This window comes from Schistosoma mansoni, chromosome 2 (genome assembly GCF_000237925.1).
Source record: "Schistosoma mansoni strain Puerto Rico chromosome 2, complete genome".
NCBI classification, from domain to species: Eukaryota; Metazoa; Platyhelminthes; class Trematoda; order Strigeidida; family Schistosomatidae; genus Schistosoma; species Schistosoma mansoni.
This window is the reverse complement of record NC_031496.1, coordinates 8,970,856-9,042,944: the sequence shown is the minus strand read 5'-3', so window position 1 is coordinate 9,042,944 and position 72,089 is coordinate 8,970,856. Positions and strand designations below refer to the sequence as shown.

At 34.9% G+C, this 72,089-nt stretch overlaps 1 protein-coding gene and 1 non-coding gene across 2 annotated transcripts; one reads left to right on the top strand and one right to left on the bottom strand.

The window, feature by feature from the left end:
- The first annotated feature begins 23,028 nt into the window (after nt 1–23,028).
- Nucleotides 23,029–52,329, top strand: Smp_147560 (hypothetical protein). The gene is made up of 22 exons (XM_018795589.1): nt 23,029–23,372; nt 23,450–23,799; nt 23,834–23,911; nt 23,947–24,092; nt 25,606–25,902; nt 27,921–28,473; nt 29,004–29,379; nt 30,532–30,890; nt 32,866–32,993; nt 33,067–33,239; nt 34,307–34,669; nt 35,224–36,229; nt 37,284–37,495; nt 38,981–39,193; nt 39,604–39,904; nt 40,633–41,090; nt 42,347–42,634; nt 45,770–46,175; nt 47,939–48,193; nt 48,335–48,459; nt 50,035–50,511; nt 51,335–52,329. Exons 1-22 carry the CDS (start codon nt 23,298–23,300, stop codon nt 51,755–51,757), a joined length of 7,062 nt encoding a protein of 2,353 aa, XP_018649887.1. The 5' UTR covers nt 23,029–23,297; the 3' UTR covers nt 51,758–52,329.
- A 12,679-nt stretch (nt 52,330–65,008) lies between these two features.
- On the bottom strand, nt 65,009–65,075 carry Smp_tRNA_01619_Lys_TTT.1.1. Its single transcript has one exon. It is a non-coding gene (tRNA).
- Between the last annotated feature and the right edge of the window lie 7,014 nt (nt 65,076–72,089).

The window sequence follows — 72,089 nt, the reverse complement described above, 5'->3', positions numbered from 1 at the left end:
CTAGTGGCCGTCACTCTTTGTTGCACTAAGTTCTATTGACTTGAGCTGATAATAAAAATACATTGACACATTTTTTTTAGTTCAACAGAACTAGTATTAGGACCTTTTAAAATTAAATGTTAGTAATTAAACTTTTAATAAATATTCTCGTTATATCCCAATGATTAGAAAAATTGTATTTCTGACGTTTCGTGACTTAATGTAATCCACTTCCTCAGAGTAAATAACCGGCATTAAATTAACACGAGTTTATATATATATATATTGTAGGGCCAGTGAAATGTTACTGAATCCTAGCCAAATCATCCAGCAGTTGGGTCACTGAATATCGAACAGATCATCGATCCCTGTCAAGGTCAAGGACAATCAACGCACATCAATTAATCATACGCCATGGACTGGCCCATGCGGCAGTGGTTCTACTTTCGCTTGTATCTATTTTAACTAATATATTCTTGTTATAACATCCATTGTGTTATACAGTCTTCAGAGCATCCATGGTCCCTTGATGGGTCGATGGGGCAATCCACGTAAGGTGCTGGTCGCGAGGTGTGACTTCGAAGTTAGCTTGTTCGTTACACCGTTCCCGTTTTACTCGAGTAGACCTCCAATAATTAGACTAGGGTATAGGTATATGAAGTTAAGGTGTGTAGTATTTTGTTTAAACATAATTTCAGATCCCTTCCTATTATTTCTAGTAGTTTATGTTACAGTGAAATAGTTATTGGAATTCAGTAGTTTTTACATACAGAATTACCATTTAGTCGGCTTGTAGATTTCGAAGTTATTGACTAAACTGGTCAAATAAATCAGATCAATAGGTAGTGAAAAATAATATCCATGAAATTATGATATCTTAATGTTTAAGTCATACTTGTTTAGTCAACATAAACTACACTAAAAGTTCCAAATGACATGAAACCTAGACCTAGAAGTTAATATTAACTATCTTCAATCATTACAACAAGCATATGATCATAAAATGATTGAATTTTGAAAGGAAAGAAAGAAGGAAAAGTCCCACCTCTTTCGCCTAGAATTCTCAAGTCATGAATAGTCATCATCCTTTAAACAATTATAAGATAGTTTAAATATGATTCAGTTTGTAGGACTTCCTCGATTCTGTAGAGTGACAATTCAGATTTTGAACGCAAGTGACCATGGATGAGATTTTATTAAGATTCAATTCATACTTGTTTTAATTGTGAGATGGTGGAGAAGATTTGTAGCTCAGGTGGGTGATTTTGGTGTAGGTTTGTTCTCTGAGCTGGATGGTTTGGTCGTCGAGCTTTCATCGTCCTTCTGAACGATATCATCAACACAACCTTTGGGTAGAAGTGAAGTGTTTGAATTTCTCCACATGTGATTCTTTTCTTTTGCAGATTATCCACCTCTGGTCACAAGATTTCACACTGTGGTTGCTGACCAAATACTTTCAAACCACAGTAAACCTGACATCTAACAAGTTGTAGTTCTGTAATTGATGAGGATAGGAATATACTGTTAACATAAGCCACTGTAATTATAAACCAAGTTCATATATTTATTCTAGGTTACTTATTTTACGAACTTACTAAAGAGGTTTTTTTTCAACTCTGAATCTGGTCAACAAGGAACTTATTTCGGTCAATTCGTATCATTGTTTCAGAACACTGGAATCAATGTAACGTTTCATATGAGTTGGTTTCGGTTTAACTGTTTACAATAATACATCGTTTCACTTCGAAATTTAAACTTTGAAATGTGAACACAATTTGAATATGATACTTATCGTATGCATAAATTGATAAATGGAAAATTCATTTACTTATTTAAACATATGTTGAAGGGTATTCTTGTTTAAACTGGGTAAATAATATATATTTTTCCATCTAATATAATCGGTTATTCATTGTACAATCGGAGGGATTCCTTTCTTTTAATGTTATATGCATAGTTGAAATCATGAGTCAATTGAAGCTAGATCACCATGGAAAACCTGGGAGCACTAGACGACCGTTTCGCTCAATTGTGGGACTCCTCAGCAGTGCGCATCCACGATCCCGCCTCGCGAGAGTCGAACCCAAGACCTATCAGTCTTGCGCGCGTGCACTTAACCGATAGACCACTAAGCCGTTATCCAACGCTGTTCATGTCTAACTTCAACCAATCCATGAAGTTGAGCAACCGTTCACCAATTGTCTTCAGTGAGTTGATATCTCACTACGGACCTGGTTGAACTCCACTGGTCACTGCTTCTCACTAAAACTCCAGGAAATGTCTCTTGAAGTCAGTCACTAGACATTAACACCATTAGACGCCGGCTCAGTTGTCTATCGTTTGAGTGCTATGGCGCGAGACTGGTAGGTCTTGGGTTCGAATCTCGCAAGTGCGGGATCGTGGATGCGCACTGCTGAGTATTCCCACAATAGGACGAAACGGCCATCCAGTGCATCCAGGTTTTCTATGGCATTCTAGCTTCAATTGACTTATGATTTCAACTATGCAAATACTGAAATCTCCGCAAAACCTCTTCCGATTTTAATATTATACTTTAAATTAAATAATCTTGCTGAGTAGAATAATATTCATCTGGATACTTTATTTAAATTAACTGATAGAAACTGACTTCATATTCATGGTCGTTAGCTTCAACTGACTGGAGGTATCTTTTAACACATTTATTATAGTTCATTTCCATTACTGGTTTACTCCTAATGGATGGAAATATTTACCCAGATCTTTATTAAAGCCAAACTTATCTTAATTATACATTTCTATACATTTTGTAACATCTTTATGATAGTCCAGACTTGTCTCCATCAAACCCTTAACTAAAGCTGATTACACTGACTTAAACGTTTACTTTATAAAACGATATGAATAAAAAGTTTGGAAATTCTTTATGAAATATCAACCAAAGCATCAGATCACCTATGGAAAATATAATATATTTTCGTGAAAAGAACTGATATAGTGACATGGCAAACAAAGATGGATAGTGGTTAGCAGTGGAATCCAGGACGTGCGTTTCGTCCTATTTGGGACTCGTCAGGACCAGTTACAGTCCTAAACATTAATGGGAAGATTCAAACAAACAATACTAAGTGATATAGTAACAGTTTGTTTAGTCGAATCTTAATAATATCTTGTCATTTTTATAAATGCATCTTTCCGCTTTGAATAACAATTTTATGCTTTCATCATCTGAAGAAAGTGATCGAAAATTTACTTTATAAATACCAAGATGAATAATGAACTTCCTGTCGAATCAGAAGGGAAACTAGTTTAAACAAAATTCTAAAGGATTGTCATAAAACAACTTAATTACATTCAATTGAGTTCATGAACTGTTCAGTGTTGGAGCACAACTGAAAATCTGAAAGCACTGGACGGTCATTTCACTCTATTGTGGGGCTCCTCAGGAGTGCACATCCGCGATCCTGCATGTAAGACTCGAACCCGCGCAAACGCTTGACCTTTAGACTATTCATTGGTTCATGATCTCAATTACGACCCAACAATCTCCATTACCCTATACTGTTATTTACATTCAACATAGACTTCTGAAAAGAAAGTAATGTATGTAACATATAAAAATGTATTCAAGCTACGATTACAGTTATTGTGGGTAGAAAAGTTCGCACATAAAGATAAGTTATAGTACTTAGAAAATTTACTGAATTCTCTGTACATACCAACTAGAATGATGTTAGTGTCTGTTGTATGAATGTTTCACAAAAAACTTGGATAACTATAAGCAAAGATGGATAGTGGCTAGCAGTAGAATCCAGGACGCGCGTTTCGTCCTATTTGGGACTCGTCAGCTGATTGGCCAGTTGCAGTCCTAACACATCTATGGGAAGATTCAAACAAGCAATACTAAATGAATTTGGAGAACTATAATTGGTAGCTATTCTTAATCTCATCATCTGTCTCCCCTAAATAACTTAAAATCAAAACTGAGTTATCCGAATTGATTGACTGTAATAAATATGCAATTAAATTAACAAGCTAATAAGTCTCGTGTTAAAGGATAACTCGCTTGGTATAAATAGAAGTCAGTCAGTTGTTTTTTTTTCTTAACCTTATTCATATATCTTCTTGAATTATAATGAAATTTGATTGATTATATTTTTGGTGTCGGGGTTAAGTTTATACTCAAATGCAGTAGAATGCTTTTAATATTAATTTTAACACTAGTGTAAGTATTAAGCTTTTTCCGGAATAGAACAATATGTTTTAATTGGCCTAGAATAAAAACCTGACCATATTATACCAAAATATTGATCTAAATAGCCATTGTTTAATTGGGTATTCTAAAAAGTAAATTAATAAATCAAGGTTATTTAAGGTCAGATTCTCCATTATCATTGAATACAAAATTAGATAAGTTGTCAATAAGGCAGCTACTATAAGATATAAGCCTTTTAAATAATATTTTGGCTATTAAGTGGAGCAATACATATCTGTATACTGTGTATAAATAATAAAATATTATTATTGTAAGCAAAGATGGATAGTGGTTAGCAGTGGAATCCAGTTTGACGCGCGTTTCGTCCTATTTGGGACTCGTCAGATGGATGTACCTGCATCTCACAGTTGATGTTCATTCTGGGACTCAAACCCAGTACCTTTCGCTTCAAACGCCATAGCGTTATCCATTCGGCCACTGAGTCCTGATAGCCATTTGTTTGTGCAATGGGGTGAAGTTTAAATTCAATTAGTATTGTTTGTTTGAATCTTCCCATTATTGTTTAGGACTGTAATTGGTCTTGACGAGTCCCGAATAGGACGAAACGCGCGTCAAACTGGATTCCACTTCTAGCCACTATCCATCTTTGCTTACAATGCTTATGAATTTAGGCTAGATCGAGGCGATACGCACAGTATGCACATATGGCAATTAGAGACTGACCAGTTGCAGTCCTAAACATCAATGAGGGGATTCAAATAAACAATACTAAGTGAATTTAAAATATATTATGTTAACTGGTCAGTAAGTAATAAATTAATTTGACTAAATATAAAGTCCGATCATAGGATTCTATGTTAAATTAATGAGACTAGTTTTAAGTTTACAAAATTGATTCTAACTAAAATTGGATCCTATTGAATACTTTTTAACACATCTAATGATTGTGTCAAACTCCAATCTAATATACACTATTTCGAATGTCAAAATTTGAAGAACACAATCACCTTCTAGTTATTATTGATAATAGTACGTTCTCTGAGTTAAATAGTTTAAATAAGGAGTTTTTCATCACCATTCTGGACAATAGCTCCTACTTCAAATCAAAGTGAGGTGTTTAAAACTATTCTTCAAGTGCTAAATCAGTCTACTCTGACCATCTTGTTTATGACTAGTTGTTTTTATACCTTAGTACTTTAACATTCTCACTGATTGTTTTATTCAGTTGACATCTGACTATAGGATTGACTGACATTTTCCATGTGAACTGATAAACTAGAACAATATAAAATGGATTGTAACAATTGTTAGAATTTAGACGTTTTTCGGGTTTATTTTAATAGACTGCCTTTTAATAAGACTTTACATGTTGAATGAGAAAGTTTATGGCAAGTGAAATTACAAACGCGAACAGTATCATGTTATCTGTAAAAGTATTCTGTATGACAGCTGTGGGTAATAGTTGAACATGAATAAGCCAGTAACTGGATTCTTTACTACTGCGAAAAAAACATTAATTCAGCTTACATTAACCAACCTTAACAAGCCATGTGTATATTAAACAAATATTTTTTTTATTTATTAAAAGCTAAAGTAATTTAAAAGCTGTTGTATCCCGTGGAGAATTATGAATGGTAACTTAGAGGACTATTTATGGACCAGTATGATGTGTATATTTCCTATTGTATAATTGTTAAGTAACTAAACTATTCATATTCATGTTCCTTTTATTATAAGCTTTATTTTGACCTATGAACTATTATTATTATACGATTTACCATTCTTGAATTATGCCTTGTCTATCAATTACTATCTTCCTTATTCACAGCCACATTTGGTTAAATCTTGTACAAATGTTACTTTCTATTTTATGGTACGATGTGATCTGTTTGTTTGGTATATAAACCCAGTATGTTTGAAAATAATGGTTCATATTGCAGAGGCTGTTATTGGTGTTCTGGACTTAACTGGCTGGGCTAGGCTGATAGCATGACTGATAAGTACTCAAGACTGCTCATAACGCTTTTGTGTATCATTGGGCGATCAATAAATTCACTGTTCTCTAATAGGCGAGCCAATCGTTATAACAACTGGGCACGCACACACCCACAAGTTATAACAAAAGCCACATGGAATAGAAAAAATTATTAAATAACCCTTACTACTCCACTTGAGAAATTCCAAGTTCTCCGTCTTTTTTTATTGGATTTATTTAGATAATACAAGTGCACAGTTTACAGTTCTGTTTCTTCGATGAGTTCAATTTTAGAATGATTACATCATGAGTCTGTATACACACATAAGTCAGTTAACCGTCAAACTGGGTAAATTAGGATTACAAAGTACAGTAGCTGATAGAATTTTATGAATTTAGGGCTGTACACCCAACCGCTAATTACCATTTACTATTTTCATCAGAGCAGCCTGTAAATAAAATAAATAAGTGTGATTCGTAGATCAAATATTTCTATTAAAACACTAAAAAACCAATTTGAGTAAAGAAGTATTACAGTTCAGTTAGTTTCTCATCAAGGTGCTTTATAGCATTTAAGTTTTATAGTTAAGAATTAAATTGTTCTATCTAGAACTTGAATTTTTGCGATACTGCGTACAACTTGAGCACTTGAACCCTCCAAGTCGCGAGTTAGAAGACAAGACGAGTGGAAAGAAATCTTATTCCAACCAGTCAAATATGGTACAAAACACTCGGGTATTTATAGTTTTCGGTAAGATAGAAACCATCACTTGTTGGGGCGATCCTGAAAATTTCTCGCAATAGACAAGAAAGGTTCAGGAAACATAAAGAAGCATTTTATCCAATCAGCGTTTGACTAGGAGTTTTGCTAGAAACATCACGAAAATGAAATGTCACATGTAGAGTTTCTGATTGGTTGACTACTTCACTGCTACTATGTTTAGTAGCATTCCAGAATTTTCAGGAAAACCCAAGGACTTCTAAAATACTATAAAAACCCTATATTTTCTGTATATAAATGAACCTTTGGAGTAAAGTGCTTCTCGTATATTTTGTTCCTTTTCTCTCGTGTTCAAGTCGCTGTGTAGTTCTAGCTTGGGGGCTACGAGACTAGCTTAGGATCCGAATATAGCGTTCAGTAAGCAAGACTTATCATCATTATAATCATCCAATCAGCATGCAATAGTTTTTGTCATTTTTACAATCGGGAAGCTATACGTCGAGATCCTAGAATGTTCTTCAAAACGGTGATTGGATGGAATATATTCGGCTCTTTTGGAGCTTCTTTGGGTTCACCGGGACCTGTCCTCACAAAATTCAATATTAAAAATAATGGTAGCTGGGCAGTGAAACAACGTTGATGAGGAACTATTTGGAAAGAAAAGTTTCTTTGCATCATTTGTGTTTTTAATTCAAAACTTTTTTTCATTATTCTATTACTGATATCCCGGAGTCCATTTTTATCCACCTTTGTTGACATATGAAGATATTAAGCAAATGACTTGATTAGAGTTTTTTATTGCAAGAGTTTGCATACGTTAAAGATTCAGCTCTGAATACCAACAATGGGATGATAAAAATATGAATGAATAAACATCAGTTCCATTGACCAAGTTGGTGTTAATTGAATTCAGTAGTTTAGTTAGTGAAGCACTGGCATCTTACTTTAAACATCAATATTGTTCTCGTAGATAATTCTGAGTTATATGACTTAAATAAGACTAGACTTTAATTCCACCACTAGCTACGATGTGAATAAACAAATAGTCAGTAAAATAGAAATGAAGCATAGTAATTTTAATCATACTTTTTACTGTTAAAATCTGCTTTCCAAACTTGTATTCAACAGTCTTATATCACGCATCGTAAATATCATTATTTGATGCACCAGATATTCATCAGAAATGTTATTCATTTTCTGGTGTATGCTACTTATGCTTACAGACATAAATAGCACTTAACACCAACTGGAAGCGGAACGCCTGCGAACAGAAGATTGAGTTGAAGATAAAAGCAAGGGGAACAGGGGGCAATTGTAATAAAAACAAATTAATCTTGAAATGTCAGAAAGTTCTCAACCAGATGCTAAAGTGGATAACAACATTTCCTTCTTCAAATCAGATTAGGGAAAAAAGAATCCGAACACAACAATTAATGAACGTGTTAGAATTTACCAAATATATGGCTTCACTAAAAAGTATTTTTGACATGATTTTGGCCTTGATAAGAAGTCTAGTTATATTATCTAGTAATTCCTAAAGTATATCGTACATTAAATGTCGACAAATCGACCACATGATTTGATGAACTGAAATTAATAATTGCGAATGATCTACATCTAAATGAATATATATATATATATATATATATATATATATATATATATATATATATATATATCAATTGATTAAAACTGGTTTATTAATTAACCATGTTTTTAATTTGATCTACAATGCTTCTAAAGACATGATTGTATCTATATTATAACGATAATAATAATTCACTTAGTACTGTTTGTTTGAATCTTCTCATTGATGTTTTTGGGACTGCAACTGGTCAGTCTCTAATTGGCATATGTTCATACTGTGTGTATTACCTCGATCTAGCCTAAATTCACAAGCATTGTAAGCAAAGATGGATAGTGGCTAGAAGTGGAATCCAGTTTGACGTGCGTTTCGTCCTATTTGGGACTCGTCAGCTGGATGTACCTGCATCTCATAGTTAATGTTCACTCCGGGACTCAAACCCAGTACCGTTCGCTTCAAACTCCATTGACTTATCATTTTAGCTACTGAGTCCTGATAGCCTCTTGCTTGTGCAATGGGGTGAAGTTTAAATTCACTTAGTATTGTTTGTTTGAATCTTCCCATTGATGTTTATAGGACTGCAACTAGTCAGTCTCTATTTGCAATAATAATAATAATAATAATAATAATAATAATGTAGTTACTAATACTTCATTAGTTTATGTTGCGATTTTCAAAACCTATGTTCGACAGAAATATGATTATACAAGATAATTGGTATATTATGACTTAACATTTATGAGCATGTATAAATTAATTGATCATGGTAGAACTATTCACACAATCCTGTAGTGATAATGTTTAAAAGATAAATGTCTTGTCAATTTAATAAATGGGAGTTGAACACACTTTGTAAAAGAAGTTGGCCTATTTATTATAATTGATCTTTGTTTAGTTGTATTCGGGATCCGCTTAGTTGATTTATAAAACATCACTGTGAATGAACAAGACTTCATTGGATTACAGTGTCTGAACAAGACAAATTTAAAATGCAAAGACTGTTCATCATTAGTTCATTGTTATAAACTTTGCTTTTCGTGTTTGACATCCTGGTACCGGTTATTTACTTACTTTTAACTGTTTTCTCATTGATTTTAGGTGATAAATCGTTGTAATCAGCCTATTTGTTTGTCTCAGCAGAAGATCGGGTGTTATTTAGTCTTCTAACTCCGTCAGTTGGTTCAGTCATCACAATCGCTAGACTTGTGGTGATAGTTTTCGTTTAGAATGATTGTACTCATTCAAAGACGTGATAAGGATTTATTACCTGAATAGTCAAAATAGGTGTTAAAAAACCAACTGACTTTATAAAAATATCAAGAAATTTGAAATGAAACCTGGGTCTTTGGGAGAACTGAACTAATATTCTCCTGGTTACTGACCTCACTGTTGGATTTTGTCGAGATTCTGAACCGGTTTAAGTTGGACAACCACTGGAAACTTAGAAGCACTTCACGGGTTTTTCATCCTAGCACAAAACTTTTGAACAGCGCACAACCATGATCCTTCAACCGTGAATCGTACCCACAACCTTCGGTTTCCCACGCTATCTGTTATCCTCTACAATTCTTACCTGAGATCTAATGGTGTACAAGTCTAACTCAAATCAATCCTCGATATTACGTGAATATCTTCCATTGTCTTCAGTGAGTATCTTCTTCACACTTTACCAAAGGTCCTAGGCCCGATTCCTCGTTGCCAGATTGTGGGTGATCGTTGCTGAGGGGCCCCACATTACGATGGAACAGCCGTTCAATGCTTGTAGGCTTCCAAAGGTTTCCTAACTATGGTCAGTTCCTGATTTCGATGAAGTTTGACATTTTCTACAAATAAATACTTTTGGTTCCACATTATATATGTTGTTTATTATTTTCATGGGCAAAGTTTACTACTTGCAACAAATAGCAGTAGCCACAATCTGAATGACAATATATTAAATCTATGACAGACAAATTTCTGGTACAGATGATTCAAAGATTCTTTTTTGTCAAATCACACAAGTTATCTTTATTACATCCGCTACTACTTCAGAACATTTCCCAAAGTAATTCATTTAGTTGTGGCAACCTATTATACTTCCTTAACTTTGATTGAAATGGAATTTATTACACATCATTTTACTGCACATAAATTTACCTAGAAAAGGCTTAAGATGCAAACTTTTAAATTTTAATATCGTTCAAGTCAACAAAATAAATTTCTATCTCAACGTGAAGATAATTGGAAACACAACAAGGGGTCACTAGTTTCTCACACATCTGTTGATTCTCAGAGTGAATATACGTAGATTACCAAATGTTAGTGTCATCAAAACTCTATAGATTCTAGACACCTTTCTTAAGGAATTTGAACGTTATCTGTCTTGTAATGACCAAAAAATAAAAACATTTTGAAAAAGGGATTCAGAAATTTTGTTTCCTTAAATCATCCTTGACCAGGCTAATGTGATTGTAGGACCACTGAAATGTCGGCAAACAAATTACCGAGATCATCTAAAGCAGATGATCGCAGACGCACATGGCCCCAAAATGCCCTGGTGCTGTCGAGAGTGGGGAGGAGCCACCCTCCCTGTTGAAATGCTCTAACATGGACACGCGTATATAGCCTCTGTCAGGGAATCCCTACTCACTGCCTTCTCGTGGCGGGGAGTGTTGTCTACGAAATTGAGAGGACGAGAAGCGAATGTCCGGCGCTTTAACCGGTTTGGTGGACACGGAGGGTCTACCTAGGGGAGTTGGAAAACTCTGATTCCAAACCAATGGTCCCAAAGAGTTCCACGTTGTGCATTATTTGAAGACTCTGGGACTGGTTGGAAAAAGCGGAGAGGTGGTCAGTGTATGACATGGTGTCGTGGCATGAAAGAAAGCTGCAAATGGCTAGCTTCTGTCGGTCTTTCACGACTTCCTGAGATGGTGCAACACAGTGGCTAGAGACGTTATCAGATATGGCTCAGACTAGATGCCAGTGGCCATCCTGTTGTAACCTTCTTTTACTTTCGTCATAAAGAGTGGTCATAACTTCCTTAACTGAGAGAGTTCTTCTGGTTGTACATCTCAGTTTCCCCCATCATTACTCTTCTCTTTTTTTTCCTTCTTTTATATATACACATCTTCCTTCTCCCATTCTCACTATTTTGTGTGGCTCATATATATCTGGTGCCCTCTTGTACCAATATTTATGTGTTTAAATAAATAAATAAATAATCTAAAGCAGACTTATCATGTAGAAATAATGAACCAATCATCCTACAGTGTCACTAATTCGCACTCTCCAAGAATTCTCCTGTCATACATTTCTTTGCTATGTACAGAATTAAAGTTAGTTGGGTGATGATCAGAATTAAATCTGAATTATAATTCCCGTAGTTGATCAGTAGTCATTTATTCTGCAAAACTGCACTTCTAATGATGTTTCATCCAATAAATGAGTTTAAAGTTTGCGAGGTTTGAATAGTTTACTTGGACTGTAATAAGTTCATGAATGTTATTCATTAGATTTTAAAACAAAAATTATCGATGCACATTTCTAGCTCTTCTAAATTACTTGGATTCACTGATTTGATGGCACTCTATCATGTTCGAACGAAGCTTTTGGTTGGACCAATGGACTGAGGATGCCGTAGGAGTGCAAATAGATGTAGGCATCAAATATCACTAAGCCAGATGCTAAACTCTTTTTCTGTGAAATGGGTCCTATTATCCGTTACTAATAAATTGGATATGCTTTCACGACTAGATATCTTCCTGTGGAGATAGTCACAACAAACTTATTTTGTAATTAGTTTTTGTTACTATTTGTATTTCTTTTGTTAATTTTCATAATTTGTACATTTACTACAAATAACTGTGAAAGTTGTTTAAAATTGCATGACCTTGAATACTTTCTCTTCCTTTTGTAATCTCTCAGAACATGGCACACTGATAACCTCTTCTAAATACACTGTTGCACATACGTCTCTCGTTCTCGATTGTTTGTTGTTATGATAACTGAACTCTAAAATATTTATTATCTATATTTATAGACCACAACTATATTTTCATAATATACTCCATCTGGATATACGGCTCGAATTCTAACAATCTTCATTGGAATTATTGATTACCTATAGTTGTAGATTTGTATACCAAATGAAACTCGAACACGCCAAAGCCCGACAATTTAAGTAAAGTCCCGTAAATTTCTCTTGTGTTTATTAATTATATTTAATATATTAATTCAATAATTTTTGGACGTAATAACTTGATTATCACTTTTGAGTGAATATAATATTTGATCCACTATATTCTTAATTGCCCTTTGAGTAAAATGTCCTCTGGGTCTGTTTGTTATTACCAATTCTGGCCATTTGGAATATATGTAGATGGTGTCGAGTCGCGTTTGACGATGATCACCACTACAATGAGATTACGCGCCCAAGAAAGACTTGGTCCCTTTGATAACTCGCAAACCAGAAGACTGTAACTGGTCCAGATAGAGTATATTTATTGGCAATCTCGTGGTGTCGAATGAATACTGAGACGTACCAATGATTACAGGCAATAAGAGCAGAGCATAACGAAGTTTAAACCAACAAGATGGATAGCGGAAAGAGAAGTGACTTTGATACAGTTAAAAAAACAACAAGTACAGTAAAACAATCGCTGGTACAATTGGTTGTAATAATAATTGTTTCTATTATACCAATCGCGTTCTTGTCAAAAAAAGCAGGTCACTACATATGAATCAATAATAATTGAAATATAATGAGAGTTTAAAAATACGCCACAGCAGTCCTCACAAATACGTTGCTGTATTGAACAACTCAACCAGTTGGCTGGAATCGCCATTGGAGTAAATCTCCCGATGAAATGCGTGTATACACTCAGCCCAATTAGCTTCTAATTAACTGCAACTTCCCAAATAATATTATTGATCCAACCAATCGATTGATCAATAATTTCAAATCAAAGGTAGTTTCTATCTTACCGTGTTGTTAATGTTACAGTTGCTGTAACACGTGTTATCGGCAGCCACAAAAAGGCGGAGAAGATCTGAAACCACAACACGCAATGCTAATCGAGAACTTCACACCAAGAGAAAACACGGAGTGGAAGGCATGAGTCTTTTATTTTTGGAAATTAAAATTCTCGGGAAATGTACAGAAGGAAAAGCTAGTTTACAAAATATTTTTATGAATCATCTTGTGAGTTCAGTGTATGCAGGGCTTGCTCTTCATCTTCCAAAGAGTTTATCCTTGCTCGTCCTGCAGTACAATGTAAACAGAATATGTTAACGTTATACATGCCGATTTCAACTCCGTTACACCCCCCATTTTAATGAGGCACTGTCCTCAGTGCTTGGTTTCGGACATGGATATGCTGCCCCTCCTTCTGGTGGTACCTCATAAAACCTAGTGGCAGGCGGTAGATCGGCAAACAGGGCATCAGAGAAAACTGTCATCCGATCTGGTTTTATTTGGTTGTAGTGCACAGTTATCACGAAATTTTGAGGTCGATGTAAGTTACGTAATACAAACGTGGTAGGGGATAGGGTGAGGACAATTTCATAAGGACGTTGCCAGGGAATTTACTGCAACTCCCTACAGATGTCATGGGGCGACGTAGCCAGACGCGATCACCGTCTGTATACACTGGTCCTTGCACCCGACGATCGTACATGTCTTTTTGGTATCCGCTAGCTTTGTGCAAGTTGATGTTGACCGAGCGGTATGCATCAGCTAGGCGGTTACAGAGAGTACGTATGTACGGTACATGTTCTTGTTCCTCGCAGGGCAGCAAGGCTACCTATATCTCCATTGGTATGCGTAATTCGTACCCGAACCGTAAAATAGCAGGTGAAAATCCCATGGACTCATGTACTGATGTACGTTAAGCTAAAAGACATTGAGGGAGCATATCATCCCGTAACTCCCTCGACGATCTGCTGATGAACAATTGTAATAAGGCTTTAAGAGTTCTGTTTGTTCTTTCCACAAGCCTGTTACCCTCTGGGTAATACGCAGTAGTATGTGTTATGAATCGACCTAGCCGTCGCCAATTGTTATGTCTTGATCAAGGTCGTCGCTAATTTGTTATGACCTTACAAGTTAAACAAGGACGTAACTCGCTTGAATTATCCGCCAATAGAATACGACTTCTCCGACCTTAACACGATGACAATCAAGGACGTCCAATCAGTATGAGTAATCTCGCGTCCCTATTGGTCCTTAGTCCGCCTAACCCGTCCACTTGAGTCCAGAACACCAATAGCAGCTGCTGTAATGAGAATCGTTTATTTCAAGCATACTTTGTTTATATACCAGACAGGCAGACCACATCACACCATAAAATAGAAAATAATATTTGTACAAAATCAAGCCAAGTGTGGCTGGGAGCGTGGGAGACAATAATCAATAAACTGAGTATAACTTATGAACAGTAAATCATATAATAATAATCAATAGGTCAAAATGAAGCTTGTAATAAGATGAATATAGATGTAAATAATCTAGTTACTGAATAGTTATACAATAGGGATATACATAGAATAATAGTCCAATAATAGGTCCCGTAAGTTATCCGTACTTACTTCTTCCCTAGTATATAACAGTATGTGTCTTCCTGATTTATAATAGCTGGCATATCTCGGCGATGAGATGACTTTCAAAGGCTGGACCTTGGTCAGAATAAAGTGAGAACGGGGCACCGTAACGGGAATCCCGATGAGCGATGAAAGCTCGTAAGGGCGTCTTGATGCGGAATGGGTACTGCTTCACACCATTTGGTGAACTAATCCACCATAACCAGTATGTAGCGATTCCCTTTTTTGTCGTTGTCAATGGTCCCATGATATCTATGACAACCCGCTGGTGTGGTCCTGTTGTCTTCATCGGAGTCAACGGTGCACGATGTTTTTGTTGGGACGACTTACAAATCTTGCAAATAATTCCCACTTAAACATTAAAATTAAAACACGGAGTTCAACGAAGGGACCTCTTTTCAACGAATTTATTATCAAGCTGTACAATAGCATATATATGAAAATGTTTTGTTAAAGTACTAATCCCGTGAGGAAATGTGAACTCTAGTAACCAAGATCATAATCCTATGTTACGTAACAAGAGTAATTACAATAGATTTGGTGAATATAATAAGATGATTAAAATGAATAGTGTTTTGGTTACAATATTTAAAGGTCATTAAGGGTCATGGAGGTGTAAAAATAAATAAGGTGATATGATAAGTATTCATGAATAAAATAATGAGGATATAAGACATAAGTAAAGGGGAAATGGAGTAATAATAATAATAGAATAATAACAATAATAAGGCCATGGTAACGATTATGATAAAACGTACTTCTTTTGTACGCATAGTTCTGGATTGAGTTCATGGATGGTAAGAGCTTCGGCTATTTTTAGGAGTTTGATACGAAGAGATCTAGGTAGATTTGAATGAATCATATAAACAACCTTAAAATCAGACTGTGGATCCGTAGAATGATTACAGTCGATTAGGTGTTCAAGTATAGAACTCCTACCTGCTTTTTTCACCCTTGTAGAACCAACCTGAGATATGTACTCGTATCCGAGTTGAAAGCGAGCGCTGGCTACAGCCGATGTACCTTGCTCCACAAGAGCAGGTGAACTGGTAGATGCACATAGAAGCGACCGAACGCGGAAGCCTATCTTTTATGGATACAGAAAATAAGTTCTTACTAGTGAAGGTTATTCGCAGTTTAGCAGCATTAGATGTCCTATTAATCGTTGTTGTTAAATGACTTTTGATTACGTCTGAAGTCCGATCACCTTTAAATTCCAGACTTATATAAAGGTTATTCTTCGGGACGGAATAACTAGGTTTCCTATCGAAGCTACTTCTATTCATATTCTTCTCTATGAACCGGTCTGAGTAGCCATTTTCCATAAAGGATTTCTTGAGGAACGCGAGTTCTTCGTTAATGCATTCCGTACTACATATCCGATGTATAGGATAACATAAAAAATAAATCAGGTTTCTCTCTATACTTAACGGAACCCAGCTATAGAAGTTGGTTAGTTGGTCATTCCATGTTTGCCTTCTAAAGATGGATCTTTTAAAAAAACCATTACTTCTTTCTACCAGACGTACATCGAGACAAAGGATTGATTGGTCTCGCTCCCTTTCTAATATGAAGTCTATGAAAGGGTGGTATGAATTAAAGGAGTGTAAAATATACTCTAAATCAATATTATTGTCACAAACTACAAATATGTCGTCCATATATCTTAGGTATAGGTGGAATCGATTGATCCTTGAACTGAGTTGGTCGTTTTCTAGTTTTGCCATGAAACAGTCAGCTAGAATTGGACCTAATGGAGACCCCATTGCAATGCCATCTCTTTGTCTATATATTTCATTGTTGAAACTAGACTGGACATTAAAGGTACAACGTACCAATATTTCTTTTAAGTTTTCGGTTGGAATACTTAGATCTATATTGTTAGAGTAAATATACTCACAAACATAACATATCATCTCCGTTAACGGTACACTAGTGAATAAAGAATTAACGTCAGGCGAGAACTTGTGTTTTCCGGAAATATTAACATCCCTAATACGATCAATAAATTGAAAAGTATCGTGAATAGAATATTTAGATACTTGCCTTTTAGTCATGTTATCATAATCACCAAATATATTGTTATTACTCGTATTACGTAATCTAGTATTATAATCTTGGTTATTAGTGTTTACATTTTCTCACAGAATTAGTACTTTAACGAAACACCTTTTTCAGCCCCTTGGAGATACCCCACTGAAAACAGATATGGCACGGGTGACTTCGTCCTACACCGTTATTAAAGCCTCAGATATTTCGGTGGGACATAAGGTCGAAGCTTCTAAAAGCCCCCAACTTCGCATGTGTCTATTCTCGACCATAAGCTGTATGTTGCAACGCTACCCCCATAAAGTGCGCCAAGTGTGATATTGACATGTTTCTTACGAAATCCTTTTACATTCATATCTTATGAAATATCAACCCAGCCGAGTAATTTTCTACAGTGAAAACTGTAACTTCTGTAACGTTTTGATCTTGTCTGTAAACCGGCATGCCTCATGTAACAAACTGTTATTTGCGAATATATTATTATTATTGTTACTATGAATCAATTGAAGCTAGACCACCATGGAAAACCTGGAAACACAGGACGGCCATTTCGTACTGCTAAGGAGTCCCATAATAGGACGAAACAACCGTCCCTTGCTTCCGGGTTTTCCATGGTGGTCCAGCTTCAATTGATTAATGATCTCAACTATTAAAATTACTATAATATCCACAAAACCCCTTCTGATAATTGTAGGAATAGCCTCAAGAGAACATCGACTCACATCTGTCTGTAAAATGTTCATCCAGTATAGTTAGAAACCGATCAGTAACCGATTTTAAAATCAGCCTCCTGTTTCTTCGCTTCTCTGATTGCGCTATTTTAGGTCATAAACTATTCTCTTCAAATAATTCTACTTAGCCACTGGTTATCTAATCTACAGTTGCCGAGTTCCATGGTCTAGTGAAAAAAATGAGTGTCGAAGGCTTACAGTGAGATTGAACCACATATTTTCTTCAGCCTTGAATTTCTTACAAATTAACTATTATAGCAATGACTCGTGTTCAGTTTCAGTTCTTCTTGAACCTACACAGAACCATTCCACAAGACCACTCAAATCCTAGGCTTAACTGAATAATATTTCGCATTTAATGCTATTTCAGTTGGATTTGTTTCTCATTGAATGATTGGTTAAATCAAATCTACCCAATTACTTGATCACGGAGATGATTTGGTAAAGTTCCATAGTTCGATCATGTGATTTTCGACCATTTTCGATGTTTAGTAACGTTTGGCAATTGCTTTTCCTTAGGGCAGTCGTATATTCAACCACTCCCAATAAGTTGCAGTCTGAATAACGTATTATTGTGTTTCCTAGGACAACTGTGGTATTTGTATGAATTAATGATTCTCTTGTACTTGATGTTCGTCCAATTTCGAATTCGAAAGACAACACGTTTGCGTGTGCTCACCTAGTTCTTCCTGAGTTAACTTGCGTTGCTTCTGGGGTTCCTAGTTCGTATAGTAATTAAAACACTTCTACTTATCACAACATATCATTTAAAATCTTATTATATGTAACCATAAACCTAAGCTTTCAATCCATGTTTTTATTTTGCTGAACAAACTATGAATCTGTATTCCGAAAATGTTTAATGATGAAGCGATTTTAGACCAATGCTCTGGTGAAGTAAGATTAGTATTTAAAACACCTTGTCGTCAATGCACGTTTACCGTTATTCCTATCTTAGTGCTCTTTCGATGCTTAATTGCCGTACAATTCAGCAGATAAGTTTTCTGGATCCAACATTCATCTGTTAACATCTACTCTGTAACAAGATTTTGATATGCGGAAATATTTCAATAATTTTCTGGCTTGGAGCTATTCACTTGTGAGGTTTCAGTCACTATTTATTTATCTGACTTCAAGTATAATTTTCTATTTGAGTTATTAAAATGTCAGACACCTAGTGACATACTTAATAATATTCAACAAGTATAGCTGTTCTCTCATATAGCACTCTATTTAATCCTGCTTCCCATGAAATGTCATTCCAGCAACGTAAATAAACTGTTGTGACCGCTAATTATCAGTCTGTGTTGATCAATGAATGTGGTATTTAGACCCACATAGTGACTTACTTTTCGCACAAACAACAGAAGACCTATCATTACATGCGCCACAACCTTCGTCTTGGGAACATACTAATACACACCAGGTTTGAGGCAGTATCATAAATTCTAGTATTGTTCATTTCATGATGCTGTACATATAAAAAATGTGACTTTTCTGCATAATAGTTTTCATACTTTTATATTTAAAGGCTTCTAACTGGGGACATTTCCTACAGTAAGTGACCCTTTTACGACAATAAACATTACACCTTTTATGTAGAGAAATGCTCCCTGAAACGACAGAGTATGGTAATAGAAAATGAGAGGTCATTTTAGTAAGCAATGTGTAAAAGGACTACAAGAACTGATTCATAATCAGTCTTATGACAAGAAAGTATATCAGGAAACTGAAATCGTGGCGTACTTCACTAAATTCACTGAAAACGATGACAACAATTTACTAAAAATCTGGGTTTTATGATAAACCGACATCAGAACTCTATAAAAACATGAAGTATTTGTAATTCGAATATATAGTGATGAATACTATGCACATTGTTTTTCGTTGTTTGAAATATGGAGCATCACTAGAAAGGTTTCGAAGACCGAAAAATCGCGGAGCATTTTCTTACATTCATAGGTAAGTATGCACATCGTTAACAGTGAAAGAGTAACTCCATAACTCTTATAGTTTTGGCGAATAGTGTGTCTACTTTCGTTACGCGACAGTGTTCCCAGAAATGTCCCGTTGTCTTTAAAATCTCTATACTCCTCAAAAATGAAAGACTGTCAAGCAAGGGTTTTAAATGAACTTCTTTCTGTGGGCTTCTCGGCATCGGGTCGGGAGGGTGTTTGTCAGATTCAACGTGTCTTCACTGGTCTAAAGACATCAACTGATGAATAACAACTCGGTGTTCAACTACAAACCTGAACTTCTACTTTATTTGAAAACATACCATCATTGTTAAGTAAATTTTACCAGGATAGGAAGGAGATCTTCACTTAACAATAGCAACATATAAATTTCTTGGCATGCACACCATCTCTAAGGGCATTATCACTGATTTGCAACACGGGATTACAGATAAAATACTGATGAAGTGTAATTATTCAACAGACAAGATCAGTGAAAATATGTGGTAGAATATTCATGAAAATATACCAACAGGTTAATAAATTGATTTGTGCATTAGTACTGTGAGTAGATCGTGGCTGTTATAATCCGTTCAAAAATGGGTCTCGTGAAAAACGCAACCTTAGCGAGTGCAGATCTGCTCCAATTCCACCTTCGCGTGTCATATTTGTGGTGCTGAAAAGAAAGGAGGGGAAAAACCTAGCCTACTTTGGTCTTATCGTAGTTAACTGTTTTAATTAGAATGAGAAAATATTCTGTACGAGGGATCGTGTTTAGAGATGCTCTTCAAGCCAGAAACTGGTTCGCAACCTATTTTCGGGGCATGAATAAGATGTAACTCGGTCTTCTAAGCGTTCCTTTTATCCTCATTTTAGTGATTCTGGATACGGCGATTTGCCAAGTTACCCGAACATTTGGTTAGTCCAGCCGTTCCACGAAGAGGTAACACTAGTACTCAATGGCTGATGTCGACCAACCTGGAAAGATTGCAAAAGTCTCTTGAGGGGAAAACATATAAAAAACCCTACATACCGGGCTGTACAAGAATGAAGTAGCGGATTGTATTCCTTTTCTGGTTGTTGAACTTACAGTTAGATAGAACGGAAACTTCAAGACGTCGCACACTGTGCCACATTCACAGCCTTTCGCAATGTGGTTGGATCGACGACTTATGGGCTTAAAACTGTTGTCTTCATGTTGCAGAAGTTTGAAAAACTTCCTCACTAGTCCCCAGTCAGTCGGTCACAATTCAATCTGAAATCTTCTGAAGCTGTCAGTTTTTCCAGCTATTTCACAGATTTGTCCCGAAACTTATGGATGTGAAAAGGCACCAGACAGCCGTCCAAATAGAAATTGTGCAGTGCCAATTCCACTGTATCGTTATTATAACGATCATCAAATTTTTAAAGAGTATGCTTCATGGAACATTTGCGCAAAATGGTGAGGAATTTCAGCCTAGGTGACATGTTGTCGATTGATACTCGGCGATCTTTCTCACAGGATCACACTGTGGGTATTAGGGACACCATATAACACTATGATTGAGCTCTGAAGACAGAAGTTATATGAACATTTCCTTTAAATATGCAGGTAAATTTATAGGTTCTTTGCGGAAGCATCACAGGATTATGACCAAATCTGTCATCGTGTCTGGTTATTAAAAGTGTTCTGAGAGAATTACCCGGCTAAATATATTTAAAACATGACTCCTCTGTATACTGATGACTTGACGCTGAACCACCTATCATGAGCCGTCAGAGTCGATGACGAGTAACTGTGATTGGTTGAATAGAATCAGCACGTGAGGCAGGTCAGTCACATTCAGTGTCGTACTTTCTTTGGCAAGATTTTATTTGTAGCCTGGCTTGTTTACCAGGCTATAGTAGACCGGACAGTGATATTACTAGGCAGTGCAGGTTTAACGTAATATCGTGTAGATTAGGCAACCATACCATTCAAGCTAACTTCAAAGTATGTCGAGATTATGATTATAATGAGGTGAAAGTCAAATGAGTTTATCGATCTTAGTCTAATTTGCAGAATTACTAACCCCGATTATATAATTGATCATTAAATATGTGAATGGTCATTACATTTGTGATTTTTTTGCAGCCACTTAGCTGATATATGACATGTCGGTTACCAGTAGAGGTAGAGGAAGGAGATATTGTCAAAGTAGCTGGCGTCAGGACGTAATAGGCATTTTAGGTGACCAGTAAGTTCCTCAAAATGGCACGCATATCCAAAAATTCAAATTCAGCCAGTTAATTCAGCTAACTAAAAAGTCAATAAAAATTTAACATATCTAGCGTCTAAAACTAAATTCTTAGTGGGCGTAATTTGGGGCAGTTCAAAAGAACGGACGATAAACAAGTCAATGTAACAGAATATTTGTGGTAAAAGTTTAATAGATTAAGTCACAAACCGAAGCACTAGAGAGCTGTTTCGTTCTAGAACAGCATTCCTCAGTAGTGAGAAATAGCCTAACAGTGCTCCTTGGTTTGCAGTAGTGATTAGGATGACAGGACATATGTATTGTAACCAGTCAAAACTCCGAAACCAACATAGAAAAGATGTCAAGATGTAACAGGTATTCAGAATTTGACAACGCCTTTACACGTAACACCTTCAAAGTATACCAACCCAGTTAGATCGAAGTCAGAAATGATGGAGTTCGAAGATATGTTTGGAAGGCTGTCAATGTGTTGAGAAGCGTTTGGTTCAAGCTGGCTATTACGTACAAGATATATGTGTCATGGCGTACCCACACGTGATCTGGTGCGGATGTATGGCCGAGCGCCTTCAGGTAGGTGTGTCCAGTAAAACTAGTGAGATCAGCATCGAGTGTCGAAAACTTACAGAACTGTTTGTTTTTGGTCTGTTTACCGCTACAAATATATTAGAGATAGCACGAATGTGATTGAAAATTTCAATCATCATTGAAAAATCATATTTGTATAATAGGTCTGGTAAAAACGACCTCACATTCCAATCACTGTTTGATTTTCATGGAATCACGTAAAGGACTTTAAAATTACAGAACTCAATCGAAATAATGTGGTTATAATAGGCAATCACTGAGTTAATTTTACGCATTTTAACGTTGACTGATGTTTTCCTTGCGTGGATTATATTGCTTTTATGGACAAGTGGAAAACTATTGTTTTCCAGTAGGCATGCGAAAAAACATATTTTGGCTTCACGTAAATTCGTGTTATCAGTTCAGAAAGTTTGATCCTCATGTGGACATTGAGAATTGAACATTTCTTACCTTATTGTTTGACCTAACACCAATGAACAATCTTGCACATAATGATTGAACTGGTGTGTGGTTCCTGACTTCATAACCGATAGTACTTTCCTATTAGCCTGATTATGACTCAAGAATAATCAACATATTAGCCTACTGATTGTTTGAGTGTCTCAGGAAGTAATGCGATACCTGTCTGCATGGCGGAATATTTTGCGTTTAGTTTAGGTGGTTAGTTAGAAATAGTAATGTAGCAATGGAGTGAGCTCCATGTAATATGTCTAGTATGAGCCAGTCGACAGGGCCTAATGATGCTTCACTTGAGCATTGCTTCACTAATATTTTCGCCTTGGTAAGTACTTGTTATATAAGGTTTTTTCAATGAAATACGGTTTGAAGTTTATTTAACCAATCACTGTTTCCCTATAGACTGATTTCAGTGGTATACAGTACAGAAAATACATCCTTCATACTCCTAAGGAATATCATGACCCTCTAAACGATCCTATCATTAAGTCATACACACTGTGCCAAAAGTATGGCGTTCTTTCAGCCTGGGTGCGCTCGAAGCCGGAATCATCTGACTTATCAAATCCTTGCGCTTTTTCGAAGTTTGCTAAAGAGCTCTGGGTGTTTTGGTATGGAAACGATGACTTTCCAAATGCTGATAGTTGTATACTACCAGAACTCCGTAGAGAGGACCATGGAAACTGGCGACAAGGCCTATCATATGAAACAAGAACTGTCTTGTTCCGGGCTTTGCACAACGTTGTTGAAAGGTTTGTACACAGGTCTTTGATCTAATACTTAAAGATGTCTGCTTACTAAAGGGTTTGTGCGCTTGGGCAAATGGTTTGTACAACCTCGTAAATGCGGTTGCAATGATGACAAGTAAGATCAAATGATATAAGTTTAATTCTTCTTAGCGTACAGTATAGTGTCAGTTTTTCGTTTTTCCTACACGGTGAGAGTACAGTGTGTGCCAGCCTCGACATTCGTCAACATGCTGCCGTCCAAAGAGTTGGAGTCGAACACATCCAGAGTTGTATCGCAAGTCAATCAACCATACCTGGTAGGTCTTCCTTAAGGTATCTAATATGTCATGCACAATTTACTTCCATATTAAGGGCTTATCGTAGTTATATGTCAGTTTTTGTGCTGATGATTAAGTGCATAGCATTCTCCGTATTTTGTGTGGTCAGATAGTGGTATAGACCCAGTGTCATCCTTCAGTAGCTAAAATGTATTAATGTCCACCACAATACCCATTTTATTAATGCTTTACCGAATAAAAGTGCGATGTTGCGTAACTGTAATTATCTTAGAGATATTGTTTCGGCTTTCTTATCTAATTAGTGTCAGCTGCATTCTTTTTTATTCACATGCTATAATCTGTACTTACTAGTGAAGTTACTTTTATGTTTGTGGTTATTAATATCGAACTTTTCAATATCCAGAGTTTCATGCATTCTAGAGTCACCGTATCTGGGCCACGAATAGATCGCAGCTGCGCGGGTGCATTCACCTGTTGTGTACCTTCGTATCCAGAGTTTGGAAATTAATTTAAGTCTTCATTCTGCAAATTTACTGCCTGGATTTTCTTTTTCTAATACTTTTACTATCACTGATAACATTTAGACCACTTCGTTATTCATTTTTGTAATTTTATCAAGCTCTGCAGTGACTTGGGACAATGCACATTTCTATAAGTTTCTTATTTTGCTTTTGACTGACCGGAAGCCACTATCTTGATAACTAACCTGGTTCATGCTTATGTACTCGATCTTGCATCATGATTGTTAGATTTAAAAGTCAGAGACACTGTCCAACTGCCTGATTGAAGCAAGTACAAAGGGGTCCCAACTTCCGACGTAGTTGACATAAATATCAAATAAACCCATCAACTGTTGTGACGGATATATTGTTTTATATGCAAAACATCTTTATTCAGATAGTCACGATTTATACGGGTTGTGCTATTACAATATAGGTTATACCGTTATTAAGTTACAGTTAACTAACTCGGTTGTGACTATTGAGTAGGAACTACATTAGTCTAATTGTTGTTTGTTATTCTTGGTGTCTTGATATTTTAATCACATGTATTCGATATTAGTTTTTGGCTTATTCACAATATTAGGTTCACAAGTAATGTTTTTCCAGTGATATAATCTGAAACCAAATTCATTTCATAGTTCCGCGTTACGAGCTTATGAGTTTTTTACTTCCTATCGGTGAATTCGTTCGTTAGACAAGTATATGACAGTGATCCTCAGAATTTGGTATCAAAAGGCACTTCCTAAAAACAAGCGTGGTAATGTACGACCATATCGAATATAATGCTGCTGTATTCACTCATATTTTGTCTACTTCAAAGGTCAACTTCAATCTCACTTTCCTTTAGTTTTTGTACGATCATTTTTAAACACTTCATCGTTAGTTGGCTTAACTTATGAAAACAAGTACGAGTTATATTCCGAAATAAATATACTAAAATTTATAAACGTCCATTCAGAATCGTGTTGTTTTGCACTCTTTCATATTCAAACAAACATATTTCTCCGTAAATTTTGACTTAATTACAGTTATCTTGGCACCTTATGGAATATCTGCAGAACTGACCGGCTTTGGTTTTGAAAAAAAGGATGGAGATCTGATGGTTGAATCAGAAGCATGGTCGACTTTTTACCCCCTCAAGTCCAGTCACGAATGTTACCCTGCTATGAGTGGCGTAACTGGTCTGCCGTTTTTTGCTATGGCTACTCCTACACATCAGAATCCACGTCAGCAGAATAAATTTAGTAGTGATAAGAAGCGGACAGTAGAAGAAATCAATCGACGGTGTCCAGATACCCCACCCAAATTTGTTGAAGTGATCGTTGGTAAGTTAGCGCTAAAATCTGTGGTATCAATTTCGAATCATCCCCAAGCCATGTAGACAACCCACTCAGATAATCTAATCCATAATTCACTCTTAGTGTACGAGGACATGTAATTGAGACAAGAGACTACCCAATCTGAATTAGTTATAAACAGCAAGAGAGGCTAGTTAGTTATGGGTTATCACTTACTGCAACTAAGCAGAAACGTCTAACGAATATCCACTATTTATGTAATGCAATGGTTGCAAGTGGTGTAAGACTTAGATGCTCAAAAACTGTTATTGAATATCAAGTAATTATAAATTGCTTTTTCTAAAGGACACCAGGCGTGCAACTCAGATTTATTGAACATTTAGACTTTGGGATGGTTTTTACAATTTCAAAGGTTACTCAGTAAGTAACCAAATGCCCTGGTACGGTCGAGAGTGGGGAAAGTCCGCTCTCCCTCTCGAAATGCTCTCACATGGCCAGCGAATATATAGCCTCTGACAGGGAAGTCCTACTCACTGCCTTCTCGTGGCATTACTGTTGTTTACGAAATTGAGAGGACGAAAAGCGAATGTCCGGCGAGTCCACCTAGGGGAGTTGGAAAACCCTGATTCCAAACCAATGGTGCACATGGGCTCCAGTATCCTGATGGAACAAATGGCGTACGAATCAATCGTTGATCACCGGCTACCATGGGACTGCATCTCCTCACGATGCTCCACTGCCTTGTGGATCATATCTTTCGGTCAAAGGCTCCGGGTGTGGTCCCCTAAGAAAACCACCTGCTTCAGTTCGGGCACCTGGGCAGTATCACAGCCCTCACACAAATCGAATGAGATTTGTGAGGCGCATATGTATCTGGTGCTTCCTTGTACCAATATTTATGTGTTTAAATAAAATTAAAAAAATATTTCGTATGTGCGTCGATTCAGTAGAGTTTTCTCAGTCACTAGATTTGGAATTAGTTGACAAAATCTACGTGACTTTACTGCAGAAATTCATGCGTAGGTTTTACATGTACAACAGCCTAACGACATACTAATGCGGCGTTTGTTACTAGTAGGTGGTAAATATACAGTTACCAAGTAATGATCCATAGGATTCCCAAGGTGCTTTCGATGGAAAATAACATATTATTTAGTACATTGCATGTATGCACGGCACTCTGTTAATCGTGTTCATTTCTAGGCACTTCGTAAGGTATTTCTCCGGGATAAAAGTATGTTACATGTGCCTCTAAAATGGTTTGATGAACAGAGGTGATTACTTCCTCCATGTTTCGAAGAATACCAGTTCTGAACACCCTTTTCTGTACAGTCATCTTCGCGTTTCAGTGTTGGGAATGCAGTAGCTTAGTGGTTGAAGTGTCGAAAATTTGACCACTAAGTCCCGAATTCGACCCATACATTACCAACTTAGGTTTAGGCAACCTAGTAGTCTCATTAATTATCACAATGAAAGTTTGGCTCATAATAAAGTACGTGATGGATGAGTTGGTTTGGTTTTTGTATTTATAGTGAGTGCAGGTTTAGGGAGCTGAAATACCTCTGATAGTGTACTCTGTCTTTATGCTCAGATGACAGCCCATTAGTCGATTATAGGGTCGTGTACTCATTTTTTTGTGGATTAACAATAGTGTTTTGCTGCTCAGATCACAGTAAATGCATCATAGTCTGAACGTAGAACCTAATCGTCAAGTTAAATGCCTTTACTACTACTGTTCCAGACTGCTTCCTGCTGATAAAATGGATTTGCAGAGTGAGATGATATTTGAAATAAACATGTTTTGATCCAATACAATGTTTTATTCAAGCTTTTGGTTAAATAATTCTTGGTGTGATTTTATGGATGAAGGTGTGGATGTTTAGATTCTAACTCATTCACAGTAGGTACTTAAATATCGACATGGTAGCGAACGACACTAAATGTTCTGTCATCATCTGTACATTTATTATAGCACAAATATTTTGTCTTTATCGGTTCGTGTATTTTAAATGCGTTATTTGTAATTGGTTCGTATTTCTTCACAGATGGTTTTCGTATGAGATACCCGATGTGCTTTGTTCTAATAACCTCCGTAAACGATTCACCTAGTCAATCGGATTATAACCCAACACCTTACGATGAAGCGATTCATTTATCAGACGTTTCCGGTCATAATTTATCTACGAACGTATCAGTGCCCTATATGTCGAACAAATGTCCCATGTATAATGCCCATATTCCAAATAAGATGAAAACATCACGCTTCTGGCGAGTAAACAAACGGAGAAAACGCCCGTCCATAAAAATGAACACACCCGGGACGTCTTTGCTGAAATCAATTATTCCCAGTAGTTCTTTGCAGTCTGATTTCTTGGTAGATGTTCGTCATATCTACCTAGCTGGAAGAACTCTCCAGTGTGCATCGCAACATAATCGTCTTCCTTCTATGAAACCAGAGTGGCAATCAAAACGGTCACATTCTACTGATAAAAGTGATATGAGTTGTAGTACTGATGGGCTCACAACTTCAGTATCACCAGAAATGTGCTCATTGTACATACAAGACCCATGTACTATACTGCAATGCTGCTGCAACAGGTAATTTTCTTACTAATTTAATTTTCATATCCACATGGTTTTTAAAGAGTAATGTTCAGCGAAAATTTAAGATAAATCACTATACATTTTACTAACCACTTAACTGCAAATGGCTGTTATTTATATTTTTTGGTTACTAAATGCATTTATCAGTGTAAAATCTCATATTTTAGTGCAAGACATAGTAAGATAAAAAAATGTGTATTTACTATAATTTTCATATTAAGCACTCAGAAACTATTATTCACTCGTAAATAATGTCTAATACAAATTTACATTCACCCGAAAAATTCATCTGTGTTTGTGATCGCTCAGTTTTTTAAAATTACCACTACGGGATCCAACAGTATCAGGCGACTTATGAGATTCACTTCTTTGATAAACCTTTAGGTTACTCGACAGTGACTTACTATTAAGATAAATACATTACCACTATTAACAATCTGTGTACTCACTAAGCATAATATTCAGTGAAAATGGTTCAATTGCATGTTATTTTTTCTAAATAATTTATTGGGCCATCCTTTCAGGTTTTCTCGAGTTCGTCGCACTTCTGTTGGTGGTTCGTTTCATCAGCAAGACCCCTTTATCCGACGTTCCTTGAAGTCATCTATTCATTTCAATGTCCCGCCCTGTGATCGTCCAAGGACTCCGCTCCCAATGATTACAACCAACTTAACTGCAACCCATGATCCATCCATGCCTACTCTGAGCCCTCAGCAACCAGCTCCAAACCAAAATTCAAACCTTAGTTCTAATACCCTCAATGAATTAAATAACGATCTCGCTTGTGATCACAATACATCTCAGACCACACCTTCATCCACTCACCTTTCAACAGCGCCACAACCTCCATCACTTCTTCCTAAACCTGAAAGTAACTCAGACTTATCTTCGGTTGTAAAGGTAATATATACACAAATATAGTATAATTCAAACCTTTTTATCAAAAGATAGTATTCTTACGTTATTTCAAGTGACAAGTTTTTTGATATTTCTTACTTTCGCCGCTTTAGTTTAACTCAGATGCCTTAGTTATTAAGCCATAGCTCCACTGTTTGCTCTACATTGTATAATATTTTAATAAAGAAAGAACGCATAAGGTCGTTATCGTGGATCAAATCTGTTAGTTATGTCCACAACTAACCAATCAAATCGTCGTTTAAGCTACTACCACGTCAATCTGGTCGGATGTGTCTGTAGACTATCCTTGTTGCATATAACCTGCCAATTAAAGGACATTATTATATCAGTGTGACTCATGATTTTTTATTCATTTTGATAAGACGCAATACTGGTCGGTATGTTTGTGCGTTCCACTTAGTGACTCTAATCCCTTTAATTATTGTGCTAATTGAATTGTTTTTACGTTTAGAAACAGATAAAGTTTAAAACCAAGTTCTGACTATAGCTTCCACATAGACTCTGGGATCACCAGTATCGTGTTTACAGTTCCAGTAGAATATATGTAGGATGAATTGAATCCTACAAAAGCTTTAATAGTTTTTCAGTAAGATCGAAGTACAATTCTTTTCACTTGTTTCTAATGTATATTTCAGTTTCATTGTAAATAAAAAAGAAATTCAGGGACAACATTAAGAATGAAAAACAGCATCATTCGAATTGGCAGAATGTCGTAGCGGTACACATAAAAAGTGCTGAGTGTGATTAATTGTATGACTAACCTAATCTCTCGACTATGCTGTCTAATCCTAATCAGTTCCATTTGGATATACAAATAAGAACAACGCTCATTAGCCTTTTTGTTCTTGCTAACATTAGTTATTGTTCCGTGCATGCTGTGGTCTTGTCGTTCCTTTGTAGTCTTGTTTGAGTTATCTCTATTAGTGGTGCCGTTTAAGTTATGAGCGACAGTTGCTGTCGGAACTCCTAGATTTCCGAGAATCACGCTAAGTGAATCATTTATAAACTATGTGTTGATACTTTATCACTAGTCATCAAAATGACCAATATTTCTGAGTTATATTTATCGTTAGGATTTATTTTGTATTGTACAAATAAGTGATCTTGTAAAATAACTTGTTTGTTTTCTCTTAGATACCTAACGGTTTGGTGACCACTGATTCACCCGTTTCTTCGGATCATCAAACACAATATGCAAAAATGTCAGCCCGACACATTCCGATCGCTTCTGTATCTGTAATGAAAAGGAATTTATTCAATACTTGGTTAGCCAGACATGCAGCCCAGGAATTACAGAAAGAATCGTCTAATGATATAAAGCGTCCAAACTTATGTCTCAACATTCCAGATCGAATTGAAAGAGAGCAGTATATATGCCCAGAAGGCATTACTTTACAGTCTGCCATTGAGCAATCATCCCCGTCCTTCCCTAATTATAGTATTGTCGAAGACAATACATTATACAAAGAAAATAATGTAACTACTGACGAGTAGTAAGTGACATTACTGTCAAAGCTCTTTTGTAAATAGTTAAATCATCAAATAATCAGTTTTGGGTGTTTTTAATTAATTATATGAATGGCTATGTCCACTCTTCTGCACAAACTATCATGATGTTCACATTTCGGTAAGACTAAAACTAAACGTTACAACTTAAATGAGCTAAGTAGCAACTCATTCTGTTTGGGAAAACTACATAATTACGTAGTACTGATCATCCCATTTAACCTGACCCATTCTCGAATTACACATTTACTTTCGTCTTGTAAATGTTTCAAAGTACATTAATTAGTTCAAAATAAATAAGTTCATGTTAATTTAGGTCAATAAAATATCTAAACATACTTTTTCTATATCAATTGATGGGATTTTTCAATCACTTTAAGTGATCAGTTTTCAAACTGAATTTTTTCACTGTTTTTTAGAGTAATCCTTTCTTTTTTATTAGCAGACTTAACATATGAAGATTATTTCAGGTCTGTTGTTGCTAACGCTAATATTGATTTACATCTCTAGTTGTATGAGAGCTCTGTCTACACTCGTGCTAAGTCATTTATTCATTTACTTAATTTGTTTGGACATACAAACATCAATACAAAGGGGCATCATGATATCTATGCGCCACACACTAAAAAGGGAGTTGTGAAGAAATAGGTAAAAGAAAGTGAATATAATAAACGAAGGACAAAATAAATAAGTTAGTGTATAAGAGTGAAATAATAATAATAGTAGGAGTAGGAGCAGTTCAGTTAAGAAAAATATAACTACAAAGAATTCTTTCAGTTAAATAAGTTACACTTTTATGAAGAAAGTTACATCAGGATCGCCATCGGCTTCTATACTGAGTCGTATCTGATAACTTCTCAAGCCACTATGCTGCACCGTATCTAGAACCCCAGCCAGGGTGTTGTGAAGATCCAACAGAAGTCAGTCTTGTACAGCTTTCCTTTATATCACGAAATCATACACTGACCACCTCCGCTTTTTCCAACCTGTCTCAGGTTCGGCAAGTAATGCACGATGTGGAACTCGCCGGGGCGACATTCGTAGTACATGCCCAAGCCACCGAAGTCGGTGTTTCGAAGTAGTGGCACCAAATAAATTATTCTTGAACATACGTTGCCAAACCTCTGCATTACTAACCTGGTGTTGCCACTGAATGTCAGCAGCCTTTCGGAGACATCGATGATGAAATATTGTGAGTCGTCTAACATCTTCAACTTGGTGATGCCAAGTTTCACAAACATGTAGCAAAACTGCTCTCACCGACAAATTATAATTAAGCCATACATTTAATCCGTCGAACTTTATGCAAATCATGTGGTTCTCATCAATCAGGTGAAGTCTATTCGGCTTATATATTTTGTTAGCCGTATACTCTCTCATCTATCTTTTGAAAAACTAGAAGCAAATACACTTTTACTGATTTTAAAGGGAAATAAGAAATGATAAAGTGATGCAAGAATGGATTTCATTTTTCAGATTAGTTCCGATTTTTACGGACTGGATAAAAATTCCATCTGCTCATACCATCCTAGGGTATATAATCAAGTATTTGAAAGGAAAATAATTACTATTAAATATTTTATTAATCTGAGTGCATAACTATCAGATCTTGGACTGTTCGAAACGGTCGTTGAAGAAATATTTTGCCTTTTGCAATTTTATCCTTTTGTTCTATGACCGACTCATTGGATAATTGCGACTTCATGAGAAATATTTCGGAAAGCACTTTTCTGCCTGAGTTGTCGAGATAATGATGAAAAACAAGTTATCATCAACAGTGGGGCATATGTGTTATTGTCAATTTTGGCACTACTATCTTGGTACTACACTACCTTAGTAGTGTAAAGACAGATTTATGTAGTTACTTGATATATGCTAGTTTGTAATCTCACCATGTTTGAGAGTTTATATGTATTGTTGTTATGTGAAGAATCATTATTTGGAGCTTTATAAAATTTCCAGTTCGTTTAGAAACAAACGCCCTCGTACTGCTATTTGCCGCACTGATTTCAACGAATGCAGTTTGAATGATGGCGCACAAGGAATCACGACAGATATCACAAATGTCAACTTCACTTCGGCCAATTCATGTAAGTTGTCATACTTCATCAACATTTTCTAATGTTATTGTGGTATCGCTCTAACTCACTTATTCATTTACAGATTCCCCGGATATGAAAGTCGGAGTCACAGAATGCAATGGTTTAATTGATGACCAACACATTAATCCGGGAGGATTGGAAACAAATATTCATTCTGGATTGATGCATTCTAATGGTTCCATCATGAATAATTCAAGTGGCACTTTCAGTCGCAACGTTGGACTGATCACTCACGTAAGTCTGTTCACATCTATGTGTAATCAAGTCTAGGGGCATATGTCATGATGTCAAATGTTTCTTTCGGAGATATTTATGGAATAACTATGCTGACATTCTTTTGAAATTTCTCATTAAGTTTTTTTAATTTACTGACAAATCATCTATCTGTTTGTACAATCAATATTGTTGTATGTTGTTAATCGAGGTGGATGATTAAAGTGAGCTGTATATTTCATTTGACAGACTAAGCTGTTAGATCTGTGCATGAAGCAGTTCTTTTAGGAAGGTGTCATAAATTGCTTCTGACACAAGTTAATTAAAGTCTTTGGAAGTAAGCTACAATATATTTTATGTCTGTTAATATCACTTACATTAATTATTGATACTTTGTGAAACGACGTAGTCGTAATCAGTTTAGGATTTCACTTTACAAAAGTAGGCAGATTTCAAATCAGGTTTATTTCAAGTCGCCAACTTTCTGGAAATATTTCAATTGGGATAGTTTAGTCAATCAGATCACTCAAAATAAGCCAAATCAGGTTAAATTCGTAGATTATATCGCTTACCCAATCATGAATACTATAAACAAAACTTGTAAAAGTGCATCACCACAGATAAAGTTCACTCGCTCTTAGGTAACATCCTTTTAATCGACATTTCTCAGTATATTATCTATCTAGGTAATTGAAACAAAACTATTCAGTGGTTCTAAGTCACTGTTGTTGATTAATTTTTGATTACATTGTGATTTATAATCCTTTCGGTGATTCAGGAAGTCGATTAATAAACCCTCGTGCCATCAACTCATCACAAATCTTTCATTTCTTGACTTAGTCATTCAAGTAGTATCTAAAGCAGTTATTGTTCCCAAACATAACATATTAGTTTACAAAACTGTACTCTAAGAGTGGTACTTTTTCTGTTATGACCTCTGTTAATCAAGCTGATAGATGTGTGTATTCGAATTTTGTCTTCTTGAATCAGTAGTCGTGTGCACTATTAGTGTGAACTTTGAGAACTTGTCTTCTACCACCGTTCCATATCAAATTAATACTCTCTATTATTTCTACATTTTGTTTCAGAGAGGAGTCAGTCTTGCTAGCAGTACAGGTTCTGGACCGATCGGACCAGCAGAACTAGCTTTAATGCTTCCCACACCACCATCCCATGACGCACCTCAACCTAGTCCTGTTGATGGTGTCTCAGTGTCCACCAACCGTATGAACCCTTCAACAACTTCAGTAAGCACTCCTGGGCCGGGCTCTCCGTCTGTTCAAACAATCCAGGACTCATTATCTTCCAGCGTAACAGACACATCGTCACATTCGATTCCTGTACCGTTCCAGTCTGTCAATTCACCATCATCTTGTCAAAATCAAGGATTATGGCATCTTGCTAAACTGCCATGCATTCAAAACCTCGGTAGCGTCAGCATGGAATCTCAAGTAGGCTCTTTTTAGTGATGAATAGTGTAAAGACATGTCTACAACAAACTGATTATTTTCTTGAAATTAATATGCGACACGTCTTGACATGGCTCCGTGATCAATTGGTGGAGCGATAATGAGATTACCCACTAATAACTACACTTGAGTTTTAATATTAAGGCTTTCCTTGAGACCTAATGGTGCCAATGAACCAGAAGAACAATAGTATTCAAATTTGATATAATGGCTTGAACTATCACTTTTACAACTCGGTTGACCATACGTTTCCATTTATTGTTTGGCTGGAGTATTAAGTAATGAATTGATGAAAATATGTTCTTTTCTGTTTTATCAAATGCTGAATCTATACTGCTGATCGAGTGTCTGTTGTGGTTTATTATTGCTATTCTGCTTTAAATATCGACATTGGTACCATAATCTGATAATTTTGGATAATTTGAGCATAGCAAAATATATGTAGCTTCAAAACCTTAATAAAATCAAAAATGTTTATTCCTCACCATTTTCATAAATATGCTTACAACTAACTGATTCATAAATGTCTGTTTCAGGACTGGTCTTTCGTTCAACCTTGCGCTGCCTATCTCGGGATAACAAGTAACTATCAAATCCCTCATGACGAAATTTCATCATTCTCAAAGTCTCTACCTCAGCTGAAATGGTCGTATGACCATCGTGCATCAAACCAAAAGTCTGTCACATCAGATTGTGTGGATCCACATTTCACACCCAATGGGTTGATCGTCAATACTGGGAATCAGTCTGCGACATCTAAGTCTTGGTTAATGTCTCCCAATTCTTTTCCTCCAACTTCATTACATCGAAATGTTGCAAACACTAATAATAAACCTTGTTCACCTCAACAACTGAATGAGTCTGGAACTACCTGTTCTATCACAGGATTTGTGAAGTCAGCAGATCGTACGAATCCCAACACCAGTTACGTGGAGGATTTCACAGAGTGGTTATCCAGCCTACTTGAAACCAATGGACTTTTAGTAAATTTAATCCTTTCAGATTCTATGCTAAATTTATTCAAAGACCATAATTTTGATTCTTGTAACATTTGTGAATGTACATCATCCATACTTGGCTCTGAAATTGGTCTTTACTTATCCAATTCAATATCTACAACGTCACCTTGTAGTAAATCAGGACGAACGAACACTTCAACCTTTGGAGGTCATGACCTAGTTGGTGGGTCTGGGTTCCATTTTACACGAGGATGTAAATGTGGTTTCAGTGCTGTGATGAATCAGAAATATGTAGTTAATGGAAATTTATTCTATGAAGATGAGATTGAAGTTACCCGATTGTCCGTTCGGTCTTCTTTGAGTCAGAACAATGAAAATCCATATACTCGTCCACCTAACTACCGGACACGTCAAGGTTGGTGGGTAACCAGTTCTCATCCTTCTGTTAGTCATTTGCTCTTACTTCAACGCATAATGAGTAGCGTATTTGAAGAATTTAGTGTACGACAGATAACTGATCAACTAAGATGGAATATGTTGTCGTGTGACCAAGTCATTAAAGAAAATAAACTAGAATATGATAGTAAGTTTAAGTGTTCATAAAGTATAAGAATCCCATGTTTATGCTTTGTTCGTTAACATCGCAAAGATGTCCCATCATGACCATTTGTTTATTAATTACGCAGTCAAAAGTTATTAGATTTAGTATTCATAAACAAGAGTGCTGGTTGACTTTTTTTCTACCAATACCTTTAATCAGTTATATATTGGCCAGCTTTTTTTAAAACTCTATAAACTCAAGTGCCCATCATAGTGGATGCCAATCAAATTAAGTTAATTAATTTAGAACTGAAGTAGATCGGTTCCGTACTGTACTCCAAAAACATCAATTAATAACTGGTAACTGGAAGAAAAGCATTAAAATAATCTAGGAGAAATTAAATTGGCATCAAAAATATCCAACCGATTACTTTCTGGGTCAACGTAATTGCGTTATGTTTATCCACATTATAAAACCGAATTCGCTCAAAATAGTCACATCAAAACTACCGCATTAATTAAGTGTAGTGAGTTATGTATGTGAACTAATTACTAGAGTATTTTTCTCATCAATAGTCATCTGGTTTTTATTTATTTCGTGAAATAATAAGGTACAAAATGTTTTCATTTAACTAGGGCTTGTGTACGTTACATATGAGGTTATTGCTCAACACGGTTTGTGACTCTTGATAGCTTTAATTTTGTTGAGCATAAGTTTTTGGTATAGGTTTTGTGCTCCATACTGATCACTGGGGGCGATATCTATGATCGTAAGCACTAATACAATCTCATACTAATTAATTCATCAGTTGTATTGTGTTTGTTAATTAATGCATTAGTCCCGATCACCACTGACTGTAAAATCATGAAGTGCAGTTCATCTCAATGTTTTTCTATCATTATTTAGTCTAAATGTTTCATGATATTTTAGCTATGATTATTGAAGCTTCCTCTTTTCACGTGTCCCTCTCCAAAAGTCGGAATGTTTGCTTTCTTTTATGATATGTGCTAAGTTTCGTGATGATCCTAATTGAAAACTTTATTTTACTTAGCGTTTCTATTTAAAATAATTATTTTTATTGATCTAACTTATTCAGACGCTTGTGCTCTAATTTCGTCGGCTATTCGCAATGCAGTTGAAACAGTGCGTCCACGCAGAGTAGTTGGCCATGCTGACAATATTGATTCTATTACCACTGGTACACCTCATTCGGCTTCTGAAACTGGTGCGTATATTCACCCGTCTTTTTTTCTAAAAGCTCATTCTAAGATGCCTCAAAATCAAAACGATCAGATTCGCTTATTGACAGTAAGTAATTATGTGTCCGTTTTTATAGTTTTATCTAGTGTTTCTCCTGTAATCTTTTAAAGTTTATTTGTCATTAACATCGGTGGCTATTGTATTTCAGAAGTGAACTTAATGTAATTAATAGACTTATACTTTGAGAACTTCATAATACTATTTCTTTTTTGCTGAGTTCTCGTTTGATGGGACGGCATGAAAAATGCATTTCAATAAAAACAGGAAATATCCAGCGCGATAACCAGGCTTAGTCCAAGTATTCCATTTGCCTAGTAATGCTCAACGGGTATTGTTTTTCCAAATTTGGATTTTCTCAGGAAACAATCGATTTGTTTCCGTAGAATCGTGAACAATCTCTGTATGAACTACTATGTAATTCATTTATTTGGTCTATCAAGCTTAACAATTCAGATAAGCTTATCCTTTTCTTTGAAATTTTTATTCATATTTCAACACACTGTACTTATTTCTTCTCGTGCAAGTAGTCTTTGTTATTATGACTATTGAGGCCAATGCATGTACTTGGACTTTAATGGAGAGCGATGTATGCATGTCTCATGAAAGGAAAGAAAGTACTGTGTAGTTGTTTTCCGTTTATTTTAGATACTTGCTTGTACTGTGGAAATTTGGCAATTGTCATTTCTGGATGCTAAGTATTTTGAATTTTACCTGAGTACTCTAACATTCTTGGTTTCGTTTGACTAAGTATTGTTCATCATTGTTTTCATCCTTCGAATCTAAATGTAATTGGCCTATAAGTGTGAAGATGAAGTTCACCACACCTATTTATTTATTATATTTGCGAGTACCCTTCAACATTTTAGAATAGTTTTGTTTGTTGTTCTGAGATTGTCAATGCCTACGACTGTCGTTTGTGCTTGTATTGAATTACAATATACCGTATATAATTATTAGAAAGATGAATGGCTGTAGCAATGATGGTGAATATAATAAATCTCAGTAAATCACTTTTTATGGAAAATCTATCGTTTCATTATTTTCAGAATTTGCTACATTATTGCTCGGTTGCTAAACTAGTGAACGCGTTTTCTTTTCATGACACCTAATATGTAAATTTGACACAGTTCTCTGCTAGTCTCTTTTTAGTAACAAAATGCTTGTTGATCTATGTACCGGGTGTGGCCCCCTAAGAAAACCATCTTCAGTTTGGGCACCTGGGCAGTATCACAGCCCTCACACTAATCGAATAAGATTTGTGCGGCACATATATATCTGGTATTTCCTTGTACCAATATTTATGTGTTTAAATAAATAAATAAATGTACAAATGAACAATTAATCAATGTATAACTGTTATTGTGTTTAGAAATAGGGTTTAGTTCGGTTAGATTGTACTGGCTCCATATAACTTACTTACCTACGCTTAATTGAACTTTTTCTTCGCTTTGGTTAAAAATTCACTTTTTAATTGCTAAATCATTTGATATTGAAGTATATACCTCTGAATGTGCATTCGTTTTTTATTTCCAGACAATGCGTCCTTGGCTTCAGGAGGCCATTTCGTCTACTCGTATGTTAGAATCAAACTATACGGTTGATGGACCATTAACTTGGAAAGCATTTCATCAACTTGCTGGTCGGGGCTCCGATGAAACTTGTAAACCTCAACCGATTCCTCAGTTGCGCGTTAGCAGTTGCGACCTAGAAAACTTATTAATTTCTCCTTTCGCTCTTCGTGATTGGGTAATGTTTGCCGTCTTAATTTTCTTCAAATATGTTCCATATTTTGCTTATTGTTAGTCATGTATACTTTTATCAGCTTTTCTCAAAATTATTTTACGAAACCTTAGCGATCGAATGTGTCTCCCTCAGTTGCATTGCACGTGTATAATGGTGTTTGTGAGAAGCTTTTTAATAAATTTTGCTCTTCTGAACCTATAGTACTATCTACTTTCATTTTCATATCGAAATAAAGCTTGCGTCTGTGTTTGTAGTGTAAATATCGCTATGAACTTTAGGTTTGTTTTGAACTATTTTGTCAAGGTTATCTGTCACAGTTAATTTCATACATGTCTATACACAGTTTGTTGTCCTGTCAGTATTCCGCTATGAAATTTATTTATAATTAGCCCTCTTATTTTATGGTTTTATAGGATCGGTTATCATTATTTCCATTATCGCGACCTAAACGTATTGCTTATGCTGTGATCTTGCCTTCTGACTCTCATATGCTGTCCGATTCGACATCTAATATTCCTAATGTTTTAATGTCTGATGGCACCGATACAAATTCTTTTTCATCGACCTCAAATTCACTAAGACGTACTCTTGTTGATTTTCTGAAAGAACTGTCACATACCTATGAAGCTTGCCATCTTGGCCAGCATTTCCCGTATTACAAACCAGAAGCAGGTTCTCCTGATACGGCGTTTATACCCGTCTTTCCAAATCCAGGTAAGCTATTGGTCGCTAAGTTTGTTGTTATATTTAATTTTTGATTTTTATAATTTATAAATTTATAAATTATTTGTAAGATTAACTCCACAACTAATTACTCCTTCAAACGACAGTTTACTTTGTCGAATAGTGTGTTAAGGACACAACTTTCCTTTAAAATATCTTTAGTTAACTGTCCTTAGAATAACAGTCTGGCGTTTCTTGCTTGTTAAGTGACAGTTTCGATTATCATTGTTATTACAGTTATGTACGTAGTTTTGCAGTGAAACCTAATAGATGTTTGTCACCAACTTTTTTGATAAATAATGTAGTTTTAAAGTTAAAAATATCAAAATTTTCATAATTTCCTTTCACTCACAACAGCATTCCGTAACAATGCTTCTGTTTATGAGGTTAAACACACACTGCCAATAAAAAATAACAAGCAGGTTTTCCTGCTTACGGACTCCACCGATCTGATACAGGTTACGGTGTACATTAGTTATGGTTTGGTTAACTTGAGGGTCTCATTGTAGACTACTTCATCAATTTCGTTTACTTTACTTTATTATTTAGTTATTAGTAGGTTGTAAAAGTAATTGGGATATTAATTTTCGATATCATTACACATGGTGAGTTTTTGTCCCAAAGTTTTATCTCAGTATGTTAATTGCATATCTCATTAATACATTTGTCTTACGAATTCCGCTGTTATGATCGATTTGTTTTTAACACCTGCATTTCAGAACGTCTTTCAATATCAGAATCTGATAACTTCGTAAGTATTCATCCGGATCTTCTGAAAACTCTTACAGAACAACTAGGTAATCATTCACTATGTGGAGAATCAGTACTACGAATTATTCAAAACTACGCCTGCTCTTCAGTGAATTCCGCCATAGCTGCATTGAAAAAACATGGTGTTGCTGTAGAGTTTTGTTCCGATACGAATCTTCGCTCTGCTTTGTTTCCACCTTTTGATTCAATAAAGTCAGAGAAACCTAGCATCCCTGTAAAAATCAGTCAAGATGATATAAAATTGAATATTGTCAACCGACCTTCAGTTTCAAGTAGAATGGATAGTAGTTGCTCCGTACGTTACAGTAATGGTGAAGGTTCCTTCACCACATCCTTGGATACATCCTCTTGGGGAGCGGGGAGTGATGTTTATTTAGTAATATACATTCTAAATCCGTTCTGCTACGTAAGTGATGAACGTTTTGATTACGTAATAAATACCCACTTCTATCAATGCTTCTTTCTCAACTTTAAAAATACACTATTCCTACTCTAAGTTTTTGGGAGTCAAATAAAATGTGTTCTGGTTACTAACCTCACCGGTTGATAAAAGTTGCTCCTTGTTGATTTTAGTCGGCTGATCATCATTTTTACACTCAGTAATTTTAATCATATCTCACAGAACACTTTCTGTATCCCATCTAACTTAAAACCAAATGGTATATAAGATTATTCTATATATTTATTGGGAACTTTTTCAATATTGGAACAGATTTCTTTTCTATTTTTTTTAACCAATTGCATGAACTTCATCTACCTGTTTGTGCAAGAAACATATTCTTACATGTTTTGTCACAATTAATTCATATCTGATAGTTATCACCCCATTTAAGCTGAATGACTTTACATATGAAACCATTTGTATTTTTCACATCATATAGACGTCTTGTTTTGGTCGACCTCTTATTCATTTGATGCATATTTTGCTTTTTGTTAAATTAAACTTGGTTATTAAATATACGAGTAGGATGGTTGACTACGTACACTCCTAACCTGGACTGTTGTATAAGTGAAATAACTAAATTGAAATGTGTTATTTAAAGCTGATTTACAACTTGGGTATCAAAATTTCAACTAATTGTGAAATATATGGCTGAAGATTACCATAATCAATATTTTCTTACTTATCTTAATTGTGTTTTACACTTTAAAATTAATTTATATAATATGTCAAAATGACTTCCATATTACATGAAGTATTGTAATTCAACTGGTTCTATGCTAACAGTCTTGTAATTTGACATGGAGTAAATTTTGAAAGCAAACGGTTATAGTTTTACTGTTTACCTATTGTTCTTCTTAAAAAAGGTTACCGTACTGTAAAGCAAAAAAATTTATTGATTAGTTGTATATTTTTAATTATCACCTATAGATCCAAAACCTTGATATAAAAATCAGATCATGGATTAAGTTTTATGAATAACTGTGCTCTATTCAATCACTGTAGGGTTTTACATCATTTTCCTTACCGAGTTCATTCGCTTAAATATTTTACAAATTTTTGTTCAATCATATTTAATAATTGTAGAATCTATTATTTGAGTAATATTGGTCAGCATCGCGTCTGGGATCTCATTTTTGTATAAGCTGAACTGTGTGTATTATAATGTTTGCATTACATTGATCTCAGTATTTGTGTTTTTTTCATTTATTTCATTTTAGTTATATGACGTCAGTATGGAACTTGGCCGGCTTGTTATGCAGTCATTAATCGGCTCTGCCAATCACATATTGAATTCTTTACCTGAATCGTGGCGTTCACGTGTCACTACGCAAATTTTATCAGTTGATCATGTCATGTCTGATTATTTGCCCCGTTTACGACCTTTAGCACTGGCAATTTACACATCTGTAAATCGTTTCATTGAGCCCAGTTTAATAAATGCAAATCGTACTTTAACGGGTATAGGTCCAGCAGCTGAAAAGGAAATTATTTCAAATGAGAAAGACGTAAGTTAATAAAAGTAATATTGATCCAAACCAAAGTTTAATACTTCCTAATGCTTCGGGTAGTTGTTTAGCAATCCTTTTTAACAAAGTTCATCGGTTATCTTTCTCATCACTTACCAAAACCAGGACTTTTATTCGGTCATGTCTCAAATTGTTCTTTTTCTATGTGTATGACTCCGTGTTAGCGGTTTCGGTAAAAATATACTATTTTATCAACTTTGAGCTAATTATTAGCAAACCAGAAAACACTATATGAGAATTAACTACAAAAGCAGTAAAATTATAGTGGATAGATAACTTTGATATCATTAATGAACCTTTACACATTACATTATTTTAGTAAACGGAGAAAGATTAAGTTTAAGTATTCGGACTTAGGTTACAGTTACGAATAACGGTTAGGGTTTTTGTTTTTTATTTTTTATTTATTTGAACACATAAATATTGGTACAAAAGGGCACCAGATATATATGCGCCACACAAATCTCATTTCATTTGTGTGAGGGCTGTGATACTACCCGGGTGCTCAAACTGAAACAGGTGGATTTCTTAGGGGACCACACCCGGAGACTTTGACCTAAAGATCTCATCTACAAGGCAATGGAGCATCGTAAGGATATGCAGTCCCATGGTAGTCGGTGACCAATAATTGGTTCATACGCCATTTGTTCCCTCAGGATACTGGAGCCAGTCCATGTACACCATTAGTTTGGAATCAGGGTTTTCCAACTTCCCTATGTGGACTTTCCATGTTCACCGATCCGGTTAAAGCGCCGGACATTCGCTTTTCGTCCTCTCAGTTTCGTAAACAACAGTAATGCCACAAGAGTGCAGTGAGTAGGACTTCCCTGGCAGAGGCTATATATTCGCGTGTCCATATGAGAGCATTTGGAGAGGGAGAATGGACTCTCCCCACTGTCGGCCATTCCAGGGCCTTTGGGCGCAGGGTTTTCGTAGCAAATTAACAGTAGTTATAATGCAATGATGATTTATTACCCTTTCATTTATAAACCTATAATTAACACAGTAGCATATTTGAGGAACAGTGGTTTAGGGGTTGGATCATATCATTTACAACCGTTGAGTAATATTTTCAATTCACATGTTATCAACATCAGTTTGACCAACTCGATTGAACCATTAAATTTCATACATAAAATATTGTTCGAAGTTAAATACATAGATATGTATTTGGATTACAGAGTTACATTTAACTTTCTCATAATCAATTACTGTATTATCCTTTATGGATTTTGCCAATATGGTAAATTACTCACCATTAATTTTGATAGCTCACATTATTTACAAAGTTTTCTTTTCAATTATATACTTTACAAACTGTGCATATTTATATTCTTCTTCTTCGTTATTGTCTGTTTTTAAATTTAATTGTATATAATAGGGTGAATGCTTATTGATTTACTTTGAATCCAATTTTCTTATCTTTTATATATTTAAAGAAAATAGTTACTTGTTAGTTGTGAACTAGTCAATTAACCTAGCCAACTTTCTATCTCTATATCATTGAAATGCTACACCTTTCATATAAGATTAAAAATTTGTTCAATAAGAATATATTTTATCTAGGTTGAATTTACTAAGTTGTAATTATTCATTAACGGATAGAAGGCAATTGAATTTGTTTTTATATTCCTTATTATTCATAAGAGATAATGAATATCAACTATTATATTTTGTGTTTTAAATTCTTTGCATGTGTCACACAACGTATCATTCATAACAGATTATATATGTATATAGAGAGATATACCTGTTAATCACTGACCATGCCTACTTTATAACACATCTAATCATTGTTATTTTTCATCATAAACAAATGAAGAAGCGACAAACAAACTTAATTCGCCGCAATTTTAACACTACTTTTATTCTCTCCTGTAAAAATAAAATCAATGTTTGTCTATAAACTGGAGAAAGAATTTTACTCGGATTGACTTTATTAGGTGTAATTCATACATACACACACACACATTATTTACAGGTACAACTTTATGTAGTATTTACTAGTTTTTTTACACATTCAGTTTGTTATATTTAATTGAATAAGCTCAGAATGATAATTTCTTGTTTTATTCAGAAAATTGGTTTTCTTTTTTTTGTGTAGCAACTGTTTTGTAGATTGTAATGAAATGTTAGCCGTTTTTATTAAACATTGCTCATAGTTTGGTATCTTAAGGTGGTATGATTAAATATTTTAGTTAAGTTATTGCTGACTGTAACTTAGTGAATACGCTGTTGTGTATATCTAATGCTTGTTACAACTATTTGAAATCTGACAGTCTTTAGAAATAGACCAAATAATTCGGTAAAAAATGTCAGTGAATAAGTTTATTTTAAAGTTAAGGAATGAAATCGTTTATGAAAAGCTGATATGGAAATTTGTGAAAACTTGCGGTGAAAACGTGGGGTACATATAAGTTCAGCTGATGAGTTTTAGACAGTACGAAACTCAACTCTTGGAATCCGTGGCTAATCATAATCCATTTACTTCTAGTGGTGTTTCTTTCCTGGGGCATTTTTCATCCATCTCACAGATGTTAAAAATATGTTTGTTATTATTTTGTATATCAAGAAATATTAAAAGGAACTATGTATCACTGAATACTTTTTTAAGAAGTCTGAGAAAAAACCGCATATTTTAGTTCCATGAAATATTTTTGCACAGTTTATTGTTCTTAGTTCCTACCAACTTTTTGTTACCTGTATACTCGATGAATAAGTTTTGAATTGATGGGAAGCAAATGTTTGGTGGTTAAAACGTGACTTTCAACTATCAGGTTGAATTGTCTTAGAATTGTCTCTTTATACTTGGGTGTAACAAACTACATTATCCTCACAAATGTAAAGGTATGGATCAAAGCTGCCTACACAAACCTACTATTCATCTTGTTAATTTAACATCGATGATGTGGTATGTGACAGCTTGAAGTGATGCTCACTTATACGAAGCTGTGTTGGTCATAACTGTTTAGCTGTTCTTGATTGTTTACTCAACAATTGTATATTAGTATTCAGTCGTATATCTGAGTTTAATTATCCAATTTTCACGTCATTTAATTAACTGTCATTTTTTAATAATATCTACTTTTCCACTTTCAAACCATATCAATTTAGAGCTTCCACAAACGAACTATATTCGCGCCTCCGTATACGCTCATGAACTCACGTGGTGTACTCAGTCAATTGGATATTTCATCAGAACCTATTGACCGGTCATCAGTTTTGTTTGTTGCATACTGTCTTTCACAAGATCAACAGTGGCTTCTTGCTACATTCACAGATGAACAGGGTGGATTATTAGATCATACTTTAATTAATATTCGTGTCCCAACAAGATACTTTACTGAAATAGAAAATCAACGTTTTCAACCAACGGAATCAAATAAACATATATTAAGCCCTCGTCGTATTGGGCTTGCACGACTTTGGGATTATATTATTAATTTAATCAGTCAAACTGCTAATGCTTGGCGACTTGTAGTAGGAAGAATTGGCAGGTTGGGACAAGGAGAACTAAAAGGTGAGTTTCATTCTCTAAAAATAACTATTGTATACTCAGTACTGTGATCGATATTACTACATAATATTTGCATTTCCAAAGATATCTGAAACTTTTATTTCTAATAATGTATTAGTTTTTTAAGATGTCTAAAAATTACATTTCTTTTTCTCAATTTTATCGTCTGATAATTACTTAATCAGCTCGTTTTTATCAAAAACTTCAGAAGTATTGGTTAAATATCCTTCAAAAACCTGATTGTTAACAGTACTTTAAAATGTGAAGTCAAATCAAGAGTTTCGGTGACCCTTTTAAAAATTTTGCTGACAAACTAAATTATCTGTAGTTTATGCCTCATTCTTTCTTAAAAGACTTTCTTCATTAAAAACCTGTCCTAGTTTAAGCGATGTTACTTCCTTTTTATCAATCGGTCTTGTCATATTCAACTAATAACCTAACATATATATTTGCTTCTGTTCATGTTGCCATACTACATTAGCAAAACATGGTAAAACTATCAAGACAAATCTCAAAGTAATAGAAGTAATAACAGCATCAGTTGTAGTAGAAAAGACCAAGTATAAAAAGATTGGTATATGGAAATTTTAAGATTCGGGTATTAAGGTAGGGAAAGGAAGAATTCGTGTTGGTCCTTCTTGACGATTCACCTGAAGCCTCTAACCACTGGCTACGATATTCGCAAACTCCTACAGGGTACTCTACACTGATTAACATGGCCCTGTTCAGCTGTCAATTATATTATAGACTTGTTTGGCTCCCGCAGCTTCTGGCTTACACCTACACATGATGATGTCACGTACCAAAATAGATCATAGTAAAGCACCTGTAACACATGTCTCAACCACCTCAGTTTATGAAGATTCACTAGTTCACCGACCGAATAATCATCTTTACTTATTACCCTATGCCTAGCCTCGGCATTGGTCGCTCGGTGATCCTAAAATACTTTAGTGGTGCTTCGAAAATACTTATAATTAAATACTAGTAGCCTACGAACAGCATCTATTCTTTACGACCATAGATTAGAAGAGAGCAAACTGCTCCTCAGTAGGCTAGTCCTTCGGTTGACCGATGGACATCTCGCATACGCAATAGATGATGTAAGTTGGAAAAATCCAGCCGAATTTACTAAATCCATGTGGAAATTTCTCCAGATACCAGCCCACCGGGGCGGGGGTGGTGAAACTTTGGCCCGCTCAACTACACCCCTTATCATTACTGCTGGTGTTAACTCAGACTGATCTTAAAATAGCGTTTCGCATCTAGATAGAGATTCGCATCACAGACTTTCTTGCATTGTTGCTTCAAGCGGTATAAAGACAGCACATCCAAGTCTAGGTCTGAAACCAGCCTGGTTTTATCGAATACTTTTCTCATGGGCTGTAGCTAAGCGTGTGATGGCTATAGCGGCTAGTGTTTTGGACACTATATTAGTTGATCTGATTCCTCTGTGGTTGTTACAGGGGGATTTTTTATCCTTTCGTGTAAACTGTGACGATCAGCAACCGAGACCAGTTAAGTGTGGGATTACATCTAGTCCCCACATTCTAGCTAATATGTTAGTGTTTATAATTGCTAAAAGTGAACCATAATCCTTGGAAATCTCCTAAGTTAATTTTTCAAAACTAATAATTGTTGAGATTAGTGCCTAAAAGAATAATTTGTCTATACTTAACAATATTTCACTTATTCACTGTTGCTGTGATTAAGTAATATGAAGATATTAATATTGGTTGTTTTGAATTGTTCGTTACTTTTTGTAGGTTGGAATGGACTATTAGGACGTAAAAGCCTTCAGGATGTAAATAAATTTTTTCGAGAGCGTTGTTCTGCATGTAGTACATCATCTTGTGTTCCTTCACATTCGTCATCCATTAATAATGGTTCTAAGCCTATGTTAAATCTAATCAATAGTTTCACTGGAGCCAGTAGTTGTACTCATGAACTCCCAAGTTTGATCAGCGCGTGTCTTGTTTCCCTCGAACCTCAAAGCACATTCCGTGTATATCCTGGTTTTGGTTTGTGTTCAGATGAATCATGGACGTACGGAGGTGGTGGAGGCGGTGGTAATGCAGGTGGTGGTAGTAGTTCTGGAGGTGCAGGTAGCACTGGTGGTAGTGGCGGTCTGAGTAACGGTGCTAATAATGCATTTTATGGAGCCAATGCTTCACCATTAGCTATGCGTATGATGTCACTATTAGATACTCCAACAACGTCTACAGAAACACCTAGTGCAACCCATATCCTTGTCTTTCCTACTAGTACTTCAGCAAGTGGTGTGTCTGTAAGTTGATTTTTCTTTTACTATTATGATTTCTGCATACAAGTTTGTTTGCTGTGATTAAATCTTACTTTATAAAATATTTGCTGTCATTGGGATGAGAAGTTAAACTAGTTTTTAATAAAATTATGGTATTTCAATTACTTGAAATTACGCGCGATTCCAAACCCCGTTTATCCACGCCTTTTTCATTCTTTAAATAATTTTTAAGTAGAGTCTCACATTTATACTTTGTGTATGATCCACAACCACTTAACACTCAATTTTGTTTTTTGGAAACACCTATCAGTGTATCTATGGATCTAGTTTTACAGATACATTATCATAATAGACGCAGTTGAACGTGTGGTTCATAAGTGACCTCTATAAGCGTTGGTTTTTGTAATTTTAACCACTTGGCTTCTCATCAGAATCTATTTCTGTAAATGCTGCTAACCACTTCATATTCTACTGGTGTCCTTAATTTTAGGTGATAGTTTTTTTCATACAAGGAACAATTCAGATGGTTAGAGTTTTGAAGTATTTCTATTCAGTCTGTACAATACATCGATTCGATAAATATTGGTGTAAAATAGGTTTTAAAGTCACTAATTATGCATTCAGTGGTAGAGGTCTATGTGACAATAAAAATTATTATGATTGGTATAGACTGTTGTAGAGCGTAGCTTTGAGTGCTTTTTTGTGATTTAAGTTTGGGAATGTTGGAATAGTGAACTGAATGTTGATTACTAAGTGAAGCTCTCTGATACTATGTGCCTGACTTATAACTACTCATGATATAGAATTATGGACGCAATCTCTCGTATTAACTCTTATCGAACAGCAAGACAACTGACCAGCGGAATAAGTTTTCTTTTCAATAAAAATAACATACTTGTGTAAAAATATTCGATGCGAAAATAAAGATAGTTATTTGGCATCAAATTAGAGATAAAAGGGTAAGAGTTTTGTTGGTCAATCACTTACCAATTGAATTAAAACTTTGTGTTTGTGTTAGCTGCCGCATCCGAGACGTATTTACACATAATTTGTTCAAAGTAACAGTCAATATCAATTTGTATCTCCCTACTCTTTTTCTCATTTTTTTTAAAAACTTCAAAACATGATATACTATTTTAACCCATTTATCCACGACTTAATGATTTTCAACTACTCTGTCAGTGGTTTAAAACTCACTCTATCCACTTCGATTTAGTTAATTTTTCACACAAATAAAGTATACAGTCAAGTGAATAAGCTTTAGCTAGATTACTTTACTTTTCAGTAGCCGGTTAAAACATTGTCTGTAAATATGTGTGCATGCACATGTATGGAGTATTTTAACAATAGTTAGTTATTTTCGGACAATAGAAAGATATTGACAAAGTTACGTAATCACTCAACCTTCTACCGACAGATTACAGGTTGAAGTCTTCACGCACTTCGATTTCAAGAAACAGATAGTATTATTAACTCAAACATAAGTCTGTATTTGATAGATGATTCACTAAATTTATTAAACGTTCTTCTTGCACAGTTATTTCCCAGAAATCTGATTTACCAATTTTATGTGGTTTAATGATCCTGTTTAATTTTTAGGAACATGAACCTTCAGGATTAGCTGAAGTCATCTATGGAATGGGATCTGATGATATGAACGTATTTGATTGGCTTCTTCCCAATGATCCTGGTCTTGATGATCTCGTTCCTCCAAACGGATCAACAGCAGAAATGTTGGCTGACTTCGGTAATCCATCCGAATTAAATTTCGGCCTCTCCGACTTAGGTCCACCTGTTTGTGTCAGTGGTGTTAATGACGGTATGGGAAAGTCATCTAATACTAGATTAGGCGATGGTAGTGATGTTTTGCATGGACACAATGAATACACTGTCGGTTTTCATGATAACCGGGGACATGGGTGTTCCGATGTTATGGGTTTACGTGGACTTGATTCTGGACTACTGGATTTGGGACCAAATCATGTAAGTAACGTTGGAGGTTATTTGAGTGAACATTTATTCGATCATGCTGTAAATCCTCTCAACACAATGCCTTTCGGAATACATGATCCTACAGTAAGTAAATTGTTTGCTCATTCATATGAATTCCTCTTTATTTTGATTTAACATCAGGGCTAACGTTAAACACCAGGATTAGCATATTTAGAATATTGTAGTCGCACTTATTCCATTATACAACAAATGACTGTTTGGTCAATTTTTGACTGTTTCATAGTCTCTGGTTTGTCCGAAATAGTGTGTGGACTTAAAGTTGTGGTTGTGCTTTGTTATACTTTGGTCACTACGATATAAATTTCAAAATGAAGCAATTTCATCGTGAACGATAAAGGATACATTATTCATGAATTGCGTTTATTTATTCGTTATTAGTAGTTTTGTGATTTCTGTGTAACATTCCTCATAATTATGACATTTATATTGATTTTCTATGCTGTTTATCATTTTTCTTGGTTCCCTTAATTCGTTTCATAGTATGTTTATACGCTAAACTGTAGTCTTAGATAACTTTAGTCTAACAAGTTAAATATACAATGTTGGAGATCGAATTCGGATTTGAAATCTAGTTTCAGCCAAGGTTTCTTTTTAACCTTAGTCATTGTCATTTGATAGCTGTAGAGATATCTTGCTTCGTACACTTAATTTGTCATCATCCAAATGTGTTTAAATAAAGGGTAGTTGTACAATAGGGTAGCAAACTGATTTGTAGTCTTCAATTGTATAATTGAAGTAAAATTAAAACGTATTCATAAAATACTACTGGTAACTAATTTGGTTGTAAATGTTTCGGCAATCTGTCTATCATGTATACTTTCGATCGAATATCTATTTTTTGTGTTTCTTTTTGTTTACTAATAAATCTACCATTTTTACTATTTAGGATGAAGTGGGAAGTTTGATGCAACAACCCTTGGCCATGGGATATTACATATCTACAGCTTCTGCCGGTCCACTACCCTCGTGGTTTTGGATTGCTTGTCCGCATTCCAAATTTCAGTATCCAGTTTGTTTGAAGTCTGCTCTGCATTTACAAACTACACTAATTGGTGTTGATGATGCTGCAGCCGCAGCTCCACCACCAACTGGAGGTTCAAGTGGTCCGGGTGTTGGACCATCGTCAAATCGTCCAGGACATCTTCTAGATTCAAACAGCACATGTGATGTATTAAGATATGTTTTAGAAACATATAATGCTTTATCTTGGTTAACTATTGATCCAACAACAAACGATCGTAGGACTTGCTTACCTATTCACATTCTTTCCTTATCACAAATATACCAGGCTTTTGAAGCATTCACTTGATTTTATTGCATCTCTGTAATTTATTTGTAGATATTAAGTAATGTTTTTTTTAAAAAAAAGAAGAAAGTCATGGCAGCTTGTAATATGCCAACAAATCTTTCAAGAAAACTTAATGATTTCTCTATCCCTTATTATTTACATTTTATCCTCTCACTTATTTGTTCTTGCCAATTTGTAAATTGATATTCTTTATTTACATCAGGGTAGATGTTACTTAATAATAATGATTATAATAAGAATAATCATATTATTACCAACCATTTAATTATGTTTATTGATTGACCTTATAGATATTTCATGCGTTAATCTATTGTGATTTTTTGTACAGGCTTAGTATGTATGCTTTTTTCTCTTGGACAATTCATTTCAACCTGTGTATAGATATTTTTAAACAACAGAAAAGAAGAATAAGTTAGGATCTTTTTTTTCTATGTGTTTTCTCTGTTTTGTATTCTTCATTAATATGCATTGAGGAAAAAAAGTTTGTAAACAGTGTTTACCGGCTGTGCATGAACATCTGTGTGTCTCTCTTCCTCCAGCACTATTAAGTTCTCCTTTCTGTTGTTCTACTAGTGACCTTTTTTGACTTCCTATTATGTGTATACATATCTGCATTTCGCACACACATTCTTTGATGACGTTGAAGCTTGTTTCTGTCTTCGTTAATTTGCTCATAAACAGCATTTGTTAGTTTTTGTATGAATTATACAATTTTGTGTACATTTCATTCTGTGTAAGAAATAGAGGGCGTTTTCCCTTCTCTTTTTTTATTAAGAAAAACCACCTTATTGTATTTCTTCATATCCCGTTAATAGGGGCAAGAAAAATATTCTCATGTTGATGTGTATATTTTCGTCTTACATTATATTATTACTTGTTTAAAATGATGTAAACTGTATGAATTTGTCTACTGTTGTTGTCTCTGTCGATATTGACCTGTTGATTATCGTCTATTACAATTTTCACAACTATCCTTGTAATCTCTTTAATCAATTGATATAGGATATATATATATATATATATATATTGAGCTAGATTTTCGATTAGTCGTCTATTTGTGTGCCTTGTTCTTTCTTAATATGGACATTCTCTTTTTGTCAATAATAAGTGTGTATGTGCGCTTTGTCCATTTCATTTCCCCCCCCTAATTTCAGTCTCGTAAACTGACACCAACTCCCAACGCTCGAATTCTTATCGTATTTTATTAGTATTTCCATTGTTGGTCAATGTTGATTGTAAATGTATATAAAATGATCATTTTATTCTTTACAAAGAAATAATTAATTCCGAATTGATTTGTTTAAAAGTCACTATTGTTTAACATAGGTCGTTTATCATTGTCTTGCATTCTATGGTCTAAACCGATTGTATTAGAGCCAGTTACAGTGGATTGACTTTGCCTATGCTATGCTCAGCATTGGTTTTACTTCAGTTGAAATATCACTTAAGACGATTTTGTACGCGTAAGGGTCATTTTCGGCTTTTATAACAGTAACCAATAGATTGGTTAGATTTGTAGAAGTCTGGAGAGTAAATCGATTAGTAATTGGTATATGTATTTCACAACAGCATTTAGTGACAATGATAAATTCTATTATTTTGTATGGTAGTTTCTGAAGACCTTTCTAATCAAGGGCAACAGAAAAAACGAGAATATTATTTTGCAAATGTTAGACTCATTGAACTTTAATCATGACATTCTATTTAGGATACACTTAGTACTGAATTATCTCGACAGTATAAGTCATATGAGACTAATTAAAAAAATTCAATTATTCCTAATAACTGGAATTTCATTAACATATAGTGAACTAACATTTATATTTGGGTCAGGAAGTTTTACTTTAGTATTAGACATTAAAGTGCCCTTTCAAAATCTATTCAGTAGTAATAGTTCAAAAAATCTAAGTCTGAATTAACTAAACTAATGGTGAAATGTAAAATACAAGGAAACTGGGAAGTTATATATATGACGCGTTGATTAAGTTACAGATCGACATGGACTGTTGAGTGATCAATTTAGAATCTTATCTCTAATGCCTATTCTTAGAAATACATCGTCAGGATAATCTTATTGGCCAACTCAGGCTTTGCATCAATTAACACAAAGAATTTAGAAAGTTTTCCATAATATCAAATCATTAACACTACATAAGTACTTACATTTCAACAAAGGTTATTATCCGGTGTTTTGGCGATCAATGAGATTATTATAGCGTACCAATATTTTTCGTCTTCTATTTTATTAGTGGGATTACACTTATTATTCCAAGTGGTCATGTTAAATCCATCCAGTCACAAGTAAACATGTATTACTCGTGTAGTGATTCATCTGGAATTGACATGAGTTATTACTAGCCAGATATGTCTTAGAGCAGTGTCACATTCATCTTTGTTTATGAGAATACTTCGAAAACCCGTCCTAATTTTTAGAATTTCTACCATTACTTACCGAAGTTTCATGAGATTATGTTCCGTTACCTGCAATGAAAACCCCGCCTGTAGCTCTTCTAAGTTTACTGCCTTTCCCAAGCCTGGGTAACGGAGTAGGGTTGGGTACGGGGTTAGCAACTCCATCATGTAGAAAATAGCTTTGCTAAAGAAAGACGCCAACCTTCAATGGACTAAGATTTTCACCTCTCACTTGTTACCCTTTATTTTTTTGTGTTTTTTTTTCAGGTCATTTACAACAAGGAGAGATCAATATGAAAAACAGATGCAGTTATTGTTTCAATTTACCATTTTTGTTTCACTGTCTGTTTAGAATTCATTACCATTAGTATGACATGATTAATGACTGTGAAAACAAAATTAATTGTACCTTTAATATTAGGACTCTTTCAATAAACATAAAAACTCACCAATCTCTACATCTATGTACTAATATAAAAACGTATAATACACAATCAGAATCAATAATTTATGTACTAGAGACTAAATACATAATAAACATAGAAATGTGTATATAAAATATACCATATTTGTTTAATAACTCAATTAAAGATGGTGTAATGACACAACAACTGACTAGTAAATTAATTTTGTTTAATTAAAACTAATCACTTGACTAAAACAATCGAAAAAAAATTTAAAAACATAGAGATATGAATACTAAACTACCGTTTATAAATATAATAATCGATTTAAATACAATGATTGTAATTAGATGCTTATTAATTGACTACAGGATGAAAAAGGTCGTGGGTGCGCACTGCTGAAGAGTCCTATAATAGGACGAAACGGCCTTCCAGGTTTTCTATGGTGATCTAGCTTCAATCGACTTATGATTTCAACTATGAAAACGATAGAATTTCACTTCGACGCCTTGTCCCCATATGATAAAAACATCAATTAGCTTCATTTCAAATACTAATCTAGTATTTATTTCATGGGGTTTTCTTGGCAAAGTAATGTAACTACTTTGCTAAGTCAATGATTGATTTCAAATTTTTATTATCATCTTAAGAACTAAGAAAATTTACCGAATAAGTGAACATTTGCTTTTTTCCCTGTTTTATACTCTTCATAAGTGTGTACTAGTGATGTTGTCCAGGATCAGTTTCAAATGCCTGCATTTGAATCCATTCATGTAAATTCAATGAACCAGTAAAATTCAGTGACTTTCACATTTTTGCAATTCAAGTAAATTGTAATAACTTAAAATACCTTTTAAGTTGTCTAATTCTGTATTGCGAGCTAGCAAATAATCTGTTGAGGCATTTCTTTTGTTGTCTTCAAGAATATCTCGTAGCATGTATTAACGATAAGTAAAGTGGATTAATTGCTCAGCATGTTTTAAAATCAAGATATTCAACCTTAAATTATTTCTTCAATGTTCCTCTATATCTAGTAAAGTAACACAAAAGGTCTAGACTTTAGTTTTGTTATGCCCCGATAACAATAGTGAATGGTAACTTTGGGATCCATTTATGGACCAATATTATGCACATAATTTTTATCGTATATTTGCTAAATAGTTAAACAACTCATATTTATGTTCCTTTCATTGCGAGCTTTATTTTGACCCTTGGACTATTATTGTATGATTTACCATTCCTGAGTTATACCCAGTCTATTAGTTACTGCTTCCCCCATTCACAGCCACATTTGGCTAACACTTGTACAAATGTTATTTTCTACTTTATTGGTACGATGTGGCCAGTCTTTTTGGTATATAAACTCAGTATGTTTGAGAATAATGATTCATACCGCAGAGGCTGCTATTGGTTTTCTGGACTTAACTGACTGAGCTAGTCAGAAAGCAGGACCGATACTTACTCTAGATTGCTCGTACGGTTTTCGTGTGTCACTGTTCCAATCGATAATTCGCTGCCCTCTGATTGGCGGTCTTATCACGTCATACATTAACTGGACATCCACTCGACCAGAAGATATAACAAGTTTACATAAGAGAAGCATTACAACTCACTAAATTATTTCATCACATCGGTGAAGCAAGTTCTAATTATATCATAGAACATGAATAAGTATTCATAATTGGATGCTGAAGATTGATGAATGACCATTTCTTTCTTCTGTTACAAAAACTGCATTTTGGTATTTGACCATTTAGTTTGTCTCAAAAAAAATCAGTTTTGTAGTTGGGAATATGAGGCGATCTTAGTTAACCAATTAAGGAAAACGAAGAAGTACTGATTAGCTATTTCGTTTCACTATTACACTCCTCAACAATTCTTATCCACCACCTCACAAAGAGTGTCGAATTCAGGCCCTCCAGTCTGGTGCATGATAGCTGAACATTCAATCCATTGATCTGCAGTTCAGTTAATTGTATATTCAGCTTCAATCAAGTCGCAATATCCCAAAACCATATTTGAATGTATCTGGTGGTCAACACTAGACATGCTTGAATTCCACTAGTTAGGATATCTCATTAAAACTCCGAAATCACCGAAGCTCCTGAGTTTATTCATTGGTTGCGTGATTGTGAAAGTGCACTGCTGAGAAGTATCATGTTAAGATGAAACGGGTGTTTAAAGCTTCCTCTTTTTAAATGGTTGCTTAACTAAAATCAATGTCATTCCGTTTAATTGTCTATTTCAAGCAGTTAAATATTAAAAGATGGCTAATAAATGATGACACAATTATTTATTATTTTGATAAGAACAAGATAAAGAAGATTACAGTAAAGAAATACTTAATTGTGTAACTGTTGATCTGGAAAACGATCGATTTAGAATAAAATTTTCTTTCAGTAATTGGGAAATTAGGTGATTTGATCAAATAATCTAATTATTCTTTTGTCTAACTATGAACATATTAAATTGTATGTTGAATTTGATTTCTTATTTCAGTATACTTTTTCAAATAACGAACTTTGTTTCGACTTTCATTCTTAAATATCATGAGCTGACAAATGATATAAAAACTAAAAGTTACTAGGCAGTTTTTTCTCTGATTTAGAATGTTTTCGGTTTCTGATCGCAGACCATGCGGAATCGAGTTCAAGAACTTAAGTGCTCACAAATTTCTTTTCACTATTAATATTTTCATAGTTGAATCCAGCAGTTCTAGTGAGAAACAGTGACCAGTGGAGTTCAAACTACGTCTGTTGTGAGATAGGAACTCACTGAAGACAATTGGTGAACGGTTTCTCAACTTTGTGGATTGGTTGCAATTAAACATTAACACCATCGGATGCCGGCCAGCTCAGTGGTCTGATGATTAAGGGCCCTGGTTTGAGACTGGTAGGTCCTGGGTTCGAATCTCTCGAGGCGAAGTCGAGGATGTACACTGTTGAGGAGTCCCACAATAGGACGAAACGGTCTTCCAGTGCTTCCAGGTTTTCCATGGTGGTCTAGCTTCAATTGACTCACACTTTCAACTATGAAAATACAAAATCTCCACAAAAACCCTTTCTGATAATTATTAATATTGTTATTTTAAATAAAACATCTTCCAACAGTCAATCGACAAAATATAGTATTGTTAATATGTTTTATACATGAATGAAATATTGTAATCGTCTAAAGATCCCTATCATATTAAAAGACTAATATTTGAAAGAAAAATATTCTTTTCGATAAGTTCTGCTCAGGTTCTACAATTATGTATCCAAATTAATAATCCGAAACAAATGGCCTGGTCAAAGGCAAAGTACATCGTTTAAAGCATGTAAATTTAGGATTGTCAAACCAAATAGAATAAATAATAGGTTAAGGGCTCTGGTTCGAGACTGGTAGGTCCTGGGTTCGAATCTCGCGAGTGCGGGATCGTGGATGTGTACTGTTGAGGAGTCCTATAATGGGACGAAACGGCCGTCCAGTGCTTCCAGGTTTTCCATGGTGGTCTAGCTTCAATTGACTCATGATTTCAACTATGAAAATACTAATTTCTCCACAAAACCCCCTCTGATCTGTTTGAACGCCAGCTGAAGTTAGTGACTCATATAATGTTACCTCGAATCTCTATATATGTTAAGTGAAAATTTAAGATCTGTGATCAGAATAAATATGGGTCAGATAGGGTGAGAGAGATAATAGTACAATTACAATTCGATCGAGTGGAAGACTAAATTGTGTAAAAAATTAGTAAGACGTAATAAGGAGGGATCATTGCAAAGTGAATGAATCATGTATACAAAGATCTGTGAATAAAGATAAGAGACAATTACATTTGACTACGAAAGGTCGTAAGTACAATGGTCAAATTAGGTCATCCAATAGCTAAGATTACTATTGATTAATTGGCCTTGTGGTTGGCCAAGGGAGGAGTAGGGGTTGCAGATATTTCTTCCGTACGCATAGCTCCAGTTTCTTCATCCTGATGGCTACTGCCTCAGCCGTTTGAAGGACTTTAAGCCTGACAAGCTATGTCAAAAAATTACTAACCCTATAAATAATTGAAAAGGATTGGTTTATGCTGGCACTATGACCAGTTTTTACTAAATGGTCCAATATCGAACTGTTTACTTTCTTCACCAAACCTTTGCTTAGTCACGCTAGGAGGTGTTCGCGAGCACGAAAATGCAAATTCCTAGAACTTCGATCCTAAATTTACATGCTTTAAACGATGTACTTTGCCTTTAACCTGACCATTTTTCTTCGGATTATTAATTTGGATATATAACTGTTGAACCTAAAGAGAATTTATCGAAATCAAATATTTGTTCAAAACTCTAAGATTTTAAATGTCTTTTTCATTATCATAATTTCATCATGAAAATGATCTCTCAATTGTAAAAAAAAATTATTAGCAGACTAATGAGTGTGGAGTAAAGATTATCGTATGTCATACGCAGTTACATATTTTTATACGTAAGTTACATTAAAACATCAAACATTTTTTGTGGAACTAATAAATAATTACTGGGTTGTTTGCGGAAATTTTTAGTAATTCTTATATATAGTTGAAATCATGAGTCAATTGAAGCTAGACCACCATGGAAAACCTGGAAGCACTGGACGGCCGTTTCGTTCTATTATGGGACTCCTCAGCAATATGCATCCACGATCCCGCCTCGTGAGATTCGAACCCAGGACTTATCAGTCTCGCGCACGAGCACTTAACCGATAGACTACTGAGCCGGCATCCGATGGTGTTAATGTCTAACTTCAACCAATCCACGAAATTGAGCAACCATTTCACCAATGTCTTCAGTGAGTTGATATCTCCCAACAGACCTGGTTGGATAACTAATCAAAGAAATTTATATGATTGTACAATTAAAAAAAATATTCCTAAAAAACATTTTATACAGACTATTTTATATAAAGATCCATTGTTATCTTCAATGATTTCATCGGTATTCGTTCATACAAAACTATTTAGTGAACAGTTAACATAAATTTCTATTAATATTTAGCCATGATAAATTTGTCTGAATAGTTTTATACAATTCAAAGATAATTCTCATGAAACATTAATATCAATTTTGAATTAGAAAATATTTGGGATTTTTTTGGGATCACTCTGCATTCATAAACTTACAAAAGGATCAAATTTGAGATACTAAGTTAGTATCTAATGGTTTGAAATTCTTAACTTCAATCAACTTGACAAACAACACAATTCTTATACTCTGTTATTGACAAGTGAATGTCTAATTTCCAGAATACTCCACTCGACGTCACCTCTCCACACCAGACTGTTCCAACTAGCACCTCAACTCCAGGCCCGCAGCGACCTCCACAGAACGGCAACCTTCCTCCTCCTGGTTGGCAACGACACCTTATGCAGTGAACAAGAACACGGGTGAGGATAACCGAATGTATTTAAGCACAAAATTACAGACTATCTCAGTAAAATCTGACAACCATACAGCAGAAAAGTTAACTTGCAAACTATCAATCAATTGTCTCAATTTTACAGTTCCTTCTGCAAATATCAGTCCGTCTTCTCCGATTTCATTGTTCATGCAGTTTCATATCGATTGGGCTTCGTTCTGGATTTTTTCGGGATCACTCTGCATTCATAAACTTACAAAAAAGGATCGAATTTGTGATAAATACAATTCTTGTTTAAAATACTAAGTTAGTATCTAATGGTTTGAAATGCTTAACTTCAATCAACCTGACAAACAACACGATTCTCATACGCTGTTATTGACAAGTGACTGTCTAATTCCAGATTGAATTGATTCTATAAATTGGTCTTTTCGATAGAACTTTGTGAAAACCTTTCAGAAACTAATCCTTAAGAAAATCACATAATTATCATTTTATGATTGGATTATATAATGATTGTGTTATATCGACTGCTTGAGTGACCTGTTATTATATGACATTATAAAACCGCCAATTAGGGAGAAGTGAATTATCGATCAGAGCAATGATACACGAAAACGATATGAGCAGTCTTGAGTACTTATCAGTCCTGCTTTCTGCCTAGCCCAGCCAGTTAAGTCCAGAACACCAATAACAGCCTCTGCAATATACATACTGGGTTTATATACCAAACAAACTGACCACATCGTACCATAAAATAGAAAATAACACTTGTACAAGATTTGGCCAAATGGGGTGTGTGAACAGGGTCGGGTGTGATCTACTTATATCCACATAAGTAGTATATGGTGATGGTCAGACATAGAATGTGTTTTAGCATAAGATCGATAAGGAAAGAACAGGAATGAAGCGTAATCTGTACGATAATACATTAACAATGAATTCAGAGAAGACGGACTGATATTTACAGAAGGAACAGTAAAGTTTAGACAATTAATTATTATTTTGTAAATTAACTGTTTACTGTATGGTTATCAGAATTTAGTGAGATATTCTGTAATTTGTGTGTAAATACATTCGATTGTTCCCACTCGTGTTCTTATTCACTACAAGGGGGAACAGTAATTAATAGACTGGGTATAGCTCAGAAATGGTAAATCGTACAATAATAGTCTATGGGTCAAAATAAAGCTCATAACAAAAGGAACATGAATATGAATAGTTAAGTTACTTAACAATAATACAATAGGAAATATAGGTATCATATTGGTTCATAAATAGTCCTCAAAAGTTACCATTCATAATTCTCTTCGGGAAATAACAGATTGTACACACAGTTTTAAAATGACTTTTTTTATTATGAACTTATATGTTTTAATTTTACAACTATACTTCATTAAAATGTTATTACAGTTTGATATGAATTACGTAAAGTACAATAGATATAAGTCTCACTAAATAATTAAGAACAAGATTAATATAATCCAGGTCTTATTGACCTGGAAACAAACTAATGTGTTTAATTATATAACTTACAGAATATGTCATCATAATACTTCTCATATACAACAGGGTTCATTAAATGCTTTACCTAAGGCCCCTTAATTTAATTACTAATTAACTTGAAAAAACAAAGAATCATTCTTTCAGTCAGTAACTATGAACTTTATTTAATCTTTAATAAAATATTTTCCTCTTTCACCAGTTTTTTGTATAAATATTCTAAATTAATTTCTTTTTTCGATAATCTTATCCACTGAAGTTATCTTATGTATTGTTATGTAAATTAAAAGTGTTCCTTTCAATAGTTCCTTGTTTATTTGACTTGTAAAGAATGCCTATTAAATGACAATTATTAAAATTAACGTTTCTATTTGTGCTTATGATACACTAATAACTGAAGGGGTTTTGTGAAGATTTCAGTGTTTTCATAGTTGAAATCATGAGTCAATTGAAGCTAAACCTGGAAGCACTAGACGTCCGTTTCGTCCCATTATGGGACTCCTCAGCGGTGTGCATCCACGATATTTCAGCAATCAGGAAATTATCAGAAGGGGTTTTCTTGATATTATACTTCTAGTGAGAAGCAGTGAACAGTGGAGTTCAGCTAGGTCTGTTGTGAGATAGTAACTCACTGAAGACATTGGTGGATGTGTCGCTTAGTTTCGTGGATCGGTTGAAGTTAGACATTAACACCGCTGGATGCCGGCTCAGTGGTCTATCGGTCTGTCGGTTAAGTGCTCGTGCGCGAGACTGGTAGGTCCTGGGTTCGAATCCCGCGAAGCGGGATCGTGGATGCGCAACTGTTGAGGTGTCCCACAATAGGACGAAATGGTCGTCCAGTGCTTTCAGGTTCTCCATGGTGGTCTAGCTTTAATTGACTCATGATTTCAACTATGAAAACACTAATATCTATTCAAACTACTATGAACTTATCGTAGTCAAGGTGATTTAACAAACTAAACTAAATAAATATTTGCTCTTTTACTTTTGATTATTCCAATTAATGAGAATTATTCACAATTTAAATAATCTTTCCAATTAATTGCTTGATTATTTAGTGGTAAATAATTAAAGTGAAGTGAATGTTTTTCAATAAACGTGATCAGTTTCTATTAAAACTAAATGACTTAAGTTTTCATTCAAGTGTTTTAATTAAATTTAGTTAATATTCCAATATTTTTTGAATTTAATGGATCATTGAATTACTTAGAAAAACAGCTTATTATTTTAAACTAACATAATTAACACTTAAACTGTCATAGATATGTTTTGAATAAGTAAATGTTACTAAATCCCCAAATGGTCCGGTACGGCTTGGAGTTGGGAGAGTCCGCTCTCCCTCTCGAAACGCTCTCACATGGCCACGCGTATATAGCCTCTGCCAAGGAAGTCCTACTCACTGCCTTCTCGTGGCATTACCGTTGTTTACGAAATTGAGAGGACGAAAAGCGAATGTCTGGCACTTTAACCGGGCCGGTGAACACGGTGAGTTCATCTAGGAGAGTCGGAAAACCCTGATTCCGAACCAATGGTGCATATGGGCTCCAGTTTTCTGAGGGAACAAATGGCATATGAACCAACTGTTGGTCACCGGCTACCATGGAACTGCATCTCCTTACTATGCTCCACTGCCTTGTGGATCAGATCTTTAGGTCAAATGCTCCGGATGTGGCCTCCTAAGAAAACTACCTGCTTCAGTTCGGGCACCTGAGCAGTATCACAGCCCTCACACAAATGAAATGAGATTTGTGTGACGCATATATATATATATATCCGGTGACCCTTTGTACCAATATTTATATGTTTATATAATAATAATAAATAAATAAATCCTTTCAAACTACGAATAATCAACTTCGTACTAGTTCTACTATTAACTCAACTTAGAGGTAAAGTAATGTATTATATTGTTATTTAAATTCATTTACCAATAGTTATATCTGATTATTATACAATATATTAGTTATCCATCTATTTATGGTTCATCTCAATATGTTTGAACCTAAAGGTGAAAGGTTCAAATATTTTTTTTAAAAAAAAACTCATTTAATTCAGGACCTAATTATAAACTCCATTCTTGAGAACTAGTTGTTTTATCTTAATATATAGAATGGTTTAAAACAAAACTAAGATTACTGTAACTATTTTTCATAGGATGTCTCTCTTTACAAAATTATGCCGGCCGAAGTAATCAAAGATAACGTCAGGTACAAATAAACTATAGCTACATAACTAGAAAAGTACTTTTCCACAAAATAAATATTACTTATCGCTTAAGCTTCACAATGTAATTCCCTTCATATCAATATCTATCTCAACTTTAAATATAATCTTATTTGGGATAGAAATCGGAAAAAAACATTTTACATTAAGTCGATCAACCAATAAGAAAATTAATAAATCAATCACATGATATAAGATTAGGTCATTCACAAACAACCAACAGGATTTCGTTTGTTATTTAATTTGAATTCGTTCAATGAAAATGCTCAATCATACAGGGGAGGTCATTGATATAGACAAATATACGAAAAATTCTCATTGATCACATCAATCTATAGGTGTTTAGAATGATATTGTCAAATCATTGCCGGCTCATTGGTCTATCGGTTAAGTGCTCTGGCGCGAGACTGATAGGTTCTGGGTTCGAATCTCGTGAGGCAAGATCGTAGCTACGCACTGCTGAGGAGTCCTATAGTAGGATGAAACGTCCGACCAGTGCTTTCAGGTTCTCCCTTGGTGGTCTAGCTTCAATTCACTCATGCTTTCAACTATGAAAATCATTTTTGTTTTATATATTCCTACTAGAAAACGATCAACGATGATAACGAACTAATTTTTCTGAATATTTCTTAAATCAATTCTTTCTAGAAGGAAGAGTTTTCGTTTATCTAAGATAAAATGATTCATTCTAAAAATAGTAAATATTGAAAAAAAAGTGGGGAAATTCGATTTCCCTCTCTCTCTATTATACATAGTTTAACAGGAAATTTATATCATATATATATGAAATTTCTTTATTATGATGTCAAAACTGTCATATGTTTTTTTTTTAAAAAAAAAATTTATATTTCCGTAACTATATGATAGATTCCGTTACTAATTTTAACCCTTTTTCAAAATTATGATTCGTAAAGTTAAAATTGAATTTTATTTATTAAAAATTTTTAATAAATGGATGACAATTAAAAATAAATAAAAAAAAAATTGTGATCAATAATTGATCATGAATTGGTAGTCATGTTAATGGTACATTTATTGATTGATTAGGGTTTTTGTTTAGTTATAAAGTAAGAAGATCTTTAATGTGTATGAATATTTGGAATGGAGTAAAATAAAGAAAAAATAAATAAAGCTGATAATTTATTGATAATATAAAATTTATTTAGATTTATAAAATGAAACTATTCGATAATAATTAAAAACAATAGAGAAATATGAACTCATGACTATTTGATAATTTAAACAAATAATTGATATAAGCAAAGATGGATAGTGGCTAGCAGTGAAATCCAGTTTGACCTCGCGTCAGCTGGATGTACCTGTATGTCAGAGTTGATGTTCACTCTGGGACTTGAACCCAGTACCTTTCGCTTAAAACGCCATCACGTTATCCACTCAGCTACTGAGTCCTTGCTCGTGTAATGGGGTGAAGTTCCACTGCTAGACAATACCCATCTTTGCATATAATGCTTGTGAATTAAGGTTATATCGAAGTAATACGCACAGTATGCACATATGCCAATAAGAGACTGACCAGTTGCAATCCTAACACATCGATGGGAAGATTCAAACAAACAATTTGAAGAATTGATATGTTTAAAGTTTTAAATGAATTACATTAAATAAATTTTTTGAAATATACACTTTATTGATTAAACTGTCTTAATAAATAGTTAATTATTTTTCTAAAAAAAAGAAAAATTAATTTTTTTTTTCTGTATCTAATGTGCACAATAATGACTTGAAAGAATTTAATCACATGTAATTCTTCTACTCTTTTTTTTCTTTTTTCACAAATTGTTTTATAAAAAAAAAGATGAAACACAGGAAAATTATGTTTTGATAAGAAAAATTATTAAGTGAATATATAATGACTTATTTAGTAGAAGCGGAGGAAGAAATCAGGAAGAAGTGCTGGAAGCGGATAGGATATATATTGAGGAAAGCACCCAAGTGCGTCACAAGACAAGCCCTCACATGGAATCCTGAATGCCAAAGCAGAATAGGAAGACCAAAGAACATATTACACCGAGAAATAGAGACAAACAGGAGAAGAATGAATAAAAATTGGATAGAACTAGAAAAGAAGGCCGAGGACAGAGTGTGTTGGAGAATGGTGGTCGGTGGCCTATGCTCCATTGGGAGTAACAGGCGTAAGTAAGTAAGTACTTAGTAAAAATAAAATAAAATTATTGTCTTAATCCAATGATTAGTCAATTTATGAATTCACTGAAATTTTTAGTGATATGAAATTATTATTATTATTATTATTATTAAGCGCTCACACACGAGACTGATAGGTCCTGGGTTCAAATCTTGTGAGGCGAGATCGTGGATGCGCACTGCCACTGAGGAGTCCTACAACAGGATGAACTGGCCATCCAGTGCTTCCAGGTTTTCCATGGTGGTCTAGCTTCAATTGACTCGTGATTTCAACCATAAAATATTATTATTATTTTGTTCAATTTTTAACCGTTATCGGTTATTGATAAAATCGTCATTCTAAAATAAAGTGGAATGTTTTTATCATTGATTTTAGTATTTAATTATTATTATTATTATTACCATTATTATTATTACTATTATTATTAATTATCAGAAGGGGTTTTGTGGAGATTTAGTATGTTTCGATTGGTGAATGGTTGCTCAACTTCGTGGATCAGTTGAAGTTAGACATTAACACCGTTGGATACCGGCCGGCTCAGCGGTCTATAGGGTAAGGGCTCTGGCTCGAGACTGGTAGGTCCCGGGTTCGAATCTCGCGAGCGCGGGTTCGTGGATACGCACTGTTGAGGAGTCCCATAATAGAACGAAACGGCCGTTCAGTGTTTCCAGGTTTTCCATGGTGGTCTAGCTTCAACTGACTCATGCTTTCAACTATGAAACTATTATTATTATTATTTGGTATAAACGAGTCAAAAATATTTGCATACCATAATAATTAAATTGAACTTTAGTAAATTATATTTATTGAATAGAATCAAATAAAATAATGATGAGTAAAAGTTCCTAAGAAATTTTTTTTTAAAAAAGTGTAATTCATATTTCAATAGTAAAAGCATGCTCTTAACTGATTGTTATTTCAGCAATAGAGATTTTATTGAAAATATTAAGGTCACCTTTTATTCTGATGAAAAGGGTTACATTCATTTTGCTTACTTATTTACACCTGTTATACTTCTTGATGCTGCATAGGCCGCTTACCAACATTTTCCATTGAACTTTATCCTAGGCTCTCGTTTCCAGTTGTTTCCAAATTGCCATTCATCTTTTTGATGTCTGTTTTCAGTTCCCGTCGTTATGTGTTCTTTGATCTTCTTTTTCTCTGTTTCCCTTAAGCATCACAACTTAGCGATTGTCTCATGATGCAGTTTGATGATTTTCTCAATGTGTATTATACCCATCTCTAGCATCTTTTCCTTATTTCTTTTTTAGATGAAAATTGGTTTGTTCTATCCCACAGTAAATTGTCGCTGATGGTATCCGGTCAAATGATAATGAGTATCTTGTGTGGACAATTGTTTTTAAATACTTACGCTTTTTTGATGACATTTGTAGTAGTTATCCAAGTTTCAACTCCTTTTAGTAGAACTAACTCGACGTTCGTATTGAAAATGCTAACTTTGATTTTGACTGGCAGTTGCTTGGAATCGCATATGTTCTTTAATTTTAAGAATCCTGTCCTTGCCTTGCTAATCTGCGCATTCACATCTGAATCAGATTCTCTTTGCATATCAATGATGTTCCCTGAGTACGTAAAACTCTCTACCTCTTTTAGAGCTTCTTCATCAAGTGTGATTGCGTTGGTATTCTCCATGTTGTGTTTTAGTATCTTGCTTTTTCCCATGTATACGTTGAAGCCTACTAATGCAGAGGCTGCTGTTAGACTAGTTGCCTTCACCTGTATTTGTTCATGTGTGTGAGATAAGAGGGATAGATCATCTGCAAAGTTCAAATCGTCTAGCTGCATTCAATTAGCCTATTGTCCAAATGCAGCATAGTGTCGAAGAAGGTTCCATAAGGTCCTCCTATCCACACTGTCAAATGCCTTCTCATAGTCAATGAGGTTGATCTACAGTGGCGAGTTCCATTGAATTGATTGTTCAACGATGATTCGTAGCGTCACAGTTCGGTCTGTGCACGACCGATCCTTACGGAATCCAGACTGTTGACCTCGAAGCTGGACGTCTACTGAATCTTTCATCTGATTCAGAGACACTGTTGAAGACTTTCCCTGGTACTGATAGTATTGTGATGTCTCCATAGTTCTAACATTTACTCAGATCTCCTTTCTTTCATATCTTGATGAGATATCCTTCTTTCCAGTCTGTCGGCATTTGTTCCCCCTCCAAAATCTTCTTCAATAGAAAGTGAAGCATGTTCGCTGTTACTTCAATGTCTGACCTCAGTGATTCAGCTGGTATGCTGTCAGGTCCTGCTGCTTTCCCACTCTTCAATTGTCTGATGGCCATCCTGATCTCTTCGATCATTGGTGGGATGACATCTATAGGAAGGTCTGTGTGTGCTGCTTCGATGTCCGGTGGATTCAATGGAGCTGGCCAACTCAAGAGTTCCTCGAAGTATTTTACCATCTGTTTCTCTGTTCTTGAATCTCGGTGATTGTATTGCCTTCGTTGTCCTTAACCGGTCTCTCTGGTTTACCATATTTCTCTGATAGTTTCCTCGTTGTGTCATACAGCTGTCTCATTTCCTTGTCTTGCAGCCTTTTCCGCTGTCGTTGCTAGCTCTTCCACGTATTTCTGCTTGTCGACTCTAGTACTCTTCATCACTTGCTTGTTTGCTTCTGTGTATTCAGCTCGTGGTCGACTGTTGTTAATTGCTGTCTTTTCTTGATTATTGCTCAGGGTTCCGACAGAGATCCATTCCTTATGATGATGCCTGTTGTGGCCCAACACCTGAAACTTTGAATTTAGTGCTTCTTTGATCTTCCTCCTGTTGTCATCCGTAGAAGTTTCTTCTTTGTCTTTGAGTAGATCTTGTAAGGTTTGGGACGTGCTATTGAGAACTATCAGGGATTCGTTGAGTTTGTCAGTATGTCGAAGGAAGGCTGTATAGGACATTTGTAATGCTGTTTCCCCAGTTGTTCAGTGTTTCTTTAGTTTCAGTTTCATCATGGTCACAACAACGTGGCGATCTGAAGCAATGTTAGCTCCTCTCCTGGCTCTCACGTCTTACATTATCCTACTGAATTTTTATTGATTCAAATATGATCTTGGTCACAACAAGGTGGTGATGATCATGATCATCATCATCGTTTAGTTACCGTTGCATATTTATCTTTCCTTATGTCGTTATGCAGCTTTACTTCTTCTATAATTCCAAGTATCCGCATTGCTGTGTCTAAACAAATTTAAATATTTGATTTTCACAGTTATTGAAGAATGTTTAACAATTTAATTAGTGTCATTACAACTGCATTGTATACATGACTTTTTCATCTGTAGCTAAACATTATAAAATGAAGTTTTAAAGTACATTCCGAATCATTCTTTGGATCAACAAAAACGATTCGATAATGAATAGATATGATTGCTTGTAATGTCCTCAAATGTGTTGGTTTATACACACCAATATCTTGATGTTCCCTCACAAGAAGGAAAGGTATTATACACTAGCCATTTACGTAGTAAATAATTTCTTCACAGTGGTTGGAAGGAACCCTGGACTCAAGCCTTTCTTTAAGTATCACTAGTCAGCAAGACATACTATAATCTTAATCGGACTGATGCTCTATATAGGATAGCAGTTTATTTCGATCAGTGTTCTACATTATCTATGTAACTGAAATGTCGGATGTCTAAAAGTTACTTAATACTCCTTCCATATTTTTCATCAAGTATTCGATTTCCATCAGTGGACATAATTCAAACCATTTTTTACTTCCAAACCTTTTATTTTCTATCTACTTTCATTTTCACTTTCTATTTAGTGTACATCCAACGTCATGAATTTTAACAACAAGCTTCAGCAACGAGTTATTTAATAGTAATGAATCGCTTTTTACTGAGTTATCACTTTCAAAAAACTTAACATTTATCCTTATGGTTGGTAATGACTTTATGCCTTTGATTGCAATGTATTCAATGTAATTATGAGGTATATATGTCTTATCTATTGACCTAGAAAATGACAAATAGGGAATCAATAGGAATAATGTCATATCATTATAAAGTCAGTTTGGTTAATGTATTAAGATTATCAATAAACAATAGTAGTATCGGATTAGAATATATTTTATATTGTGTTTGTTTATACTTATATATTAAACATAAGAGACAAATAATTTAACATGGTATTGTGAACAAGTGATTAGATAACGACACGATGATCACTGTTAATAATCAACATATAATCTAACTTAAATGACTCTCGTCTTTAATATCTTCCTTTATATATCGTTTTAGTTCTATATTTCTGAAATGGTAAATTGTACTTAGATCGAAACATTATGCAAACGACACTTAGATCGAGTCTCAGTGATTCACACTTTATTAATTACTTACGCCTGTTACTCCCAATGGAGCATAGGCCACCGACCACCATTCTCCAACACACTCTGTCCTCGGCCTTCTTTTCTAGTTCTATCCAATTTTTATTCATTCTTCTCCTGTTTGTCTCTATTTCTCGGTGTAATATGTTCTTTGGTCTTCCTATTCTGCTTTGGCATTCAGGATTCCATGTGAGGGCTTGTCTTGTGACGCACTTGGGTGATTTCCTCAAAGTGTGCCCAATTCACATTATATGCTTAAAATGAACTTAAGGTAGCGAGCAACTGTCTTAGGGTAGTCAGCAGTAGTTATTTAGTTTCATTCATTGTTAATTGTCTGAAGGTTGTAGGTAGGACACTGAATTTGGGTTTTGTGTTAACTGACACTCGTCAGAAACTAATGCCTGGAAACTGATGCACCTTGAGGGATTTAAACAATCTTCACCTAGTTACCTGGTCAGGGACCTCATCACTGAATATGAATGAATTCACTAGTAAGCTCAGTGTTAAAACTTATTAAACCGCTTTGATTTCATGAGTTCTTGCCTCACGAAATGATGTTAATCATTAAAAAATGACAGAAGTTTAATCTATGTGACTTAGTGATTAGATGATCAATTCATCAATGAGAAGTTTAATTGTCTTTGGATCGATATATTATCAGGTCAAGGATTTAAAACAGTTAAAATGATTTATGACAAAATTCCATCCTGTGTTCTTGTCTCAGTAATCTCGGAATCAATCCAAGCTTGTAATGAGAAAAATATTGAAATAAACTGAAACTTTGCAAATCCAAAACATTGTAGATTTTAGCTACAGGATTTTGAAGATAATTTCCATAAATGCGAGCTAAGAAAAACAAAGTATCAGGATATGAAAGGAGTAATTATGATGCTAAACATTATGAATCTTGGATGCTTTACTTATTTAACTGTAGATCTCTGGATATTCTTAGCCCCGTTTTCACTGAAAAATTGGTAATGTCGGTTGAATTAGTTAACAGATATTAAGAAACTGAATAAATATCTACCAACCTGCCATCAGATCCTGAAAATATGGATGTTTTTGAGCTTTAGTAGAGCATAATGAGAAGTATTAACTTCTAACACTACACTAAAATTTCACTGTATTGATAAAAGTTTAAGAAATTCAGGTTATTAATTTACCAACCATTGTTCCAGTGATTGTTTTCTTATCATTAAACCTGGAAGTCTTTGAATTAATTATGGCATCTGTTGATGAGATATGAATGCAGAGAATCACAGACTGTGACTAGTGCTTTTTTTGACTTAGCAATTGTTTTTTTAATAATATCCTATTATCAGAAAAGGTTTTGAGAAGATTTCAGTATTTTAGTAGTTGAAATCATGAGTCAATTGAAGCTAGACCACCATGGAAAACCTGGAAGCACTGGACAGCCGTTTCGTCCTATTGTGGAACTCCTCAGCAGTGCGCATCCGCGTTGAACGGTTGCTCAAACTTCATGGATTGGTTGAAGTTAGACATTAACACCGTTGGATGCTGTCCAGATCAGTGGTCTATGGGTTAAGTGTTCTGGCGCGAGACTGGTAGGTCCTGGGTTCGAATCTCGCGAGTGCGGGATCGTGGATGCGCATTGCTGTGGAGTTCCACAATAGGACGAAACGGCCTTCCAGTGCTTCCAGGTTTTCGATGGTGGTGTAGCTTCAATTGACTCATGATTTTAACTATTCAATTAACTTTCAATAATAATAATAATAATGATAAATATTTATTCATCTTTTTTTGCATAGATCATTTTTCTGTACGAAAATAAATGTGTACAAACTATGTTTATAGTAATTTGTTTTAAAGGTTAGTTGTACTATTTATATATCGGCATATTTTATCATTTAATAATTATCACTATGAAAATATGAAATGAATCGGATCA

Bases quoted from the DNA above. Each gene is read 5' to 3' on its own strand.
- Smp_147560 (XM_018795589.1), top strand. From the start codon at position 23,298: ATGTCTAGTATGAGCCAGTCGACAGGGCCTAATGATGCTTCACTTGAG. The intron at 33,240-34,306 runs GTAAGTCTGTTC...ATTTTGTTTCAG, and splicing joins ACGTTGGACTGATCACTCAC to AGAGGAGTCAGTCTTGCTAG. The intron at 46,176-47,938 runs GTGAGTTTCATT...TACTTTTTGTAG, and splicing joins GGGACAAGGAGAACTAAAAG to GTTGGAATGGACTATTAGGA.